General features: G+C 43.5%; 1 protein-coding gene and 1 non-coding gene across 2 annotated transcripts; one reads left to right on the top strand and one right to left on the bottom strand.

Annotated features, from left to right (window-relative positions):
- Positions 1-4,899: 4,899 nt before the first annotated feature.
- Positions 4,900-4,971, bottom strand: TRNAR-ACG (transfer RNA arginine (anticodon ACG)). The gene has a single exon. It is a non-coding gene; the product is annotated as a tRNA-Arg (tRNA).
- A 23,136-nt stretch (positions 4,972-28,107) lies between these two features.
- On the top strand, positions 28,108-60,423 carry LOC132342747 (craniofacial development protein 2-like). The gene is given in 5 exon segments (XM_059877312.1): positions 28,108-30,244; positions 55,278-55,409; positions 56,518-56,655; positions 58,177-58,240; positions 60,408-60,423. Coding segments are annotated over 5 exon segments (1,605 nt in total). The 5' UTR covers positions 28,108-28,989.
- Positions 60,424-72,089: the final 11,666 nt, after the last annotated feature.

Below are 72,089 nucleotides of genomic sequence, written 5' to 3'. Positions count from 1 at the left end.
CCATCACCACCAGGGCCCATGTGGCTTGAAGGGAGAGGGGATTTGTGCAAGTGAGGCTGAGAACCCCACCCCCCATTTACAGTTTGGGAGAAGAACCTGATGCCCTGCCCATCTCCTCCTCACCCCACCTACAGGGTTAGCTTTAGGAACTTCAGTTTGGGTATAAAAGAGAGGAGCTATGGCCAAGACAGGTGGCAAGCTCTTGGCCCCCGAAGGTATAGCCAAGAAAGGACCACTCATATTAAGGGGCCCAGAAATCAGCTTTACCTCTGGAGGAAACAGTGACTAGGCGGTGGAGGGCCTGAGGCGTGAGTGCAACCTAGCCTGGTACAATGGTCATTCCCCGAGCATGCATCATGGCAGGAGGCGGGGCTGGCTGGGACCGGCATGGAAATGGAGGGCCATTCACTCTCAAGGTCGTTTCATCAAACCCTTCCCTGGCTGGAGAGAGAGCCACTATCCAAAAGAGCCTCCAGTCACAGCCCAAATGGCCCTGGTTTTCCTGAGACCAGTAGGGGAGATCTGAAGTTGGGTTCCCAGTGCAATGTAGTTGGGCACTCGTTCTCCTACCATTGATGTTAATAGAGAAAGTGAGAGCAGGAAGGAAGGGTCATCCAAGTCAGGTCTTTAAATGATTCCAGGGAGGCGGAGGGATGGTGCCAAGTGAGGGAGGTTTTAATCACAGGTGTGTAGGTGACCCCGACCTCACCCCGCCCAAGCCCAGGCTTGTTGCAGCCTTACTGTATATCTTCGAGCCATCACATTTACGCAGTATCTTAAAATAACATTTGTGATAAATGTGCAATTTAACTAATTTATGGTGCTATGATGTGCTCAGGGCTACATGCAAGATGAAAATCTTAAATGGAGCTTGAACAGCTCACTTCACAACAAGAAATCAATATGCCACATCTTAGCTATTCGCTGCCGTCAACATTTAGCAAAAAATATCAGTGATGTATCTTTAAGTTTAAGGCAGCAAGAATTCTATAATTAACCAAAATCTTACATAGTTAAAGAGGGTGGGTTATGATGAAGACCCAGATCTCCCTGGCATCTTCGTTCTATTTTCATTCTGCAAAAAAGAAAAAAAAAAATATTGATAACCACCAAAGAGGCGTTTCTTTGCCTGGTGCTAAGGAGAGCTTAGGTGGAGGTGGTTAGCCTGGGAGGGTTCCCCAGCAGAGCTCAGGGCTGTGGTCTGCAAATCTAGAATTCATTCTAAACAATCAGACCACGCCAACTAGGTGGACTTCATTGCCCTCAATCCTTGACCTACCTATTGTTTCACAGACCTGGTGACTGAATACTTGACAAAAGGCCATAGTAACTGTCAAGCTCTGGGGAGAGTCAAGCTCCATCTTGAGAACAGAACCCTGAAGAGAGGAGTCTGAGAGTGGTCAAAAGACAGGAGGTGATGGGAAGAAACAAGGCTGCAGTGAACAAATCCGGTACTGAAACTATTGTCTCCCGAGATTTCTAAGTCATCCAACAGAAAAAAAAAAATCAAATGATTTTATTTTTTCAGATTCATCTGTGCAGCTCTTTTGAAATTGGAAAATTGCAATCACATTTTATTCTGTTGACTATTTAGCACAAAAATAATCCACTTGGTATTAAAGGAAGCAATCATAAGAATGAAAACACACAAATCCCAACACCACTCTTCAATAATAAATACTTTAACTTTAAAATAATAGCTATTATCCTTTTAGCTAATGGCGAAATTACCATTTTTACTCTGCCAGATAGTTATTCTTTTGGTAATAGAAACACTAACCTTTTTTCTCCCTAGGGATTTATTAGTAAGCACGTGTAATCTTTGGCAAAAGGGAACCTGAAAATGCATTTCCCTGGGGACCTGGCGCCAGTCGATGCCTTTCAGCCTGCGGCTGACCTTGGAGACGCAGAAAAGGTACTTGTGCTTCTGCTCCCACGCGATTCCAGGGTGCGTTGGCCTTTGCAAAATATGCTATAGTTAGCTTCAAAAACCATCTCACTCCTTTGGGGGAAGGCCTCAGCTCTGTCTTACAGCAGAAAGCTTCTGGGAGGGGAATTTTCTCCTGACAAACCCCACCTCCCTGTGTGTGCGATATGGCAGACTCTGCCGAGGCCTGGACTCCCGGGATCAGTGCAGAGCAGGGAGCACACAGGATTTTGTTTCTAGAGAGATGCTCGCTCTCCACACAGGCATCAGGTTTCCCCAAGCCAGAGGCGGATGCACCATTTTCAGTCTCCAAAGATCTGACAGGAGGCCACCCCTAGGAGGATTGTAACGGCGAACATTTGGGTGGGCTTTGATGGTTCCCAAGGCATCGCAAATCACCCTTGATTTGGGACCATGTTTCCCGCTCAACCAAAACGTGGATTTGCCACATTGTTGGTCAGTGACCTGACAGTCCCGCACAGCCTGATGGTGACTCAATCAGCCCATGGCTGTGGACATCAAGAGTGACTTAAATCAAAGTTAGCAGCTTCTTGAGGCTCGGCATTCAGGGGTCAGTGCCCTTCCCTACGTCCAAAGAGCCAGGTGTTTTCAAAATTAAATTCTAATGATAAAAGATCAGAAGAACTGCTTTTCCACCACCTTTGTGTAATGTCATGTACTAATATATTCTTAATAAATCATCCCTGATGATAATGATGATAAGCAAGGTGACCTCTTCCCAGAGATTAACATCCACAATTAGCTACTCAGGAATTAGGATACACTATTATTTACTGTCTAACCTGAGCAGTCCAACATAGTGGCCATCAGCCACACGTGGTCATTCAAATTTAAATGAAATAGAGTAAAACATTTCATTCCTCAGTCTTACCCCACTTTTCAAGCGCCCAGTAGCCACATATGGCTAGTGTCCACTCTTTTGGACAGCACAGATACGGAACATTATTATCATCACAGGACGTTCGCTTGGACAGTGCTGTCTATACCAGTATTTAAAAGCTTCTTCCTAATTAAGAGCTCAGACCTTAATGATGAAAGTGTGTTTGCAGTCCATGGGTATTTCTAAGAATCTTTATTTTCCCAGTATGGGTGCAGGCAACATTATCACATGCTAATATCTCTGATCAAAGCCAAGGACATACGTAATTAACCTTGAGCATAAAATTATAAACAGAAGTGCAGGCATCAGTGTATAAAGTTGTGGATGGTTCCCCATGCTGTGGGTATTGTCTGGGCTGCAAACTCCAAAGCCCAGAGAGCTGATGGATGTGGCCATGACCTTGCTTTGCCCTTAGCTGGCGATGAATCAGGCAGTCCCTTGCTGCTCTCTTTGCCCAAGTGGACTTGAATCCTTTCCTGGGACTTGGAGACGCAAGACATGACTCTGAGACTGGCATGGCTCTTAGTCCTGACACGTGAGGCCTGAGGGTTCCATGCCCACCCGTGCCTGCAGACCCCACCAAGCCTCTATCTCCTCTGCTGTAGCCCCAGGCAGCAGCAGGGGGTGGGGGTGGGGCCCCATCCTGCTCTCTCTTTAAAAATTAAAATATATAAATAGGACTTGGGAAACGACTTTTTAAATTTGGAGGGTTAGGTTTGAAAAATTATTGCGTTTCAACATTTCACTTCCATTATTTTTTTTTTCCCACAGCAGGATTCCAGGACACATTTACGACCGTCATAATTGTGAGTTAGAGATCTCCCAGGCCAAGTGAAATGAAATTACGAGAAACTGAAATCTGTTTTAATTGGAGCATTTATGGAAAAAAGAAGTCAGGGTGGCTGCTTTTTTCCTTTATGTGACTCCAGTTCATAGCCGTACCTGTGTGTCCAGGGCTGGGGAAACTCGGGCCAAGACAGTGGGGAGGAAAGGAGAGAGAATGAGGTAGGTGTGTCAGGAAGGAGTCATTTTCTTAGCTGAAAAAAAATGGAGGTACAGTCGCCGGAGTTCCGCCTCAGTGACCATGAAACCGAGTCGGCAAAAGCTGAAGGACCCAGCTCCTGAAAGCCTCATCAGGGCTTGTCATCGCTCTAATGAATATCATTTAAATTGCTTTGTATATTGGTGGAGTTTGGATGTCGATTTAATTTGTGCATGTGTTTGAGTTCTTCTGCTTGGCTAGGCTAACAGAGAAGCAGCCGCTTAATGAAAACTGAGTTGGTGACAGTGTGATGCGCTCCAACCCAGTCAAATGGGTTTGAAGGGCTGCAGTGACAGGCCTCAGACAGAAGCCTCTCTGGCTGAGGGACAAGAAAGGAGGCTTTCCTGCAGCACAGGGACCTGCTGGGCGGCGTAGCCGACTCGCGTGGTTCTGCTAAACTCACTCACGCAGTCTTTGTGTGGCTTGACCCATGCTCGGTCCCGTGGACTCCCGCTCCAGGCAAAAGGGACCATGCCAGTGAAATCGGACCCTTCGGAGTCTCCCCTCCCTGTGGTTAAATGGCGCCTTGATGGGATTGCTGGGATTGGCAGTGGTAAGGGGAGACTCGGAGCCCACTTCTCAAGTAAGGGATGTGTCCTGAGGCCCCCAGCTGAGATGGCAAGAGAGCATCCTCATGGGCTTCTACCCCCAAAAGCAAAGGTCTCCTCGCACCCCGAGGTGTCACCCTACCCAGATGTGGAAAAGCTCAGCTCTCTCAAGATGGTCACATGCCATTTTCTTCTTGCTTCTTCACAGCCATCCCGGGAGGGAGGCCGGCTGGAATGCCTGCAGGGCCCATCTGTAGATGAGACCCAGAACGGGCACTGTGTCCTGCTCTGGCCCGCAGTTGCTATCAGGAAGGTCAGCCAGTCTTCTGTTTGCAGAAGTTCTAGGAACACAAGAAAGTGAAGTCGTCAGTCATGTCTGACTCTTTGTGACCCCATAGACTGTAGCCTAGCACGCTCCTCTGTCCATGGGATTTTCCAGGCAAGAGTACTGGAGTCTTGTCATTTCCTTCTCCAGAGGATCTTCCCAGCCCAGGGATTGAACCCGGGTCTCCCGCATCGTAGGCAGACGCTTTAACCTCTGAGCCACCAGGGAGGTTAGGAACGCAGGCTGAGCGCAAACCCATTCATCTGCTGACCCCACGCTCAATCCTCTACTCCAAAAGAGCCGTGGTTCTGGGAAGAGTTTGACATTCGGCCCTAGCGTTTCACTCAGAGACTGAGTCTTGGCTCCAGCTTCATTGTGGGCTCCCCAACAGCCCAGATTACCCTGGAGGTACTGATCCAGTGGATGGGCCCCAGCCTTAGGGTTGGGACAGGGTGGGGGCAAGAGACCATATAAAAAGAGACCCCTTTCTTGCCTTCTCTATACTCTCTAACCATTGAACTTCACACTGTTTTCCCCAATTCTCATTATTTCCTTTTTAAATATTGTCAATATTTGCATTATCAACAAAGTAGCATAGTACCTGGGGCGGGGGGAAATCACTAAGGAAAGTGTGCTTGGTCTCTGAGGTACTTCCTCTGCTCCCTAGATCCCCTCCACCCCCATCCCTGCAGGACTCTGTTTCAGGGTAGAGGGTAGAGGGGAAGACAACCTCTCAAGTTTGGAAAAGAGATGAGCTCATTCTGCATGGGACTGAAAGCCGGAGAGGTGACGTGTCCACGGGAAAGTCAGCCTCGCTCTTCCTGTTGTCAAGAACCAAGGAGATGAGAGGGTTGGGGGAGAAAGTGCTGGTAAGAAAGCTCCATGCTGGTGCCTTGGGCATGGGCCTGCTGAAGATCAGGGGAGCAGACACAAGGTGGGTGCCAGACACCCAGAGAATCATAACTGCAGGGGCCTTTGGTATACAGCCCATTTGGGAGTGGGGCTGGCTTTCTTGAAAATGGGGACCCACACTTTTGTCTTGAGAGAAGCTTCTGTGAGTCCAAGACATGGGGTGGGGCACTGGTGAGGTTTCCTTGGATCCTGGTTAAGTCCTATCTCAGGGAGCTGGACCATGAGACCAGAGCAAAGTCACCCCTACCCTGTGCCCGGCACCCAGAAGAAAGAAAGAGTGCCTGGGACCCATCCTGAGCTGCCCGGGCCTCTAATGAGTTTGGAGTCAAGCTGGAGAAAGGAGACAGAACAATAGTGACAAGTAAATGACAGTGTCCAGTTATGAATGAGATTGGACAGAAAACAAAGAGAAAGATCACAAGGCTCTGTCTCCAGATTTCCAAGTGCCCTGGCTGCGAGCCGATCGTTAGACTAGACAGGCCTGATTGGGCCTTGAGGGATGGGTGAGATACGAACCTACAGGAGGGGCAGGGGGTGGCCCCTCTTGTAAGAAGCCACAGGAAGGCTGGCTGCTCAGCTGCCTTCTGGCTTTGCCTTGAGATGGCAGGACTGATGGGAGAGCCTCTCGCATCCTAAGAAGCACCTCTGAATCCTCTGAAACAAAATATTGCTGCAACAATTGCAGTAGTAGATGTTCTTTTAAGTCCTGTTCCACCTGGAGGCCTTTCTAGGATTTTCTACTGTAGCTTCTTGACCATTTAGAGCTTCTGGCCCCTTTCTCAAAAGTTTGTACACCTGCTTAATCCCAAGGGCTGTGGGCTCTCTGAGATCTACTCACAGGCCTTGGGAGGCAGTCCCAGTTGGCGTAAGTCGCCTTCTAGAACTTGTAATTGATGTGGTACCCATTCTTTTCCAGGCTTGGGGGTTCAGGGGTGCTTGTCAAGATGCTGTCAGCAGGGATTTCCTCCAGATCTTAAGCAAAGAAAGCAAATTTGTCTCACAAGACCCTGATGCTGGGGTAAGACTGAGGATAGGAGGAAAAGGGGATGGCTGGATGGCATCACTCGAGGGGATAGTGAAGGGCAGGGAAGCCTGGCATGCTGCAGTCCATGGGGTTGCAAAGAGTTGGACATGACTTAGCAACTAAACAGCAACAAACTGAAATTCAGGCATACCAGCTTTAGCAATCTTGTGAGGAAACACTTTCCATCACAAGAGGGGGAGCCCAGGACCAGGGCCTTCCTCGACCTACAGCTGTTATTCTGATGGGCAGGAGGGCAGAGTCTCACATCAACCTGCTTTCACCCCAGAGCAGCAGGACACTCTCTGCCCCAATGTCAGGTTCAACCTATACACTTAGGGTTCAAGTTTGGGCTGCAGATGGCCCCGTTTACCAGTTGACTGTGTTCCTCTGTGCATCTTGAGTAATATCAGCTTTGCTAACGGGGTGGTGAACCCCAGTGAACCTCTTAGAACCTTAGAGTGGCTCCCCTGAACAAAGGATCTCAATTTTCCAAAAGCCTAATGAGAAACCAGGCTGTAGGGTTCCCATGGGACCCTAGGAGCAGGCTCTCCTGATGGAGGTGTCTTCTCTTCCTGGGGCCAGAGGTGTACCAGGGTAGATGCCACTGACCTCAGGAACCTCCTGGCCACTGTCTCCTGAGAGGCCATCTGGAGGCCCAGCACCCACCAAAGGCCACCTGTCCTTTTGGTTGTCACTTCTAGACCATGAGATGGCTGCAGACCAGAATGTACTAGAAAGAGGAGCCTTCATATATTGGCCTCTCTGGCACGTGAACTAACAGGGAATGATTACCTGGCACAGGTAATCATTTACCTTTAGTTTAATTTACCTTTAGTCAAAGGTGGTCCTTGGATTGAATACCACCAACAGACTGTTTGGTTTGGGCCATACATAAAAACAAACAAAAACAACCCCCAAACCATAACTTTAATTCATCGCCATATTTTGAAAATTGGAAGATTTCATAGAGATTTCTGACATCTCTAGATGCTACATCCCTAGATGACAGCAGGTGGCTTCCCATCTTAGGTGGGGCCTGGGCTCCCAGATTGGCCCTGAAGCCTACTGCTCCCTATCTTCTGTCGGGGCGAGGCTCCTGCAGAAGTAGAAGCTGAAAGCAGTGATTTGGTGTTGATCTTCCCTTTGACAGATGACCCAGAAAAGTTCAGATAGAACCAGGGGAGAGGGGAGACAGAAAGGGAAAGGAAGCCAACTCCAGAAGCATTAAGGAGCAGGTTGCCACTGCGGCAACAGGGAACTCTCCCCCATCCCTGGCTGAGCACTGCTCCCTGTGCATACAAGAAGATGATCCTGGGGCCTTAGCAACCCAGGTACTTGCAGTAGGGAGCCTTTGGCAGGTTCAGTGACGGTGAAGTTGCAGGGACACAGAGGGCATGTCAGTACCTGCCATCCGGCTGCACTAAGCCACATAAGGTCACATCTCATCTCTGTAACTCTGTAGGCGTTTATTCAGGCTGGGCTCTTTGGTCCACTGAGACAGTTCTCAGCAGTGGGGAGTGACTTGGCCAAGATAGCACCCCACGTCAGCCTGCAGAGCTGAAACTAGCACTCAGGTCTCCCCCTTCTCCTCTGTGTTTTTACCACCCTGTGCATCTTATCCTGGAGAGACTAGAGCCCTGGATGCCTCACTCATCCATTTTATTTTATATCCTTATTTATTTATTTATGTGTTAATTACCCATCTAGTTCCAGAGGTAACGTAGGGCTTCTATCTAGCTCATTAACTGCCTTATTGCTAGCTAGAAACAGTGAGACTGGATCAGAAGGGTGGGAAGTACAACCAGTGGGGGGGCAACAGGAACTGTGAGGCACAGGGACTTGGCATTTGGCTGCAGACCCCCCACTTTCATCCCTCTTCTGGCCCCACACAAAAGGATAGCATGCAGGAAATGGTTCTACTCAAGAAGTCCCTCCCACAGGAAGTCCCGCCCTTGGCACAGGGCACATCTTGCCCTGCCCTCCAGGGTGGAGCCCCCACTACCCCAGCCAGGGAGGGAGGGCTCAGACAGAGCAACTGACCTTCATGCCTTGCTTGGCTCCTCACACTTGCTGTCAGGGATGGTGGTGGGCAAGGGGTGGTGAGGTTATGAATGCCCGAGGCAGGGGGAGGGCTTCTGTCTCAGCTCCACGCAACTTTGCTCAGCTTCAGACAGTTCTCATCCTGGCCCCCACCCCCACCACACCCCTGTCATTTCTCTGTGGGGGTACAGATGTGTCTTGCTCTGTTGGAAATGCCCTGTCATCAAGTTAGCATCAGAACACACACAGATTACCATAGAATCAAGGTGGATACAACTGCCATGAGAATTTGGAGGTGAGTTTCCAGCCCCTGTGCTCTCAGAGCTGATGGGGGGGGTGTGGCATTGAACCATGCCTGGGGTGCTGGGGCTAAGATCCTGAGTCTCAGAACCTGGCAGGAATTGCCTCATGTCACCCTCCTCAGTGCCATCCATCCTGCCATTTCTGCTCTCCCAAAACATCCATGCCAATGCTGCAATCAATTAGTCCAGAGGAATGGACAAAGGGGGTTACAGGAAATTAATTTCATTTGGGTTTCCTCTCCTGAGGCCCTGCTGGCAGCCAGCTCTCCCAACACCCACTTGTCCGCAGCCCGAATGCTCCGTCCATCAGCTCTTGTCCAAGTTAACTATTCATTTTATGTATTTTAATTTGGGCAGAACATTTATTTGGCTTAAATTTCCTTTTCAGGGGTTGGAATGTGCCTTCCACACACAGGCAGAGATGATCTGCTCGAATTTCGTCAGAAGGAGTTTAGTTTACAAAGATAGTAACTGAGCTATTAAAACCAACAACCCCTTTTAAAGCAAACAGACCATTAAAATATAGGAACAGTTTATGGCATAAATAAAATGGAGGATATAGATTATTTAAAGATAAGATTTTCAAGAAACAGGGAGAAAAAAATTTAAATAATTTCTCCATGATATTTTTTTTTTACAAAGTGAACTTCAAAATGCAAATGCAAATTAAAAAAAAAAGCACAGAAAAACATTAAAAATCCATCTTACTAGTAAAGACATAGGGAAAAGCTTGATTTTCCCTTCTAGATCTGTATATGATTTCTAAGGGGCAGGGTGGGGGGAACTACTTGAATTCATAAATGACAGAATTTACCCAGCTTATGAAGCCATACTGTGGAAAAAGAAGCGACATTTGCTTCTAGATCATTCTCTGGAGCCGACTGACAGATACAATAATTTCGTCCATTAGTCCGATCCATTGTCTTCCTTCGGCACAGAAGTACTGTACCGCGGAGGTAGATTTCCACTGCTATGCATATTTTAAGGGTTATTTGGCAACACGAGTAAAGCTAAAAGTAGCCTCTTAATCTAATTAATTGACATTTCTGAATCTTGCTTTCACAACAACACATGGTTTCATGTTCTGGGTTTTAGCACTTGTCAAGCTTTTTTGGAGAATGTTTTGGTCAGAATGACAAGATAATTTGTGACTGAGGCTCCAAGCTAGAGAAGTGTTTAAGGCTATAATGATTTATTATCATCACAGAATAACAAAATTTACAAAGTGTTTCATCAGAATTTTTGAAATAAGTTTGCCACCATAGGAGAAGCATCGGGGTGGGGGTGGGCTGGCTTGGGAGACAGGGAGGGCTCCGACTGCATATACAAACTCAGCCATGACTGATTCGCTAAAATTTCTCTATTAAATTTATCTCTGCACGTTCCTTGAGAGAGAAACCCCAGAGCACTTTAGGAGGACAAGAGGTGATAGAGCAGAGAAAAAATCAGCTTCTTCCCCTTTTTGTAAGCAGGAAACCCAAGTCCCCAACTCCACGCCTAACATATATGTGGCTCCAGTCAACGATGAATTTCTACATTTTGGCAACGGTCAGAGTGAAAGTAGTCACACTATCTATAGAAACTTTGAGATGGAGAACACTTGGAGTATGCTACTGAAAATGCAAGAAACACATTTTTGAAAGGATGAAATAATATCACTGAGTGACAGTAAATTAACATGCTGACATTTGCAGACTTTCAGAGCATTGCCATAAAAAGAAGTAATACAACATGACTAATTTGGACTTCTTCTTTCTTCCTTCCTAGGGAGAGACAGCCCTGCCCCTCCAAGGCCACCCTGCAGGCTTTGTCTACCAGGCACTTCCTCCTCTCTCCCAGGAAGCACGTGTGACTCTAACACTCCCTTGCGCTCCCACGTTGCCTCTTGGAGATTCTGGGGGAGAAGGCGGTTTTGACTTCTGTGATTCGAAGATGCTCTCCCAAACAGCAGAAGGATGTTGCTTGGCTGGCAGTGGGCACACATGCTGGCCACTGCCCAGATCCCCTGGCTGTAGGGTGCCAGGGCTGGGAGAGTCCTCCCACACCCCTGAGCACCACGGCATTCATGGGGAGACTGAGGCACAGACAGGCTGTGCATTCCCAGCTTGCTCTGCTTGCTCCTGGACCAAGTATCCAACCTGGAAAGTCCTCCCAGTGGAAATAGGCATTCTCTCAGCCTCCCAGCGCAGGGAGAAATAGGAAAGGGCCCTTCTTAGAGGCAGCACAGTGCTTGGCACATGGAAAGCACCTGGTTAACTTTGCTAAAGAAAAATGATTCTCCAAAGCCCCTTAGCGAGGGCCCTCCCACTCAACCTCTCCTTTCCTCAGAAGCCTGGCCTCCACTAGAGGCCATTCTCTCTGGAGCAGGATGCTGCTTTGTCCTCAGAGCTGTGCTTCCCAGGTGAGTACCACTCCCCTCCACTGGATACAGACAAAGAGTCTGCATCCTCACAGCCTAGCATGGTGCCTGGCCCCGTCGGACTCCCAACAAAACATGTGTTCCCTCCCTTCCAGTGGGAAAGAGCCTCTTTTTCCTTCTGGAAGCAGACTACCTGGAAATGAATTTAAGTTTTTGAAAACTGCTCACGGCCAGCGTCAAGCTTGGGGCCAGTGTCATAGCCAGAGCCCCTCAACAAAGGCTAGGAACATGCACACAGAGGTAAATGGTGCTGAGTGGGGCGGACGTCTGGGCTCTGAACAGTTACCCCGGGAAATTAGCACAGAAAAGAGGATGTGCTGGGCTTCCCCTGTGGCTCAGCAGTAAAGAATCCGCCTGCAGTGCAGGAGCTGCAGGTTCAATCCCTGGGTTGGGAAGATCCCCTGGAGGATGGCATGGCAACCCACTCCAGTATTCTTGCCTGGAGAATTCCATGGACAGAGGAGCCTGGTGGGCTGTAGTCCATAGGGTCACAAAGAATCGGACATGACTGAAGTGACTTAGGATGTGCTAAACATTCATACCTTTGATGCTGTTGTAATTATAAAAATCAAACCAGAGGAGTCCCCTTCCTCCCTGCAACCGGGCCCCTGTCAGATCGGGGATATTTCAGCTGCACGGAAGACTCTGTGGGCTTCCTTCCTTCTTCCCTCCGGAGCCTGAGACAGAATTCTAGCACAGCCCCGGCTATCTGATGATTTGAGGGGTCTGGCAAGTTTGCGGGGTGGGGGTAGGGGGGCGGTGCAGCACGCATGAAGTCTCACAAAGGAGCCACTGTTCCCTTGCTCTGCCTAAATTCCCAGCTTCCTGAGCAAACGCTGCCTGGTCCTGTCCTCAGCCAGCATTCCAAGTAGAGAGGCTGAGGGTTTCCGGAGAACCAGGGCTCCTTCTGAGCAAAAGATGGAGTGGGTTCAGAAGCCCAGGACAGGTGCTCTCTCAGTCCAGGGGACCCCACCCTCCAGACTAGGGGACCACACGTATCCCGCAGAGAGTGGCCATTTCTGGGCACGTGCTGTGCTCTCACCAGACCCGCCTGGCTGGTCCCAGGATTTGCGAGCCTCGGGCCACGTTGTGGGCAGAGACTGTTACGAGGTAACATAAGTTGAGAGTAACCTTTCAGCAGAACAGTTTGAGTTAAAATAAAGGGATTGAAAAAGAGTACAATGACCAAAAAAATCTATAAAAATGCAATTGCGCTAATATAATTTTATCACTTATTTAAAAATTTAGTCGACCCAAAAGACTACCAAGTGTGAAATTAAGGAACAGCTCCTCTACTTTTATGGAAATCACTCTTCCTCACTTGTCTAATAGCCTGATTTTGTCAGATCATTTATTTCCATGGTTTTAAAATGAGCTTGACAGACAGAATTTTATAACACCACTTTACTGCAAATAAGAACATCATTTTCGCTTATTAAAACTGAAGCTTAGAGAAAGCATTAAAATTAACAGTTCACTCTGCTTTAACCTTTTGAATACTGCCGTGACTTTACACTGAAGACTATGTGTAAAGGCAGGCCTTGGGGTGGGGGGGTTAGATGGAGGAGGTGGGACAGGGCATGGACCCCAGGTCTGCAGGGACTCAGAGGGGATGCCCACCCAACTGGAAATGGCTGTGATAATGCCCAAAGGAATTCCCTGCCTGGGGTAAGCACCAGCAGGGGAAGACCCAGCCCAAGGCCCTGGGGAAAGCCAGAGGAGGCAAGGGGTCTGCTTTCCTCCTGGGAGACTAAATGTTGAGGGCGTGACTCACAGACTCCTCTCCCTTTATTCAACAAGCAACTCTGGATCTTTCCTGGGCAGGCACTGTTCTAGGCACTTGAATAACACCTGACTTAGACCAACTCCTTGACCTTGGGGAGCTTAGCTTATCACTGGAGGAGACAGCCCACAATCCAACAATAAATATATAGTCTCAGGCTTGGCAGGGCTATGCAGGAAACCAAAGAAGGGTCAGGGACATTTAGTAAGTGTTTGCTGGCCTGAAGTGATCTTCCTCTGGCTCAGGACCTTGGGTTGGAAGGTCCAAGGTGGCTGTCCTAGCCGTGATGAGAGTTTGCCATCCACTTCTGATATAATGAGGGTAGGGTCTGGGGCACATGTGCCTGAAAGCTTGTCCAAAACCTCAGAGTTCGGACAAACTCTGCCCTCGTGGCTGGCCCAAGTCCTTGGGAATTACCACCCCTGGGAGCAGCAACCAGCCAATGATTGATGGGAGTGGGTGTGTGGATGTCCCAACTCTTCATCCCTTGATGGATAAAGATGTGTGTCTTCACAAGGGATTAAGCTCCTTGGCCCATTTTTTTGGCTCCCTTCTTAATATCTCCATGACAACATGCATTCACTCCCCCAACCCCTGACCTGTCTTCCCTGCACTTCCCGAGTCAGGCATTTGTCCTGAATTCTTGGCCCAGAGTCTGGGAAATCGAAGGATCTTCCGAACCCAGGGAAGGCTGGGAAATCTAGTCCAGGCAAAGATTCATGTCGGACAGCTGGACTGATTGCTCTTGCTTTTCCCCAAACCCCCAGTAGTACCTCCTTGTGTGCACTACTTAGAACTCTCCACCCCACACCCACTCCACCCCTCCTGTAAGCACCAACTGGGTCCAACCAGGATTAACCCAGGCAGTCTTGAACTACTGCGAATTAGCAGTTCATGGGGCCACACCAACCAATGTTGGGAGTGAGATCAGGTGGGGAAGTCATCCTTTCCCAGGGTGGGTGGTTCTGAGACACACGTCATGGGGTCCGCCAGTGGTCCCATGGATGAGTCTGCCTTCACGCATAGCATGGCCAATTTGCTTATGCATCCTTTAATTGCCTCTGCCTCTTCTGCACCCTCATCCTTTACTAACGTTCCCCAATAAACTACTCACAAGTCTCAGCTCTGCCTTCAGAGGAACCTAGGCTAAGGCACCACAGGAGGTAAGGGCTGCTCAATGCAGTCTGATTGGGTCTGCCAGCCCAGCTGTGTCTGGGCTCAGCTTTCTAGCATGTGCTTGCCCCTACCCCCCACCTAGAGCACCTTCCTCCTTTCCCCCACCACCCTGAACATGCTGAGCCTTTCAACACGGTGTTTCTTGCTCACAAAGTCCTTCCTGCCTAAGGGCAGGCCCCCTGTGTAGCTCTCCTAGATGACATCTCCTGAAGGTACTGACGACCCCCCTGCCAGCACTCTCCCCACAATGGGCTGTACTAGGTGCTATGAGGAGGGCAACAGTCTGGTGGGGGTATCCCTGGTTAACCCAGCGCCTCATACTGTTGTGATAGCAGATGGACAGGGTGGTGACCGTGGGTCGGAGAAGGCTCTGTCCATCAGGTAATGTCACTTGCTCTGGATAAAACGCTGTCTCTATATTAGAGAACTTCTCTGTGCCTGGCACATGAAAGATAATAGAGAAATATGATCAATGAGTGGCAAACGAAGGAATGTGTAGTCGAAACAAAACAACGAAATAAGAATTCTTGGTACCTCTTCTCTTGTCTGTTACAGCATCAGAGTGTCTCTGCCTCTTAAGCCCCCAGGGCGCCCCCTGGCTCAATCACTCACTCCTGAGGCCCCCTGGGCAAACATCTGTCATGACTTGTGTTGCAATCTGCTTACAGGTGAGTCTCTACCCGCGCCCGGGAGCAGCTGGGGGCTGCGCCTTTCTCTCTGGCACCTGGCACAGGGCCTGGCAGAGTAGGTGTGGCCAGGTGGGCGGCATGTGCGCGGAAGCCCTGTGTGGATACACCCAGCTGTAAAGGGAGGCTCCACCGTGCAGAGTTCTGGGTGAAGCCCTGTCCATTCATAGCTACATTCCATCCCACAGCCATCCAACGGGGTGGGAGCCCCTTTGTAAACTTATCCCACCCACAAAGGGGAAAGAAACAGCCTCGAGATGACTAACAGCAGTGCCAAGACCATGGTAGTTCTGGTGGAGAATGGCCTTGCTCTGAGGTCTGGGCACCCCCAAATCTGGAGCTGTTTCTGGCTCTCTTCTCAGAGCTCCTCTGCCCTGACTGGCCCATCACCCCTGCCCCAGGCAGTCCCCTCCCCCACGACGTGGGTCCAGTCTAGGCTTCTTCCTATGACCATGAAGAGAAGAGGGACAGCCTGACTCGTCTCCCAACAGCAGCCCCTGTGGATGCAGACACAGGGCTGGGCTCCGCGGCCCCTGGGTGCCTGGTTCTCTCAGGGAGACTGGGCCCAGGCATCTCCTTCAGATGCAGTGATATGCTCCAGGATTCCTAAGCAGGAGGAGTTTCCCATCCACGGCCGAGAAGGATAGAGAATTCGCCTGTGTACCCCTCTGCCGCCACCATCCCTGTTGATGGGCAGGATGCCATCCTGGACACCCAGGAGCTCTGTAGTGACCATGATGCCCAAACCACACACTTCCAGGAGGGGAGCAGCTGTGGTGACAGGTGGCGATGGATGGGGCTGGAGTAGGAGGTGCTGGCATCCACCCCGTGGCCCAGCTGAGCTGCGGAGAAAGGGCACAGCACCTCTGGGCCGTGGGGGAAGCTTGGTGACTCAGATAGAGGGCCAGGTGGGATTCCGAGGGAGACACAAGTCCCCCAGGCCATCGACAAGGTTGTTCTGGAGACAGCACATTTCTGCAACATGGCGAGTGACGAGAAGGGCTCAGAGTGTCTGGGGACTCAAGGCCACCCCCCTATAACAGCAGAAGTGTCAGTTCAGACAGAGTGAGCAGAGCAGCATGGTCCTCAGAGAGCAGAACATTAAGCCCCCTCCCAGCTCTAGGAGCAGCATTTTACTACAACTGGGGGGCCTCACCCCAGATGTGTGCTGTTTGGATTAACCACCACCTGCTCCTGGCCAATGAACCGTAACAAAACTATTTAACCCAACAGCATCCATACTTATAACAATAGCTTTTCCTATAAAACTAGGAATGAGGGTTGAGGGGAGCTCAGAAAGCTCTGGTACTTTCGGTTGATGTCCCCACTTACAGCAGACAGGAAATTTCATCCTTTGATTTCCCATCTTGCCGTCAGTGGAGTTGTTAGTAAAACAGGGAGCTCAAGAGCAGATTTTTGAAGGCCTTTCCCAAGGGCCCCAGGCCCTGACCTAAGAGGGAACCCAGACCTTCCCACCTTCCCGAGTTATGAGAAAGTGGGCTGACACCTGTTTCCTCCCCTTGATGATGACTTCTCACCCTCTCCTGCTGAGACATCTGTCTGGTCCCACATGATCCAGGTGTTGCCTGCTGACTTTCAGACTCCGTAGTCCTTCCTGGCAGGCCTGAATTTAGGTGGGTCCTGTCCCTGAAGTTCCCCTTTGGCTCCTGGAGAGCGTAGGGATTAGGGCAGTGAATGGAGTCACTGTGACCTTTGGAACACAGCCTCACTCCTGCTAGCCTGGGAGGTGAACCCACCACCTTTGACTGTAGTTGCCCAGAACAGGTCAGAGCCCAGGTGAGTCACACAGCAGCTGTAGGGCAAGAACAAGAACTTGAACTCCACGCATCCAAAATGTGGGGGAGCAGAGATCACTTGCCTTGTTGAACAGGATCCATTTACAAGGGCCAGAGTGCAGAAATGCGTCCATTGTGGAAACACAAAGCCACCGAAATATGAAAGCCAGCCCTCAGCCGCCTCTCAGAGGGAGCGAGCCCCAGCGTGTTTTGTTTCCACCCTGGGGATCTGGCCGGTGCACGGCCCTGCCAGGCTGGCAACCCAGCTGGGGCTCGGTTCCCAGCATCTCACAGTTTCACTGCACCTGTGCGGCATAGCTTTGTGGTGATTCATTCCCGCCTCCTCCTTGGCCTCGCTGTGCCCCGGACCCGAGAGGGAGCGGCCCAAGGCACCCGGTTCGCATTGGGCATCCCCGACCAGGCGTGTCCTAGAAGCCCTCCCTTTGTCCTCTTGCAAGTGGGGCTCTGGGGACAATGAAGCCAGGTGGAGCTTGCTGGTGGGTCTCGGGAACCCAGTGGTCAGCTGGGTCACCCTTTCTCCCAGTCGAAACCCATGAGATTCCCAGGACCAGGCTGACTGCGTCCCTAGATCCTTGCAGCAGAATTAGCGCAGGAGTCCCCTTGTTCTGCAGATGTGGGGCTGGGAGTGGTGCTCAGAGAAGGGCAGGAGCTCCCTCTGCTTCAGTCACAACACACTGGGCTCTCTCTGAACCTCCAGGTCCTGCAGCTGAACACAGATTTGTCTGCAAATCTGGGTAACAGAATGAACTTAATTTGGTGATTACACTGGTAGGCTCTGTTGCCATCCTCGCTGGGAAATGTCCACACATTTCAGAGATGGAAAGTTAGCCCCCTCTGCATGTCTAGCCCTTCCCACATGGTGTATTTTCAGGCCCTTTCCACTTGCACGTGGATGTAGAAGTTCACTATCACTGTGAGCTCATATGTGCACCAGGCGGCTATGTCCACACACGCATAGACACTGGGTTTTTTTTTTTTTTTCCCCACAAAATGTAGTCATCTTGCACATATTGTTGATGACGTGCCATTCTCACTGTGAGCCCTGTGGAGGAGCTGAGTTTGGGACCACTTACATTCCCAACTATTCCTCCATCAAGGGCATTACAGCAGCTTTCCTTTTTTGGTCCTTCTCTTCTTTCCTTGTCATCTTCTCTCTCTCTGCCTCCTTCTCTCTGTTTCTCTCTCTCTCCTTCGCCCTCCCCATGCAATTATAATCAGCACTGAGGGTATATCCTTGAATGTACATTGCTCTGCACACCTGCTCTGCAGTCCCCTAACAGGGCTGAGCTAGAACAAAGGGACAGTCATTTAACATTTGATGCCCTGTTTTGTCACCCTCCGACAAGTCCACGTGTGTTTTACAAACCTTAACTTTTGCATCCTAACAACTTACATCACCAGTGTGTTGGAGGCAACCCATAGGTGATAGCTAAAGGCCCTTGAATGGCCATGATTATCTCCATCCTAGGACCCGTAGGGAATACACCCTGGGTAAAGCTGTAACATCCTCGCACTGATACATGCGTAGTATTAGGGACTGTTTTTGTTAAACTGAATAAGAGAGCATTTAAACTGCTCTATGACTCTAAAAAGATCTGTATACTACACATCTCTATAAAAGTCTATGTTTTTATTTAAGAATTTGTATGTGTAGGGAAAAATAAAATAAATATGGTTAGTATTTTTAAATATTTACCTAACATACACTATCTTGTTGAAACCCCATCATGGTCTTTTGGGACTGATACAGTTATTACTCACTGTTTACAGATGAAGACATGGCAGTGTTCTGAATGAAGTGAAGTGAAAGTCACTCAGTCATTTCCGACTCTTGGTGACCCAAGAATTCTCCAGGCCAGAATACTGGAATGGGTAGCCTTTCCCTCCTCCAGGGGATTTTCCCAACCCAGGGATTGAACCCAGGTCTCCCGCATTGCAGGCAGATTCTTTACCAGCTGAGCCACCAGGGAAGCCCAAGAATACTGGAGTGGGTAGCCTATCCGTTCTCCAGGGGATCTTCCCAACCCAGGAGTCAAACTGGGGTCTCCTGCATTGTAGGCAGATTCTTTACCAACTGAGCTATGAGGGAAGCCCTGAATATTTGAGGTGGTCCCCAAAGATGACCGCAACCCAACCTGTAGAACCTGTAAATCTTAATTTTCTTAGGAAAAAAGGGTCTTTGCAGAGATAAGTTAAGGGCCTTGAGACGCAGGAATCATCCCAGGTTATCCAGTGTGCCCTAACTCCAGTGCCAAGTGTCCTGGGGAGATGACACAGAGAGAAGAAGGCCACGCAAAGGCAGAGGCAGAGAGTGGAGTGATGTGGCCACAAGCCCAGAAATGCCAGCAGTCACCAGAAACTGAAAGAGGCAAGAAACAGATGCTCCCCTAGAGAGCCCCTGCAGACGCCTTGCTTCCTGACTTCTAGTCTCTGGAATTGCGAGATAGTGTGTGTTTGTTGTTCTAAGGCACTGAGTTTGTACAAATTGATGATGGCAGCCCTAGGACACTAATGCAGACCCTGAGGCTTGGTGGGGTCAGTGGGCGAGGGCTCTGCCATGAGCTCAGCTGCCCGGGGTGTTCAGGTGGAAGGATAGGTGAGAGCCGCAAGGCCTGGAGAAGCTGGCTGTGCCCCAGGAGTCCTCTGGGGCCCACTGTGGGCTAGGGCTCTGAGTGGAATGCTGGTAAGAAGCCATGTGAGCAGAGATGGGCTGCAGGGTCAGCACTGCAGTGGGCAGGATGGTGCAGTGGGAAGACAGCTCCAGAAGGTTCTAGAGCCTGAGAAGCCTGTGTGCTGGGCCCTGCCTCTGTGGCCAGCCTCTTCCCACCTGCCAGCAGGAATGAGGGCAGGAAGGGCTCTTTCTCCATCCACATGGGGAGCTACAACTTCTGGTGGCTTTGGCTTGGGAACCCCAGATGAATTGGACTCATCAGCCAGGAGGTGCCCACTGTGGAGGGGGGATTTCAAAGGGCCACAGCCCCACATCACGGGTGGAGGGGGACAGGGCTTGAGGCTGAACGAGGAGCAGCTTTGGGATCAGAAAGACCACTTCTGCTGCTTCCCACGGAATTCTTTGACCTCCGAGTCTCAGCTTTTCTGTACAGTGGGCCTAACTGTAAGGGACCATCAGTGTAGTGGGGGCAGCACTGCGCATGTCAGCTGGCTGCTGCTTGCCTCCTCCTCTGTCCCACATGGCCCTGAGAGCCAGTGAACTTGCCTATTCCTGGTTCACAGGCGGAGGAGCTGTGACACAGAGATGTTAACTCTCTCACCATGGTCCAGAGCCAGGAAAAGGACCAAGCAGTACTTGGACTCAAGCCATAGCCCTGGAGTCCATGCTCTTACCTCATCCAAGGTCCTTGGTTAGGAGTAAATGAGAGAACATTCCAAAGTGTCTGGTGCACTGTCGGGCACAGAGCAGCTTCGCAGACTCTAAGGCCCTGTGCGTCGGCCACCTCGTGGACGGATCCTTACCTTCAGTTCAGGTTGGGCCTTCTTCACTGCCGGAGCAGGGTCTCCCCCTTGCCCACCCCGTGTGCTCGTGGGCTCTTCCAGTCAGCTTGTCCAAGTTGCATCCACTCCTTCCACTTCATCGAACTCCCATAGGCTCAGCACACACCAGTAGCATCACTTGTGGTCAGGAGGATGGGCCTGGGGGTGAGGACCACGTAAACCCTGGAAGTGGGCTTCGGCCAGTCCAGCAAGAAATCCAGGGTCTCCCAGTGCCAGGAGGCTGCTTCAAGATGGGGAATGCAGGCTCTGGACAGGCATGTGCCCTTGACTTCCTGATTCCTTGCCCTGTCATGAGGATCAGAGAAATATCCTCGAAAGCACGGGGCTCAGGGAAGGGGACCTAGCTGCCCAGGCACTATGCCTAGAGCCTCCATTTCTTCTGTGCTTCTGAAGGCAAGAGAGGTCTATGGGAACCACCCTGACTCCATTTCTTCTCAACCCTCCAGAACCTTTCACTACATTTAGGGGCAGAGCAGGTCCCATTGACAACTGCCTAGTTGGAGATAAGTGCCAGCCTCTCCCTGCGGTCAGACACTGCACCTGATGCAGCCCAGGGGGTGGGTGCTCAGCTGCTCCCCCCACAGGCCAGCCCACTCCTTTGAGAGCAGCAGCTGCTGCCCTTTCTTGAGCACCTACTATGTGCCAGCCTCAGTGCCAAGCTTTTACCTGCAATCCTGATGCTGAACAAAGGATATGATTTTTGTTCCCATTTCACAGATGAGATGACAGGGCCCTCTAGGTTCTGCAGATGAGCTCATGCCTGAGGTGTCTCTTCCGGAGACCGTGATTCAATAGCCTGTCTTCCTCCAAATGGCTTTATTATTTAAAAAATACTTAGTGTATTCCACTTAGAATAGTAGATATTTCATATCTTTTGCTTATTACAATGCACCTTGCTAAGCATCCATTATTTAACTGTGCAGTGGGTATAATCATTCTTCAGGTACTGGTGTGCCAGCAATAATTTACATCCTGTGTAAGGAGTCAGGATGTAGCCTCTACCTGCGCTGAGAGAGCTGATGGCAGGACAGAATATAATTGTTCCAAAAAAGCCACACTTGATAGCTAATGACTGAGCAGGTGAGGATTAGAGATGGAGCGATGCACTGGCATTTGTGAGAGGTAAACCAACAATTAGAAGAAGAATGTGTTCTGTTGGCTGTCAGGGAAGATTTTTGCAATGCAAAAGGGAAAAGATGATTTAGACTCAAGGGTAATATGATGTCTGCTGCAGATATGGAAGGAAATCCACACTTATATTTGTGCTTGAAGGTATATATTTAAGAAAACTTAGAATTTCCTCCAGCGCCTTTAAGATTTCAAAATGATTTGGGAATGCTTGTCCACACTTTCACTCAACACAGGAACTGTGAGCATGTGTTTGTGCTGGTGTGTGCAGCATGGGAGAACTTGGATCAGTAACAACGCAGACAAGAGCAGCTCCCGTCTTTTCTGAGACCAAGGGAACCAGGCTTCACGGAGGCTGCTTTCTGGGTGCCCTTCCCAGGGAAGCAAATGATGATGATAATTATGGTCATCACCACTGGTTATTGACCATGGAGCGATTATAGGATGCTGCATGTTACCGGCTACCTCCCTCATGACACAAGGAGATACACAGTACTATCCTCATACGAACCCAGGAGGATGTTGCGGCTCGGGAAATGGGAGAGGGGCAACAGGCGGCCTATCAAACCCGGCCTCTGGGCCCTCTTCTACTCTGACCTGAGGGAGCTAACTCTGCTGTTGGACAGTGGGGCTCAGAGGAGGCATTTTAGAGGTTTTGCAAAAATACTTGGCAGGAAGTGTTCCTGCCAAGTGAAAAAGAGAGTCAGGTTGCTTAAGGAATGTCAATCTACTTTGATTCCATATGTATGCCAGCTCAGTCGCTTCAGTCATGTCCAACTCTGTGCAACTCTATGGACAGTAACCCGCCAGTCTCCTCTGTCCATGGGATTCCCCAAGCAAGGATATTGGAATAGAGTACCATGCCCTCCTCCAGGGGATCGTCCTGACCCAGGGATCATACCCCAGTCTCCTTGGCTTCTGCATTGTAAGTGAATTCTGTACCATTGAGCCACCAAGGAAGCCCTTTGATTCTATGTATTTTATATATTTCTGTATATCAATGTTCCCTGTAAATTGTCTGTATATATAAAACACACATATATGCACACAAGTCCACACATACCTCCTGTGGTGTGAATATGTATATACATGGTGGTGAGCAGCGTGTACACATGTTTGAAGTCTCAAAGCCTCTGCCCTGAGGTCAGTGCTGAGTCCTCACTCAGCTGACCACGGTGGGCAAGAAGCCCAGTGGTCTGCCTTTCTAGTGCTAGTGGCTGAAGCAGCCTGGGATTGCTGGATTTCATGTCTCAACGTTTCCCAAGTTCACCCCAAAAGTCCTGGAGTTCCATGGAACCCAGACATTGGTGAGGACAGCCTGCCCTCTAATCAAGTGATGCTCAAGCTTTTCTACCTCCTCTGTGGGAGGCAGAGGAGTTTTCAAGTAACTGAAGCACTAGAGTGGTTTTAAAAATAACTTCATTCAAGAAAAAGCTCTCTCCAAGCAAATGGGGCACTGACTTGCTTCCTTAGGCAGATGCTACTGATGTCCATTGGGCTTTTTCTCAGGGAACCGGCACCACACCTCCCTGCCGTGTTTCAATGATGGGTTCAAGAGCAAGGACGAGTCATAGCCCACGTCTTTTGAATGTTTGGGGGGCCCTGGCGAGGTGCCAGCTGTTCTCTGTGGATCCTGTCACCCCATGGCCCTAATGCCCCTGTGATTCACGATGAAGAAGCCTATTTAGAAACTGAGGCTTTGAGAGGTCTGACCATCCATCACCTCTCCTTTGGCCAGATTCGGACCCAGATTCCTACACATTCTGTTTACACAGCCTCTCTGTAGGATTTGTCAAGCTTTTGACTTGGACTCTGAGTTGGAGACCTTGGTTATCTGCTCTAAGGTTTTTTTTGGTCTACTTCCTTTTTCCTTTAAATTTGTTGTTTCTTTTAAGCTGATAATTTCAAGCTTCCAGAAAAGTTGTGAGAATTTCCATGTTCCCTTCATCAGATTCCTCTAGTGTTAACATTTTTTTGCCAGTTTTTATCCTTGTCTCTTTTTCTGTCTCTCTTCCCCTCTCTTCCCATTCATTTGAAAATTGAATGCAGACACGATGCTCTCTTACCCCTACGTACTTCAATATGTACTCCCTAAAAATAAGGACCTTCACTTATGTAACCACAGAAATCAGAAAATAAACAAAAATCAAGAAATTGATAGCAATACAACACTATCATCTAATCCATAAATTTTTATCTGATTTGGCTAATTGTACTCGCAATGTCCTTTCCAGCAAAGATGATCTGTCGGATCACCTGTTGCCTTCAGTTCCCAGGTCTTTTTGTCTTCCTTAATTCAGAGCCCTTCTGCAAGCTTTCTTTGTGCTCCTGACATTGATGCGTTTGAGGACTGGAGACTCCTTATTTTGCAAAATGTCTGAGATTTGGGTTTGCCTGCTGTTAGGATTCAATTCAGTTCAGTTCAGTTCAGTTCAGTCACTCAGTCATGTCCGACTCTTTGCGACCCCATGAATCGCAGCACACCAGGCCTCCCTGTCCATCACCAACTCCCAGAGTTCACTCAGACCCACGTCCATTGAGTCAGTGATGCCATCCAGCCATCTCATCTTCTGTCGTCCCCTTCTCCTCTTGCCCCCAATCCCTCCCAGCATCAGAGTCTTTTCCAATGAGTCAACTCTTCGCATGAGGTGGCCAAAGCACTGGAGTTTCAGCTTTAGCATCATTCCTTCCAAAGAAATCCCAGGGCTGATCTCCTTCAGGTTGGATCTTCTTGCATCCAAGGGACTCTCAAGAGTCTTCTCCAACACCACACTTCAAAAGCATCAATTCTTCAGCGCTCAGCCTTCTTCACAGTCCAACTCTCACATCCATACATGACCACAGGAAAAACCATAGCCTTGACTAGATGAACCTTTGTTGGCAAAGTAACGTCTCTGCTTTTGAATATGCTATCTAGGTTGGTCATAACTTTCCTTCCAAGGAGTAAGCGTCTTTTAATTTCATGGCTGCAGTCACCATCTGTAGTGATTTTGGAGCCCAGAAAAATAAAGTCTGACACTGTTTCCACTGTTTCCCCATCTATTTCCCTATGAAGTGATGGGACCGGATGCCATGATCTTCGTTTTCTGAATGTTGAGCTTTAAGCCAACTTTTTCACTCTCCACTTTCACTTTCATCAAGAGGCTTTTGAGTTCCTCTTCACTTTCTGCCATAAGGGTGGTGTCATCTGCATATCTGAAGTTATTGATATTTCTCCTGGCAATCTTGATTCCAGCTTGTGTTTCTTCCAGTCCAGCGTTTCTCATGATGCACTCTGCATGTAAGTTAAATAAGCAGAGTGACAATATACAGCCTTGACGAACTCCTTTTCCTATTTGGAACCAGTCTGTTGTTCCATGTCCAGTTCTAACTGTTGCTTCCTGACCTGCATACAGATTTCTCAAGAGGCAGGTCAGGTGGTCTGCTATTCCCATCTCTTTCAGAATTTTCCACAGTTTATTGTTAGGATTAGACTCAAGTAATGTATTTTGGGCAGAAATACCACCAAAGTGATGTGGTATCTTGTCCTCTGTGTGTTCTTTCAGGAGGCACAGGAGGTGGGCTTGTCCTGAGTTGGCCATATTAACCTGGATCCCTTGGTTACCGTGGTGTTGCCAGCTTTCTCCATGCTTAGGAAACACTTATTCCTTTGTAATCAGTAAGTTTGTTATGGGGAGATATTTTGATATTCTGTAAATATCCACTTACTCCTCAAATGTTAACTCAATTGTTTTAGCATCCATTGATGATGCTTGGTTGATTTACTTATTATTATTCTTGCTGCTGCTGCTGCTGCTGCTGCTGCTGCTGCTAAGTCGCTTCAGTCGTGTCCGACTCTGTGCGACCCCATAGACAGCAGCCCACCAGACTCTGCCGTCCCTGGGATTCTCCAGGCAAGAACACTGGAGTGGGTTGCCATTTCCTTCTCCAATGCATGAAAGTGAAAAGTGAAAGTCAAGTCGCTCAGTCGTGTCCGACTCTTTGTAACCCCATGGACTGCAGCCTACCAGGCTCCTCCGCCCATGGGATTTTCCAGGCAAGAGTACTGGAGTGGGGTGCCATTGCCTTCTCCGTATTATTATTCTTAACTGTACCTGAAGGAATTTTTCTAATTTTATTATTTCTTCTACATTAACTAGTTATCTTTACTGTCAGAAATAGTTTTCCTTTCTTTTCCATTTACTCATTTATATTAAGGTAACTCATGAATTTTTATTTCATTCAATGCGTTATGATTCTTTTCTATCATTATTTTGATGCTAAAATATTTTTGGTCGCAGATTTGACTTTTCATACTGGATCCTTTGTCTTTTTGATGTGTCCCCAATCGTTCTGTAAAAACTTCCCTACTTTCTGGGACAAGAAGATGTTCCAGGCTCATCTGGTATTTACTTTGGTCCAGGCCTGGAATCAGCCCTGTCTCCAAGAGTCCTTCTTTTTTTTTTTTTTTGGTGGAAAATGACATACAGAAACCAAGATATGGAGGCTTGGCATGTTCATTGCTACTGAAGTGTCATTGCTTCTAAGCCTTTGTATATATACACATGGACAATCAATCTTTCTCTTTCTTCCCCCACCCCCACCCCATCTCTCGCTCCCTTCTTCTCTCTGTCCTTTTTTAAAACAGTAAGTTCATACTGATACTTTTAATTCCAATCCAACACTATAAGATTCTATTTCCACCACCATTTTCCAGTTTGCAACTCAGTTCTCCAACAGTGGAAACTGTGACTTCAGTTCTCCACAATATACTTGTTTGTTCAATTATCAACTATCCATTATAATTTTGCCAGATATTTTAATTTTCAAATTAATTTTAATTAGATAGGAAATACATGAACACATTATTTCTGGAAAAATTTAAATACAGATAAGTATATCTACATTTTCTTCTTCATACTTCTCTACCTTCAGATCTAACCATTAGTATGAATCTTACCTTTAGTATCAATTTTCTATGCCTTATACACTCACATAAATTAGAATTGTAAGGTTTTGAATTATAGCTATATAAATGGTTTCATGATCTACTCTGATCGGCAACTTGTTTATTTAAAAAAAAAAAAAACTCTTGGAGATTTTCCTTGTCAGTACACGTTGATTCACTTCATTGCAGCTCAATTTGAGAAGGTGATTTGTGAGAGCAGTGTCTGAATATTACTTTAGCAAGTCCAGGGTATGGAATACCACACAGTGCTTGAAGAGAATGCACAGCCATCTCCTGTACATCACCCTAGAGTTTTGCAATAAAGTAGGATGGTGGCACCTTAGGACATTTGCATCTTGAGTTAAAGGAATATTCCAAACTGGCTACACTGCTGTCACAGCACTCTAAATGATTACCGGTGTGTCCTGGTGTACCCGGGAAGGGGAGAGTGCTCCCTGCCCCTTGATCAAAGGCAGGCAGTGCACTCGGGAGGCTGCAGGCATCTAGAGGCATCAGAGACCCCACTTACCCTCTCTCTGAGCAGGTGGATGACTAGGGCGACAGATGTGTGTGTGTGTGTGTTGTGGGGTGAGGAGGGGGACACTCTTTTAGATCTGCTAGTAAAGGAAACGTTATCAACTTTAGTCTATGTCTTAATCACTCAGAGACATTTCTGTGACTAGGCAAGAAAATCTTCTACATGAACTTTAAAAAAAATTTTTTTTTAATCTCGTCTATTTTGAAGCTGGGTTGGAGAAAATAAGGACAACTTGAAATACTATCAGCACCAACATTTCTTCTAAGAGTAACTTTGCATTTCTTAGGCCAATTTGTAGGAGTAATGGCCCTTCTATCTCTTTGTCATTTTCTCCCACATGCACTTCCTGCTCATTATCCTATTTTAGCCCCTCATTCATCCAATAAGAAAGGTGAGGCAAGTTGTCCCCACTTGGCAGATTTTTCTTACTTTCATGCTGCCATTGTTGGAAGCTGGACTCGAATCCCGGCATCCTAATCCCAATTCAAGACTTTTTTAAGTAAGATATTTTTTTCTCATATATGAACTTGTAACAATTGGAAACATACTAGAATGTGAAGAAACAACTAAAGTCACCAAATCACCACCATAATCCAGAGATAACCACTGTGAATATATTCTTCCATATTTCATACACATATATCAAAATTATATAGAGTATTTAATCAAGTGCTTTATATTGTGAACATTTTCCAATGACATTAAATTTTCTTTGTAAGGTTTCAAATGATTGTATAAAATTCTATCATGTGGATAGATCATCATTTGGCCAATCCCTCACAGTTTGATTTAGGCTAATTTTATATTGTCATTATTATGAAGTTTCAAATAATATCCTTGAAAGCATTTACTTAACTATATCACTGAAAATGAAGTGAAAGCATGGGCCAAGAGTTATGCACATGTTTAGGGTCTTAACACCTAAGACACAATTCTTCTCTAAAAAGGCTACTGGACAACCATCAGCATGGTACAAGCGGTTTTCCCACCATTAAACATAAGAAGTCACAATTGGTTATAGATACATCAAGTTTCCAAATGCATATGTGGAAAACAGAGTCAGCGGGGTGAAAGAAGTTTCCTAGGGTCACATAGAGGGGATTCAGCTCCCATTCCCACTGCTTTCTGAACATGAGTCAGCTCTTCCCCCATATCACCTGTGCTTGCCTTACCTTGGCAAGGGAGGTTTGGAACTTCCAAGGTTGGTATCTTGTGTCACTGGACATGCTTCTGCCCCCACCACCTTTGCTTCTGCTATTTGAGATGACTCATCCCATATGCAGGCAGCTGGATGATCACCCCAGCGTTCACCTCCCTCTGACCTGGTGAAGTTCAGAGCTCTATATGATATAGGATATGATGCCTGATATGATGACTGGTTAGACAGAGTGGAGCCTGGTCTACACAGCCCAATGCAGGGGTGATGGATAGATGATACGTGGGACTAATGATAAATGCCACAAACTTGTTTTAAAGTGATGTTTATAAATGAGTAACAGCATAATCATGGGTTAAATTAACAGCATGGATTAAGAACATGCCAGGTACTAGGACTGGAATTGTGTTAAAATCAGACTAAGTAAATTAGGGTTGTGGTTCCTCTAAGTGGAGTGAAGAAAAACTGGTGACAAATTGGAAGTACTGCACTTCTCTGAGTTCATGTAAAGTAAATAGCCATATAGCTATATCTATAGCTAGATGAACATCCTTGTGTTTATTGAAAGTTTTAGAGAGGTTGCCTTTTCATACTGTTCATACTTTTCATACTGTTCATGGGGTTCTCAAGGCAAGAATACTGAAGTGGTTTGCCATTCCCTTCTCCAATGGACCACATTCTGTCAAATCTCTCTACCATGACCCACCTGTCTTGGGTTGCCCCACAGTCATGGCTTAGTTTCATTGAGTTAGACAAGGCTGTGGTCCTAGTGTGATTAGATTGACTAGTTTTCTGTGAGTATGGTTTCAGTGTATCTGCTCTCTGATGCCCTCTTGCAACACCTACTGTCTTACTTGGGTTTCTCTTACCTTGGGCGTGGGGTATCTCTTCACGGCTGCTCCAGCAAAGCGCAGCCATTGCTCCTTACCTTGGAGCAGTATGAAAAGGCAAAATGATAGGATACTGAAAGAGAAACTCCCCAGGTCAGTAGGTGCCCAATATGCTACTGGAGATCAATGGAGAAATAACTCCAGAAAGAATGAAGGGATGGAGCCAAAGCAAAAAGAATACCCAGCTGTGGATGTGACTGGTGATAGAAGCAAGGTCCAATGCTGTAAAGAGCAATATTGCATAGGAACCTGGAATGTCAGGTCCATGAATCAAGGCAAATTGGAAGTGGTCAAACGAGAGATGGCAAGAGTGAATGTCGACATTCTAGGAATCAGCGAACTGAAATGGACTGGAATGGGTGAATTTAACTCAGATGACCATTATATCTACTACTGCAGGCAGGAATCCCTCAGAAGAAATGGAGTGGCCATCATGGTCAACAAAAGAGTCTGAAATGCAGTACTTGGATGCAATCTCAAAAACAACAGAATGATCTCTGTTCGTTTCCAAGGTAAACCATTCAATATCACAGTAATCCAAGTCTATGCCCCAACCAGTAATGCTGAAGAAGCTGAAGTTGAACGGTTCTATGAAGATCTACAAGACCTTTTAGAACTAACACCCAAAAAAGATGTCCTTTTCATTATAGGAGACTGGAATGCAAAAGTAGGAAGTCAAGAAACACCTGGAGTAACAGGCAAATTTGGCCTTGGAATACGGAATGAAGCAGGGCAAAGACTAATAGAGTTTTGCCAAGAAAATGCACTGGTCGTAACAAACACCCTCTTCCAACAACACAAGAGAAGACTCTATACATGGACATCACCAGATGGTCAACACCGAAATCAGATTGATTATATTCTTTGCAGCCAAAGATGGAGAAGCTCTATACAGTCAGCAAAAACAAGACCAGGAGCTGACTGTGGCTCAGACCATGAACTCCTTATTGCCAAATTCAGACTTAAATTGAAGAAAGTAGGGAAAACCACTAGACCATTCAGGTATGACCTAAATCAAATCCCTTATGATTATACAGCGGAAGTGAGAAATAGATTTAAGGGCCTAGATCTGATAGATAGAGTGCCTGATGAACTATGGAATGAGGTTCGTGACATTGTACAGGAGACAGGGATCAAGACCATCCCCATGGAAAAGAAATGCAAAAAAGTAAAATGGCTGTCTGGGGAGGCCTTACAAATAGCTGTGAAAAGAAGAGAAGTGAAAAGCAAAGGAGAAAAGGAAAGATTTAAACATCTGAATGCAGAGTTCCAAAGAATAGCAAGAAGAGATAAGAAAGCCTTCTTCAGCGATCAATGCAAAGAAATAGAAGAAAACAGAAGAATGGGAAAGACTAGGGATCTCTTCAAGAAAATCAGAGATACCAAAGGAACATTTCATGCAAAGATGAGCTCAATACAGGACAGAAATGGTATGGACTTAACAGAAGCAGAAGATATTAAGAAGAGATGGCAAGAATACACAGAAGAACTGTACAAAAAAGATCTTCATGACCCAGATAATCACAATGGTGTGATCACTCATCTAGAGCCAGACATCCTGGAATGTGAAGTCAAGTGGGCCTTAGAAAGCATCACTACGAACAAAGCTAGTGGAGCTGATGAAATTCCAGTTGAGCTATTCCAAATCCTGAAAGATGATGCTGTGAAAGTGCTGCACTCAATATGCCAGCAAATTTGGAAAACTCAGCAGTGGCCACAGGACTGGAAAAGGTCAGTTTTCATTCCAATCCTAAAGAAAGGCAATGCCAAAGAATGCTCAAACTACTGCACAATTGCACTCATCTCACACGCTAGTAAAGTAATGCTCAAAATTCTCCAAGCCAGGCTTCAGCAATATGTGAACCGTGAACTTCCTGATGTTCAAGCTGGTTTTAGAAAAGGCAGAGGAACCAGAGATCAAATTGCCAACATCCGCTGGATCATGGAAAAAGCAAGAGAGTTCCAGAAAAACATCTATTTCTGCTTCACTGACTATGCCAAAACCTTTGACTGTGTGGATCACAATAAACTGTGGAAAATTCTTCAAGAGATGGGAATCCCAGACCACCTGACCTGCCTCTTGAGAAATCTGTATGCAGGTCAGGAAGCAACAGTTAGAACTGGACATGGAACAACAGACTGGTTCCAAATAGGAAAAGGAGTTCGTCAAGGCTGTATATTGTCACTCTGCTTATTTAACTTATATGCAGCGTACATCATGAGAAACGCTGGACTGGAAGAAACACAAGCTGGAATCAAGATTGCCGGGAGAAATATCAATAACCTCAGATATGCAGATGACACCACCCTTATGGCAGAAAGTGAAGAGGAACTCAAAAGCCTCTTGATGAAAGTGAAAGTGGAGAGTGAAAAAGTTGGCTTAAAGCTCAACATTCAGAAAACGAAGATCATGGCATCCGGTCCCACCGCTTCATGGGAAATAGATGAGGAAACAGTGGAAACAGTGTCAGACTTTATTTTTGGGGCCCCAAAATCACTGTAGATGGTGACTGCAACCATGAAATTAAAAGACGCTTACTCCTTGGAAGGAAAGTTATGACCAATCTAGATAGCATATTCAAAAGCAGAGACATTACTTTGCCAACAAAGGTTCGTCTAGTCAAGGCTATGGTTTTTCATGTGGTCATGTATGGATGTGAGAGTTGGACTGTGAAGAAGGCTGAGCGCCGAAGAATTGATGCTTTTGAAGTGTGGTGTTGGAGAAGACTCTTGAGAGTCCCTTGGACTGCAAGGAAGATCCAACCAGTCCATTCTGAAGGAGATCAGCCCTGGGATTTCTTTGGAAAGAATGATGCTAAAGCTGAAACTCCAGTACTTTGGCCACCTCATGCAAAGAGTTGACTCATTGGAAAAGACTCTGATGATGGGAGGGATTGGGGGCAGGAGGAGAAGGGGAAGACAGAGGATGAGATGGCTGAATGGCAGCACTGACTCGATGGACATGAGTCTCAGTGAACTCTGGGAGTTGGTGATGGACAGGGAAGCCTGGTGTGCTGCAATTCATGGGGTCTCAAAGAGTCGGACACAACTGAGCGACTGATCTGATCTTAGAGAGGTTGGTTTAGAGGGACTTTCTGGAAGAGGCATATTTTAAGCGAGGGTTTGAAAACCAGAGTTGTCATGTGTGAGAGGAAACCACTGGCTGCCCGAGTAGATAAGCAAGGCATTTAAAAAATGTGGCCTGAAAGTTCTTTGGGGAAATGAAATTATCCATGTAACTATCTATTGTGGGTTACATCCTTTGAATAATGGTAGTCTTGGAGTCTGTAGCAGGAGCAAGACACATGAGTCCCATGAACCTCAAATATTTATGGAATAGCTCAATATTCTCCAAACCTCCCTGATGGTAAGAATTACTATCTTAGTAATTCTGATTCTGATGCCAAAACTTTTGGCTGTATCTTTTTGAATGTTGATGACCATAAGATCACCTTCAGATCTTGCTAAATGGCAGATTCCAAATTTGTATATCTGGCTAGGACCTGAGAGTCTGCATTTTCTATAGGCTTCCAGGTGATGCTGATGCCTCTCTTCTGAAGACCACATTTTGAAAAGCAAGAGATGTATAGCAGGTGTCTCAAACAGAGGTCTCATAAGCTATATATGGTTTATAGATGAGTTTACATTTTTTTATTTGTTGCTAATATTAAAAAAAACTGGAAGACTTCCACTTCTAACCATGATGAAGTAACTGGGACCAGACTGATTCTTTTGCCATAAACAACTAGATACAATATATGACAATTATTTTCAGGCCATACAAGATAGATAATAAAAACTGGTGATTCCTGATAGAAGGGAAACTCAAGAGATAAGCTCTCTGGTCACTTAGCCCTCTGTCTGGGGGCAAGTTACAAACAGCACAGTTAAGTTGATGTCTGAGCAGAGCATAGTAGGTCAGCTGAGCTGGGGAGATAGAAATCAGAGTTTGGGTCACTTCAACTGCTTGGCATTTGCACAGTGGAGTTTCATAGAAAGGAAACTCTAGGTGTATGTGGCTGGGGGCAGAGAACAGGGCATGGCTGAAGGCCAGGCTGCATATGCATGGAGAAGATTACCCAATGCTTACCAAAAAGCATCAGCTAAGGCTGACTCATTGGAAAAGACTCTGATGCTGGGAGGGATTGGGGGCAGGAGGAAAAGGGGATGACAGAGGATGAGACGGCTGGATGGCATCACCGACTCGATGGACATGAGGTTGAGTGAACTCCGGGAGATGGTGATGGACAGGGAGGCCTGGCGTGCTACGATTCATGGGGTCTCAAAGAAACAGACATGACTGAGCTTCTGAACTGAACCGAACTGAAGGGGTTGATGGGCTTCCCACGTGGTGCAATGGTAAAGAATATGCCTGACAATGCAGGAGATGCTACAGTTGTGGTTTTGATCCCTGGGTCAGGAAGATCCCCTGGAAAAGGAAATGGCAACCCACTCCAGTATTCTTGCCTGGAAAAATTCCAAGGACATTGGAGCCTGGCAGGCTACAGTCCATGGGGTCACAGTCAGACATGACTGAGCACAGCATAGCACAGAGGCTGTAGAAAGGGTTGAAATGAAAACAGAGGGACCAGGGATTGAGCAGTGATGGAGCAAGAGCAGTCTTGTGGGGATTGGATGCTGGACTCATGACCCTGTCAGAGTGAAGAGATCTCTTTAACACCTTGTTAATAACACCCCAGGCTCTAAATAACACCCCAAGATGTTAGTAACATCCACTGAGTCACCAGGAAAGTTGTGTCTTAGATATAAGAACTCTAGATTTGCCCTAAGAAAATCTAAATTCAAACCCCTCAAAGATGTAGAGGGTTTAGAGATTGCATTTAAGTAAGAGGAGCTTAGAAACATCTTGCACTTTCTAAAGATCTGTATTAGCAAACATAAAACCAAGCCAACATAAGTTCTGGTGATCCACCAGCAATTAAATTGCCTAATAAAACAATACATATACTCCTAAAGGCAGCTAACAGGATCCACATTCTCTATATCATCTATAATATTTGGTACTCAATCAAACATGATTGAACATACAAAAAAAAAAAAAAAACCCAGAAAAATATGATCCAGAAATAAGGAAAAGGTACTCAATAGAAACTACATGTGAGATGGCCCAGATGCTGGAAATAGCAAGACTTTAAAGCAACTATTATAATTATGTTCAAGAATTAAAAGAAAATTTGGTCTTAATGAGTCAACAGAAAAGCAATTTGAGCAAAGAAAGGCAAACTCTAAAAAAGACCCAAATGAAAATTATAGATCTCAAAATTATAATAAATGAAAAATTTACACATTTGCTATACTTAACATAGGACTTTAAATGGACAGAGTGGCCTTATTTATAGATTAACAGACACTCTCCAACCAAAAGTTCAGAGGAAAAAAATAATTGGGAAAAAAGGAGTAGAGCCTCAGGAATCTGTGTGAAAATAATAAACTACATAATAGCAGTTCTCAAGAATTGAGAGTCGACAAGATCTTTCCAGAAATTTTGAAATATTAAAGCAATTTTCATGACAATACTAAGATGTTACTTGCTCTTCCCACTCCCATTCGTTCATGAGTGTACAGTGGTATTTCCCAGAGGCTACATGATGTGTTATGTCACAATAGATTAATACAGAATCAAATATAAGAATCTAGATATCTTTTATCTGTTAAGCCAGAATAACACTCTATAAAAATAATAAATGATGCTGTTCTAAGAATTACTTAAAACTTTAAAAACTTAAAAATGGATTAAAACATATTTTTAATCCATTTATATATGCTATTTATGTTAACATATAATAACTGTTTTTTCTTTTTATCCTCCTCCTCTTCATTAATAATAATTATTATTATCAATAACAATATTAATCATTAACAAATTATAATTATAAAGAATATATCAACTTTAATTTCTAATACAGTATCAATAGAGATACCCCAAATAAACACATGTTCTTTAGAGTTCTTACACTTTTAAATAATGTAAATAAATATCAAGACAAAAAATAAGTACTACTGGTCTTGCCAAAGAGAAATCGGAGTTCAAGATGAAGAAAACAGTGATCATGGGGCAGACAAAAATTTCAAGACATTAATGACTGAAAACATCAAACTCGGTGAAATAGAATGACTTAATTTAGAAAAATGCAGTCACCTCCAAGTAAGATGAATACAAAGTAAAATATCAGAGTCAAATTGCCCAAAATCAAAGCCAAGAAAACTTCAAAGGCAGCCAGATTAAAAATATGTGTGCAGGAAGAAAACAAGAAGAAGGCTGACTGCTGATTTCACATCTGAAACAACAGAGGCTAAGAGACAATTGAATTACCTTTTTAGAAGGTAAAAGAAAACATATTGTGCCAAATGAGGTTTCTATAGTTAGCAAAAAATATCTCCAAAAGTGAGGATAAAATAAAAATATTTTCTAACAAAAATTTGTAAAATTTTAGTTAGGATACCTACACTACAAAAAATTGCTAAGAAGTGTTATTCAGGATGAAAGAAATGATATAAAGTGGAAATTTAAATCTCCAAATGTTTTGAAATAAAATAACAGTTCCCTAAATAATTTATGAGTCAAAAATCACAAAATAATTTTGAAATATTTTGAAGCTAATGGAGATGAGAATAAAATATTTTTTTAAAATTGTGTGGTGCTGCCAGGGCAGTACTTTGAACAAAATTTATAGCTTTAAATGTCTATATTAGAAAATAAAAATGCATAACACTAATGATTTATTTCCATTGTATAGAGATAAAAAAAGGAAACTAGAATTTGCCCAAGGTAGTGGAAGGAAAGAATTAATAAATATCAGTTCACTTCAGTTCACTCGCTCAGTCGCGTCCAACTCTCTGCGACCCCATGGACTGCAGCACGCCAGGCCTCCCTGTCTATCACCAACTCCTGGAGCCTACTCAAACTCATGTCTATTGCGTTGGTGATGCCATTCAACCATCTCATCCTCTGGCATACCCTTCTCCTTCTGCCCTCAATCTTTCCCAGCATCAGGGTCTTTTCCAATGAGTCAGTTCTTCACATCAGGTGGCCAAAATGTTGGAGCTTCAGCATCAGTCCTTCCAATGAATATTCAGGACTGATTTCCTTTAGGATGGACTGGTTGGATCTCCTTGTAGTCCAAGGGACTTTCAAGAGTCTTCTCTAACACCACAGTTCAAAAGCATCAATTCTTCAGCACTCAGCTTTTCTTATAGTCCAACTCTCACATCCATACATGACTACTGGAAAAGCCATAGCTTTGACTAGATGGACCTTTGTTGGCAAAGTAACATCTCTGCTTTTTAATATGCTGTCTAGGTTGGTCATAACTTTTCTTCCAAGGAGTAAGCATCTTTTAATTTCATGGTTTCAGTCACCATCTGTGGTGATTTTGGAGCCCCCCCCCAAAATAAAGTCTGTCACTGTTTCCATTGCCTCCCCATCTATTTGTCATGAAGTGGTGGGACCACATGCCATGATATTAGTTTTCTGAATGTTGAGTTTTTAGCCAACTTTTTCATCTCCTCTTTCACTTTCATTAAGAGGCTGTTTAGTTCTTCATTTTCTGCCATAAGGGTGGTGTCATCTGCATATCTGAGGTTATTGATGTTTCTCCTGGCAATCTTGATTCCAGCTTGTGCTTCATCCAGTCCAGCATTTCTCGTGATGTACTCTGCATATAAGTTAAATAAGCAGAGTGACAATATACAGCCTTGATGTCATCCTTTCCCGATTTGGAGCCAGTCTGTTTTTCCTTGACCAGTTCTAACTGTTGCTTCCTGACCTGCATACAGATTTCTCAGGAGGAAGGTCAGGTGGTCTGGTACTCCCATCTCCTTCAGAATTTTCCACAGTTTATTGTGATCCACACAGTCAAAGACTTTGGCATTGTCAATAAAGCAGAAGTAGATTTTTTTCTGAAACTCTCTTGCTTTTTCAATAATTCAACAGATGTTGGAAATTTGATCTCTGGCTCCTCTGCCTTTTCTAAATCCAGCTTTAACATCTGGAAGTTCATGGTTTGATGAGTGCAATTGTGTGGTAGTTTGAGCATTCTTTGGCATTGTCTTTCTTTGGGATTGGAATGAAAACTGACCTTTTTCCAGTCCTGTGGCCACTGCTGAGTTTTCCAAATTTGAGGGCATATTGAGTGCAGCACCTTAATAGCATCATCTTTGAATATTTGAAATAGCTCAACTGGAATTCTATCACCTCCACTAGCTTTGTTCGTAGTGATGCTTCCTAAGGCCTACTTGACTTCGCATTTCAGATGTCTGGCTCTAGGTGAGTGATCACACCATCGTGACTGTCTGGGTCATGAAGATCTTTTCTGTACAGTTCTTCTGTATATTCTTGCCACCTCTTTTTAATATCTTCTGCTTCTGTTAGGTCCATACCATTTCTGTCCTTTATTGTGTCCATCTTTGCATGATATGTTCCCTTGGTATCTCTAATAAATATAAGAGCAGACATTAATGAACAGGAAACATGAATGTAAAGGAAATTAACCATGCCAAAATTTGGTTCTTTGAAAAGATTAATAAAGGTAACAAAACTCTAGCAAGACTAATTAATGAACAAAGAACAAAGACAAGTTACTAATCTTAGAAATACAAATAGGAATATTAATATGTATTCTATAGACTATCAATACACATCCACAATATAACAAATGCATATCCTAAAGAATAATAGAAAATAATAATAATAAATATAAAAAGTTATTATGAACAACTTTATGCCAATACATTTAACAACTTAGATGAAATGGGCAAGTGCTTTAAAAAACACAATCTTCTAAAACTTGATCAACAGGAAATATTTGAATAATCCTATAAAATTAAGTAACTTACTTTATTATCAAATATCTTCCCACAAGGGAAGTTCTGTGTTGTGACAAATTCACTATTGGATACCATCAAATTCTTACAAAAGCAATAACAGTAATACACAAACATTTCAAAAAATATAAGAGGAGATACTGCTTCCCAACATGCTTTTTAAGACCAGCATTACCCTGATAGCAAGCTGACAATGTTATTAGAAGGAAAGAAAATTATTGGCCAAAACTTCTCATGAACATACAAGCCAAAATCCTCAATAAAATATTAGCTAACTTAATGCAGCACTCTCTAACAGGTATATCCGAGAGTTGCAAAGATATTTCAATATTTAAAAATTAATTAACGTAAATTAGCACATTACAGAATTAATGAAAATAAAATCACATGGTCATCTCAATAGACACAGAAAAAGAATTTGATGAAATCAACAACTCACCCATGATTTAAAAAAAAAAAAAATCAGCAAATCACTGATAAAAGGAAAGTTTCTCAACCTGATGATGGAAATTTATGAAAATCATATAGCAACCATCATTCATAATGGTTAAATACTGAATGTTTTCTCCTAAGACTGTGAAAAAGGCAAAGAGGTTCAGTCTCATATCCTTTCTTCAATATAGTACTAAATGTCCTAGCCAGTGTGATAAGTTAAGAAAATAAAATTTAAAAAATAAATATTAAAAAAAAGGAAATAAAACTTTCTCTCTTAATACATAATATGATTGTCTGCTTAGAAAATCCTAAGGAATCTATGAAAACCTACCAGATCTAAAAATAAATTTAGTTAGGTCACATAATGCAAGATGAACATACAAAATTAATTGTATTAACATATGAACCAGACATATTTAGAAAGTAAAACTTTAAAATATTTAGAAGTAACTTTAATGAAAGCTATGCAGGGTTTATACACATAAAACTGTGAAATGTTATTGAAAGAAATTAAAAAAGATTTCAGTAAGTTAAACGGTACATCCTGCTAAGGAATTGGAAGATTAGATAGAGTTAAGATGTCCATTGTCCCTAAGTTGATCTATAGAGTCAATAAAGTGCCAATCAAGACCTCAGCAGACTTTTTCTTTTGTATAAGGTAACAAAACGATGCTAAAATTTTATCTGAAAAAGCAAAGGATCTATGATAGCAAAATCAATTCTTAAAAAAAAAAAAAAAAAAAACAACAGTATGGGAGAACTCACACTACCTGATTTCTATAATGTTACAAGAACTAGTATCTGTATGGAACAAAAATGAACAAAGCCTTTACTTTACTTCATTTTCAAGAATTAATTGGAAATGGTTCATAGATTTGAGCATAAAACTTAAAACTTTTAGAAGACAACATAGGATATGAATTGTGCAACTTAGGGGTAGAAATGGCAACCCACTCTAGTGTTCTTGCCTGGAGAATCCCAGGGATGGAGGAGCCTGGTGGGCTACCGTCTATGGGGTTGCACAGAGTCAGACACGACAGAAGTGATTTAGCAGCAGCAACAGGGGTAGAAAAATATTTTTAAGGATACAAAAAGCATTGACAAAAGAAGAAAACTGACAAATTGTGCTTCATTAATATTAAAATTGTTTGCCTTTCAAAAGACGTTGAAGGAAAGGAAATATCAAGCCACAGACTGGGAGATATTATTTGCATCACATACATCTGACAAAGGCTTGCATCCAGATGATATAAAGCTCTCTCACAACTCAGTAATAGGAAGGCAAACAACTAATAAAAGATCTGAACAGACAGTTCACAAAAGAAGATATACAGATGGCCAATGAACACATGAAATGATGCTCGACACCATTAGTTATTAGGAAAATGCAAATTAAATGAGATACCACTTCATAGCTAAATGACTAAAATTATGACTAAAATGACTAAATGACTTAAATTAAAAAGACTGATAATTGCAAGCACTGGGAAAGATGTTGAACAACTGGAACTCATACATTATTGGGTGGGTAGGGGAGTGGGGGCTGTAAAATGGTACAATCACTTTTGAAACTGTTTGGCAGCTTTTATACATGATAAGCGTACTTTTACCAGATGATTCAGCAGTTCCATCCCTAGATTTTTTTTCCCCTAAAGAGACGCAAAAACTATGTCCATAAAAAGACGTGTCCAGAAATGGTCATAGCAGCTTTATTGATAATAGTTTAAATCTAGAAAGAACCCTAATGAAAATGAAAGAACAATTATGATACAGTGGACTAGTACTCAGCCATAAAAAGGAGCAGCCTGTTAATACACAAAACACCATGGACAGATCTCAAGATATCACACCGAGTGGAAGAAAGTGGGCAGAAGAAAAAGATTCTGTATGAGTCCATTTATGTTAAATTCTAAAACCGTCAAACTATATCTATAGGGATAAACATCAGACCAGCAGTGTACTGGAACAGTGGGTGGGAGGGAGAAGACTGACTTCACATGTAGGAGGACTCTTTCTGGGGCAATAAAAATGTTCTATAACTTGATTGGGCCAGTGGTTGTATAGATGTACTATGTGCTGTGTGAAGTTGCTTCAGTCATATCTTACTCTTTGCAGCGCTATGGATTGTAACCTGCCAGGCTCCTCTGTCCATGGGGATTCTCCAAGCAAGAATACTGGAGTGGGTTGCCATGTCCTCCTCCAGGGGATCTTTCTGACCCAGCGATCTCTTATGTCTCCTGCATTGGCAGACTGGTTCTTTACCACTAGCACCGCATGAGAAGCCCTGTATAGGTATATACATTTGTCAAATATCACTGACTTGTGCACTCAAAATGTGCTAATTTTACTATTATAAGTCAGCCATGAATAAAATTAGTTTTTTAAACTGGTGCATTTAACATAAAAATCCGGGCTTTTAGAATTCTTCTAAGAAGCCAGATCTCGAAATACTAGGCAAGCAATCCCACATAGCAACAACCAGGCTGCCCCATTCTGATGGGACAAGCATCTTTCTAAAGTTCCCCACAGGTCCCTTCCCTCCCCAGTCACTTGCTACCTGTTGAATGACTTTTGGCCTTTGTTCTTAAACAATAAACAAGTAAGTTTGTTCATGTGCTGATTGATTTATTCAGCTATCAATCTTTTGTCCAATATGTACTCAATTCCTTGGACTGGCCATTTTTTTCTCTCTGAGATCAATCCCTCTTCATCTGAGGAGCAGGGACCGAGTGAAGGTACAATAATACCATCCAGGGAATGCTATCATTATGGACCCGGCCCAAGCTTAGCTACTTTTGGCTCAGGGTGAGGTCGAATGTTTTAGCTCCTTTGGAATCAGGGAAAGAGGGAAAGAGGAAGGAAGTCAGGGTCACTTTGTTCTGACCATACATAACTCCTGGATCTTTCCCTCAAGATCAGTTCTGAGGTGGAGGAGCATGTGACTAAGGTCGCATTACAAAAAACTCAATTAGGGCATATAAATCAGGATGTGGAGTTAAAAGAAAAGTGCGGTTTTATAAAATGGATCATTATTATATGGCTTTGGCTCTGTAAATCAGTCAGGTGTAGCTAAAGTGTGGAGTGAATGCCCTTAAATCAGAACATTTTCTTTAGGAATTCCTAGGCACGACTTGTAAAGCTGGTGTAGGATCTGTAAGCTTCGATTGGAGTTATGTAAATCCATTGCCTCCCCTATAAAGCAGTTGAATGTTTTAACTAAATCTAATTCTTAAAATAATGATTTCTGAATCAAAACTTTGCTGGGAAGATTTACAGGCAAGTTTTATAAATCAGCAGCAAGATATATAACTCAGATAGTGAGAAGTGCAGATTTATAAATCCAACTTGTAAATCAGGAGAAAAAACATCATGTTTTACACTAAATAATATTTTTACAAATGGCACCTCATACATCATGCAATTGCCACAAATCTTTCACACCGGAGTCAGGCTACATAATACAGGGCTGAATCACAAAGGAAATTGAGGCCTGGGTGGTGATGTCGGCAGGAAGACTCGTGGGCTTGAAAAAATGCTGCTCCGTCTCCCTCATCAATGGAGATGGGTGAGGGTCTCTGGGATCAGAGTCTCTCGGGTTTTTAATTCCACCTGGCAGCCTGAGAGCCCATGACTGTGGGAGAATTTCATCACCATCCAAGTCTCAGTTTCCACATCTACAAAGTGCAGACAATAATCCCTTTGCCAAAAGATTATTGAGAGGATTAAATGAGATGATATCAGTAAAGCAATGAGCTCAGTGTCTGGAAAATACTTAGTGCTTAATAAATGTTCATTGTTACCTGTTGTTATCAAATTCATTGCTATTGTTGTTGATATTAATATTTTCAGCTTACATCAGTTTCCCTTTCCATGATGCATTAGAAAAAGCAGTTGTGGGAAGCAGGGGCAGTGATGTGCGGCTGTTGATTGGCGACCAGTGGAGCCTGGAAGCTGGTTCATGTCTTCCCGCTCCAGCTGTGTTTGACTGGACCATCTTCCCTGGTATTCCTCAATTTCTGGCTGCAAGAATTTCCCCCAAAAGGTTTTTTGAAGGCCAGTTTTTGAGACCCAACTTGCAACACAGAATTTAAATAAAAGCTAATGTTTTTAAGAAGCTTGTTACAAAAGTAATACATTTTTATTGCAGAATATTTGGAAAATAATGAAAATCACCAATACTCTTGCTACCCAGAGATAATCACTGATAACTGTCTGGTTATCCTCTTAAGGTCTTTTTCTATGCATATATTTACATACATACATATTTAAAAAACCAAAAATGAGACCACATTGTGCAGGTTGTTTGACAAATTTTTTTCCGTTTAACTATATATTGTGAACCTTTTCCAAAGTCACTAAGTAGTTCTTGGTAAATTTTTTGTGTGTGTGTGTGATCATGGATTATACTGCACCATAATTTATTTAACCGGTTCCATATTGTCAGACATTTATTTTGTTTTTAATTTTTTGCTATTATAAACAACCTTCCAGGGAACATCTTTTAAATAAATTTCTGCAGTTATTTATGATTATTTCCTGAGGATAAATTCCTAGAAGAGGAATTGCTGTGTAAATGGGCTGTGCACGTTTTTAAGAATTTTGCCAAGTTACCCACTGGAAAGCTTGTTTCACTTGAAGCCCTTGCCAGCAATCTATGGGTGCCCATTTCCTCAAGCTCCAGACAATCTTTTTTCTTTTTTTAAACTGTCAGTGTAATAGCTGAAAAATTGTGTTTCACTATTGTTTCAGTTTGCACATCTTTGACAGCTTGTAAAGTTAAACATTTTTCATATTTTTGCCGTTAGTACTTCTTTTGTGGATTTCCTAATCATGTCTTTTGTCCACAATGACATTTCAGAGCATTAGAAATATTAACCCTTTCTTACTTGTATTGTAAACGCTTGTTTTCTCAGTTTGTCGCTTTCCCTTAAATTATGCTTATGGCAGATTTCAATTTATATGTGGTTAATTCTATCAGTATTTACTTTATGATAAGACACTCTTTAAAAGGCTTTCCCAGCACAAGATCAGACAAACATGCACCTATATTTACTTCAAGCTGCTTTGTATATGTGCTTTAAACCTTTCTCCAACTGAAATTTATTTTAGGAGGTGATGTGAAGCGGTGATGAATCAATTTAGTCTTAGGTTTTCATAATTATCCCTTTATCACTTCATCTGGAGATTCAAACTATATGTTCTTTCTACCGGCTTCTCCCCTAGTTCAATCTATTTTAATTATGGTAGTCTCAGAAACTATTTTTATATCTGTTTGTGCAAATATCTCTAATATTTCCGTTCATCAAATCTACTTAATTATTTTGTTCATTGATTCTTCCAGACATTTAGAATTATCTTGTCAAGTGTCAAAGAAAAAAGGTATTAAAACGTGGATTGGAATTACAACAGACGTCTATCAATTAGAGTGCCACGCTTACAATTGTTAGCCTTCTCTTACAAAGAAGAAGACACATGGTATACATGGCCTCTTATTTTAGCCTCCATGCTAAATGTTTTCTTTCCATTCCTTTCCAAAACTGTTGGGTCAGGATAGCTTCCTAATCTGGTGGGACTGATTTTATTTGGCCTTGTTTCAATAGAATTTAAAATCTAAAGTCCTCTAAGAGAAGGGAGGGGATGGAGAGCAGTTCACTGAAGGTTAGAGTGACAAGGACGTTTGTGCCTCTCCTCTGAAGCACTTGCTTCCAGGGAGGTGCTGTAGAAAACTTCAAACACCAACATCTACAAATGCCCTACAGTCACCAACCCATGTGAAATACTTCTGCGCAGGCGCACTTTGTCTCTTGGCTGGCAAGCTTCCATGTTCAAATATCTCACCACAAGGAAAAATATTTGACCTTAAGCTACTGATTGAAACACAATAAAACAAATAATAATGAAAAAAATGAAACACCTGTCCTGGGAAATTGTACTGGGAAAGGTACTCGACACTGTCTCAAATATCATTGGGGAATTCAGGAATTATGAGAGCTCAACTGTGCTTGCTTGTTTTCTGAGTGTTATTGGGCTCCTTCTATTCTTCTTCCAAGTGTTCAATAAAGTATGGCCTTGGGCACGATGAACAGATTGGGAGTTTAAGACGATTCCAGCTGTTTCATGGAGAATGTGGGGGAGGGAGAACACTAATGGTCTCAGGAAGACATTTGGGAGACAGTTCCATTGTCCAGATGGGACAGAGTGATATCATGCACGTATTGAGGGCAGTGCTGGTGGAGGGAAGGTGTCAGAGTCTAGACATATTTTGGTGATGGAATCAACTGGACTTGATGATGAGATCAGAGAAAGGGGGATGTCAAGGATGATTCCCAGATTTCTGGCAAAAGAGACTGGATTATTGCTGAGATTTCTTGACTGAAATAGAAGAAGATCTGGGGGCATCAGGAGTAGAACTGGCCAGATTTGAATTTTGGATATGCTTGGATAGATCCAGACTCTATTGGCATTAAGTGATAGAAATCTACCTCCAATTCTCCCAAATGAAAAAGTGTCTTGACTTGTGTAAGAGAATGGCTAGGGGTGGGACTGCTGTCCGGATCCAGGTGCCCCGTGTTGCTGTCAGCCCTCCCTCTCTTCTCTCCCCTCTCAACACTGGAATCCAACCCGCTCCCCCAATGTGCTTCCTCTGTGTCACTTTTATCCTCAAGGCAATTTCTCCCCACATCCATCTAAGACTTATATTCTACTAGTTTAGCATTCCCAGTAGAAAAGTAAGATTTTTTCCCCCCAAATAGCACTAATACAATTATTGGGAATAAATGTTCTTGACCCATTTTCGACCATACACCTCTGTTTATACAAATCTGATGCTGGTATGGAACAACAGACTGGTTCCAAATAGGAAAAGGAGTATGTCAAGGCTGTATATTGTCACCCTGTTTATTTAACTTATATGCAGAGTACATCATGAGAAACGCTGGACTGGAAGAAACACAAGCTGGAATCAAGATTGCCGGGAGAAATATCAATAACCTCAGATATGCAGATGACACCACCCTTATGGCAGAAAGTGAAGAGGAACTCAAAAGCCTCTTGATGAAAGTGAGAGTGGAGAGTAAAAAAGTTGGTTTAAAGCTCAACATTCAGAAAACGAAGATCATGGCACCCGGTCCCATCACTTCATGGGAAATAGATGAGGAAACAGTGGAAACAGTGTCAGACTTTATTTTGGGGGGCTCCAAAATCACTACAGATGGTGACTGCAGCCATGAAACTAAAAGACACTTACTCCTTGGAAGGAAAGTTATGACCAACCTAGATAGCATATTCAAAAGCAGAGACATTACTTTGCCAACAAAGGTCCGTCTAGTCAAGGCTATGGTTTGTCCTGTGGTCATGTATGAATGTGAGAGTTGGACTGTGAAGAAGGCTGAGCGCCGAAGAATTGATGCTTTTGAAGTGTGGTGTTGGAGAAGACTCTTGAGAGTCCCTTGGACTGCAAGGAGATCCAACCAGTCCATTCTGAAGATTAGCCCTGGGATTTCTTTGGAAGGAATGATGCTAAAGCTGAAACTCCAGTACTTTGGCCACCTCATGCGAAGAGTTGACTCATTGGAAAAGACTCTGATGCTGGGAGGGATTGGGGGAAAGAGGAGAAGGGGACGACAGAGGATGAAATGGCTGGATGACATCACTGACTCGATGGACGTGAGTCTGAGTGAACTCCAGGAGTTGGTGATGGACAGGAAGGCCTGGCGTGCTGTGATTCATGGGGTCGCAAAGAGTCGGACACGACTGAGTGACTGATCTGATCTGATCTGATGCTGGTATACTAGTTATAGGACTAAACAGCCTGGAGAATATAACTCCAAAGGATTGTTCTCCAAAGCTAAACTGGGCACTGTTACCAATGCAAGAAACAGGACAGACAAATCACAGATGCCTACTGCTTGCCAACAGATAGGTGACCTTATAATTGACTGTCCAAAACACATTTGAACATGAAAGGGGTGATAGGAATAATGATGCCAGGGAAACAGAGATTATCCTGACCACCTAGAGATGTATTGTCACCTTATCCATAAGATATCCAAGTAGAGATGTTGACTAGTTGTTAGTGTTCAGCTAAGAGGTCTGGAATGGGACAGAGGAATTGGAGCAGGTGACAGGAACAGTCTTGATGGAATGACAAGAAAAGAAGCCAGTTTGGAATGGGTTGAAGACTGAAAGGAGGGGAGGAACTGGAACAGCATGTGGGCACAACTCTCCTCCGCTGGACTGGGAAGGACAATAAGAAGAAAAAGCAAGAGCAGGAATAAAGTATGTAGGAGCAGGGGAGATGCATTTGAAGGAGAGGAGACAAGTGGACATTTTTGAAAAAAGAATATTGACTGCAGAAGGAAGCTCTGAGAAGGCAGGAGGAGAAGGGGTCCTTAGGAGGGAGGGGGGCCAGCTTCACCTTTATCACAGGAGGGACGCAGGGAGGAGGGGCAGGTGCAGGTGGGCGACAAAGTCAGTGTTGGGTGGATGAGAGGCTGTATGTAACGGCTTCTCAGTGCCCCCACGAAATACATCATAAAGCTGTTTGCCAAGAGTGGACTTTGAGGACAGAGAGGAGTTGAGACAGTCACCATCCTAAGAAGGCTGGTGAGAGGAACGCGCCAACATTTCTGGGCAACATGGTGGCCCAGACTCTGCTGGCCCTGGAATGAGAGCAGTCTTTGGAATTCTTCTCTGATGAAGACATCTAAGGAAATAGCAGTGCCCCTGGCAAGGCTGGGAAACATCTTCAGTTTATCCCCACTGGGCTGGTTGCAGATCACCTCCCTTCATTCTCTAGGACTCCAAAGAGGTTGACACATTTCCTGTCCCCACAATCTTAAACAGACTCTGGACAGTCTGTGTTTGATATGCACAGAGTATCATGCTTTAGAGACCCCAGAAGTAAGGTGGCCTCGCTCCTATGAATGGCAGCATTTGTGTGAAGGAGAATCATGTTTTAAAGTTTTCTTTTCAGTTTTGGGAGGTTGCTGAAGTTGGGACAAGACGGCATTTGCTATAAAGCACCTGTCTGACCTCAAGTCCTCCAGAGATCTCTAGCCAGGCATTTTGGTTGCCAGTAGCTACTCTAGAAACTTCATGAGGACAGGGGTACTGGGAAGGAGTCACCACGTGCCTCTGGACACAGGCACTCTGCTTAGCACATAGAAGATGCCTCACATCTGTTGAGTGAGCAGGAGCTTGTTCTGCACTGATGGATGGGTTAAGCCCTCCAGGTTCCCTGAGCTTTTAGCCTGAACTTGGAAGCTGGCACCTTTCTGTTTTCATCCTCGCTAGTCTTTTGCCATTTAAGAAATTCATGTTGAGGTTTATCACCTCCAACCTTTGAGCACAGTGTCTTATATTGATTGACATTTGATAAATTAAGTACAAAATGCTAATGAAAATGTTACAAAAGGAAATCATGGTAGATTCACCTTATTTTCATTTTTTGGCATTGAAATAAAAGGAACTCTCTTCTGTACACCAGATACTTGCTGAAGCTGCTAAATAACAAGGATTTGATTTAGTATCTGGTTATATGGGAGCTTGATGGCTAGAGAATGAGAATGAGAGGTAGTACTGACCCACCACACCTGGCTGCTAGCAGATCCTGTCTGGTCCACAAGGACCTGCTTGACCAAAGCACAAAGGATCAGAGCCTGAAAGATGGGGATGGAGACACCCTCGGGGGTTTGTCTCTACAACAAACGTCACTTGAAACTTCCCTTTCCCCCCTTCAGAATGCCAACGTGATTATGCATCGAGCTGTTGCTATTTACAGAGCTCTTAGCACAGAGAGCATTACACAGCCAGTGACACAGAATTACAACCATCTAGACATATGGTTTGGATAAACAAAGCACAAAGCGCAAATTAACCATGGTTGACTATAACTCCCGCTTTCTGCTCCCCAGGGAGGGACTTTAGTGAAACTCCCAGTCGGAGAAAGCAATACATATCAGAAAGTATAGTACATCCAGCGTGGTTTAGACAAATGCTAAGCCTTATTTAATGCTTTTCATGGTGCCAGAACACAATGGCACCAACCTGTCTAGGAAAAGTTATAACTCTGTGCCAGTTTCCTGTAAATAGTAACTGTACGCCTACCGGATTCCATGCCTATGTGCTCCAAGGCCAAAGAATGCCTTTCATTTGTCATCACCTTGCTTCCACTTCCCGTGTCCCCAAAGGCGGGTTGCCTCATGCATCTGGATGTCAGAGCTGCATGGAGTTGGACATAAGTAGCCTCTTTTGAGTAAATACCCTTCAACTTCCTCTGTGGTCCTTCCCCTTCACTGAGTCTTCCCCCTCTATGCTCGTCTGCAGAGAAAGACCCCCCTCCCACGCTTGGACAGTCAAGGTCTGAGCTCATCCAGTCCCCAGGGTGCCATTAGGAGTGGGCTGATTCTCTTTTCTGGCAGTAAGGGGTCTCCTTACTTCCCATATTTTATATTTCATGAGAAATTCTTCCAGGACAGGAAACTTTCTGTGTGAGGTCTTTGGCCTCATCATTGACACATGAACCTTATAAACTTTGTTTGACAATAAAGAGTATATTTGCTTTTCATAATACATGTGCATCGCTTTCCAAAGGAGAGAGCAAAATAAATAAATAACCAGAGTAAGAGGCTTCTACTTGGCTTGCATGCTTGTACTGGAGTTTTTCAAAAGGGAAAAGAAATCCACAAAACACTTGGCTAAATATATACCTACTTTTCCCCCCTTGTATTTAGTGGCTTTTAAGATGTACATTATATATTTAATTCACTCTCTCTCTCTCTCTCTCTCATGCACACACACACTTGCACTTTATACAAATTAAAATTAGAGCCCATCATCTAGGGACTTAAGAAGGTGTGCACACATGGCCCCAGAAATACTAAGGGCTCTTTAGTACCAGATAAACCTTAAAGACTTAAACCTTACTTGTTGATAAAACTTCAAGACTCATTATCTTATTAGCTGACACTAATATTTTAAGTAAATATCAAGAACAAATTCTGCTCCATGAGACAAGCAGTTTTCAGGCTCAGAAGTTCAAAGAGAATCTGAAGGGCATGAAATCTAACATCTTTCCGACGGAAATCCCAGATGTCAACTTCCAGAGTGGTATGGTCATCTTGAACTGGGTGATTTCTGTGAGATCCATTCAAGTGGCCTTGACATTCTCTCCTTGTGAAGACTGAGATGGCAGCAGGACTCTCCTGCCCTGGCTCTGAATGGGTATTTATTGACATGTCTACTTGCTGTCATTTTCACGTCTCATTTTCAACTCTCTGAAGTGAATAAGGAAGACTGCTGAATCACTCTCTGTCATGTTAGTTTGGCCAAATAGAAATGGGGTGGGACAGGAGCCGAGATTTCCAGGGCAAAGCTAATGGATTTACCAAAGCCACTTACCTAGATTCAATAATTCAAATCAACTCCCTTCAGTTCTACAAATATTTCCTAACATCCCCTATGAAAAAAGTCCTAGTGCTGAGACTTGTAGGAAATGATCAGTTTTTCCGTCTTGAAGTTTCAGTTTAGAGGGAAGATATTTAGGGATAAAATAATCCTACGGCAGGAAGGCAGCAATGAGAGAGGCAGGAGGACGGGAAGGAGGGAGGAATCAACTGATTAGCGTTGAGAAGCAGAAAGGTGGGGACCTGGATATTCCTCCCCATCCTTTAAAAGTTTCTCCAAATCCAGAAAGCTCATGGAGCGTGTACCAAGTTCCAGTCCTCCTGGTGTCTTTCCATAACAAGAATCAAATGAGGGACTTCCTTGGTGGTCCAGTGGCAGGCTTTGTGCTCCCAGTACAGGTGGCCGAGGTTCAATCTCTAGTCAGGGAACTATTCTAGATCCTGCACACCCCCACTCAGACCTGGCACAGCTTCAATAAATATATGAAAAAAAGAGTCAAATGAGAATATCTCCAAGCACGTTGAAAATAACAGCTGGTCACAAGCCCACTCCCATCGTCGACTCAATGTACATTGGATGTGTTTCATTTTGCTTCTATGTGAAACAGATTATATTAGTCCATAAAGAGAGATTTTACATTTAGTCTTCTGTGACATTCATTGATATGTCCCCATATGCACTTACAGATGTCCATTCAGGAAATTTCTGGGAAATTGCTTGGGGGCCTAAATAACTGATGGGAAGGGTGAAGACTCAGACTCAAAGAAACTGGGATCAAGGTATACCGAGGGTTCAGGCCAACTCAGCCTTAAGCAGTGGCAGGGAATGTTCTCTGCTTTGGAGGGTTGAGCCCCAAACCCTTCCCTGACCTCATGCCACTCTTCTACATATTCAAAGTCATGTGGGAGATTTTGGCTGATTGCCCTGGCTAGATAGAGTCCAGGGCCCACTACTTGACACCATGATTTACATTCTTAACATGATCAACATAAAGGGAGAGGTACTCCCTGCCCCAGGAAGAAATCAGGTCTCTGTATTGGTAGTAAGGTGAAATGTCTGAGGGGCCACGACACAAAGAAGACCACCACAGTCAATGAAGCAAAGACTTTGTCTTGCCAATATAATTAAGACATGGGCAGTGGACAAAGGGATGCACAGTCTAGTGTTGGAGGGTAAATAACTCACCAAGGAAGAAAGGAAAGTGCTCCAGGAAAGGGGAGATGAAGGAGCAGTTCCAGGGGAAATCAGAAAAGGGACTCTTGCTTCTGCTTCATGTGTTCAAGGAAGCTCTGGATGAAATCATGGTGATGCCATAGAGGAAATGGGAAATGTATCCTAGGAGCTTATACACCTGGCTGAGCCCATGAGGAGATTCAGGTCAGCAAACAATTTGACATAAGGAGAATTTCACATGCTTATTGGAGTCATGGGCTTCCCCGATAGCTCAGTGGTAAAGAATCTACCTGCAGTGCAGGTGACACAGGAGAGGCAAGTTCAATGCCCGAGTTGAAGATCCCCTGGAGAAGGAAATGGTAAACCACTTCAGTAGTCTTGCCTGGGAAATCCCATGGAGAAAGGAGCCTGGAGGGCCACAGTTCATGGGGTTGCAGAGTTGAACACAACTGAGTGACTGAATGCACACATACAAATTGGAGTTATGATATCTGTCCTTTATTGATTTTGGTTTGAGGACACTTCACCACCCACTCCTTGACAGTTGTATGTCTAAAAAATTTCTATCTTGGGTGTGTGTGTAACTGCACACACATACACACTTTTGTTGGAAACCCTTTCCTAAAACTGTCCTCTATCTACCCACAGAAAATTCAGTGTCCATAGCCTGAGTTTTCACTGCAATTTATCCTTACATCTGAGGCTACACTTGCCACATTAAATTCAAATCCTCTGTGGTGGATGGTGTCTTGCCCATCGTTGCATCCTCTGTGCTGGGCATAGTACTTGACACCATTAGGCATGGGATAAATGCTGAGTGAATAGACATAGTTGAGCTTCATGTGTGCTCCTGTGCTCAGTTGCTCAGTCGTGTCTGACTCTTTGGACCCCGTGGACTGTAGCCCGCCAGGCTCCTCTGTCCATGCGGTCTTTCAGGTAAGAATACTGGATCAGGTAGCCATTTCTTACTCAAGGGATCTTCCTGCCCCAGGGTCTGAACCCTCATCTCCTGCGTCTCCTGCATTGCAAATGGATTTACCACTGAGCCATCGGGGATGCTCCATGTAGATATTCCTTAAGTCTTAATCTTTTTACTGCTGGGCATCATAAATGTTTGCAAGTTGGTGTTCTAACTACTTTAGCCTTTATGCTGTTTTCATGCAACTTCTTTCTCTGGTTTCCCTATTGTTTTCTGTAGTTGCCTCAATGGGAAGAGGTGCTCATTTTGGCACCTATTGAACCTTCATTCCCAGAGTCATAAACATGGGACTCTCCAAAACCTACTCCCTCATCTTCCTGAGCATACAGCTAAACTACATTTCCCAGCCTCCTTTGCAATTAAGTGTGGCCACATGACTCAGTTTTAGCCAATGGAAAGAGGGAGTGAATTGCAAACTTCTAGGACCACCAGTTAAAACCTCCCCAAATACCATACTTTCCTTTTTTTCTCTTTTGCTAGATGAATGGAGAGGATGCTAAGGTTCTAAACCCTAATAGCCATTAATCACATGTGGCTATTTACATTTAAATTAATTAAAATTAAATAAAAATAAGGGACAAAGGAATATTGTGATTCCATGGACTCCTGACTCCTTCCCTCCTCCAAACCCAATGAAATAAAAATAAAATATGAAATTAAACTAGAGAATCCCCTAGTTCTGCCTTGTGTGTGGAACATGGATGGGACCCCAAAATAGAGAGGAAAAGAGACAGTGAGAGAGCTCAGCTTCCCGACTGATTTAGGACTCAGCATTCTTCTCATCACCTCCCCACCACTGTTCCTGCACTAAGGCTTTTCACCATAGAGAGGCAACTTTAAGACTATAGATAGCCAGTTTGAATCCTATCTTTAGCATTTCTTTGTTGTATGATCATAGTCTTTCTATTTAATGTTTCTGGACCTCAATCCCCAACCCCCTTTTAAAGCTACAACTGATGCTTTTAACTTCAGTCATCAGTTTGATGGAAATAACACATCTACATGGCAGCCGCTGTTTCTCTTAGATCTATTTCTCTATTTTTATTTCATACAGATATCCAGTTGTTCCAGCACCGTGTTGAAAAGACGATCTTTTCCAGAATTGATTTAACTTGGCATTGGCACCTTTTTCAAAGATTAATTGACTATATATATGGTGGGTCTGTTTCTGAACTCGCTCCTGTTCCATTGATCTATTAGGCTATTCATATGTTAATAGCACTGTCTTGACTTCTGTAGCTATATTTAAATGCTATAAAATATTCTTGAAACTAGGTAACAAAGGTCCTTCAATGTTTTTCTTTAAAAAAAAAATTAACTATAATTGAAAATTCAGTTACAGTCTCACTAACTACAGTTAAAATGCCCATAGCCGCATGTCCTTAGTGTCTACCACATTGGACAGACAGTATAACAGTTCCGTCACCACAGAAAGTTCTCCTGGCTAGCACTCTTCTAGATGAGGTTAAAATCACAAAAGGGACAGAGGCTGGGTCCCTAAATGATGGCTGAAGCAGTCACGCCGTCACTACCACTCATTCAGTTCAGTTCAGTCCAGTTCAGTCGCTCAGTCGAGTCCGACTCTTTGCGACCCCATGAATCGCAGCACGCCAGGCCTGTCCATCACCAACTCCCGGAGTTCACTCAGACTCACGTCCATCGAGTCAGTGATGCCATCCAGCCATCTCATCCTCTGTCGTCCCCTTCTCCTCTTGCCCCCAATCCCTCCCAGCATCAGAGTCTTTTCCAATGAGTCAACTCTTCGCATGAGGTGGCCAAAGTACTGGAGTTTCAGCTTCAGCATCATTCCCTCCAAAAAAATCCCAGGGATGATCTCCTTCAGAATGGACTTGTTGGATCTCCTTGCAGTCCAAGGGACTCTCAAGAGTCTTCTCCAACACTGATTAAATAAGTAGATAAGCTTCTGTTGTGTTGAACACTTTAAACATGGAGGTTTATCATTCACAGTAGGTAGTAACCTCTTATTTGACACAAGGGCCTTGAGTTAAGATACTGAAGCGTTGAGTTCACTTCTCTCTCAGTAGATGGTGGAGAACAAGTCCCACTTGGAGAACCATCTTGTCTGAGAGCAGAAAATCAATGAATTCCTGGGATTTGGTCCATAAAGATTAGTTCCGTAAGTATGGAGACAAGTACCAAGGCCTTCCTATGCGCTTTGAAGAACATTCCTTTAAGACTTTAGAGCCTGAAGATTTGTACGCCTTGCTCTTTGACGCAGCCTTCCTGACGCTGTGGTATCAGCATGTTTCTGCATATTCTTTATCTACATGGCGGGAACACCTGACTTGTGCAGCTCACAGGTACTTTAACTAAGTTAGCCGTCCTGGCAGATCACAATCCCCCTTATCTCAGACAGTGGAAACTGAGGTTCCCAAGGGGCCATGCACTGTTACAAAATAATATTGCAACAATTTTATAGGTGTGTTAGAACGTGATCTGGGCCTGTCGTGAATATTTTGCCTACACAGGGTTGCTTTATACAAAACAGTGGCATATTTTAGTTTAGAATATGTGGAAAGAAAAGAAAAATATTAGAGCCCTTTTTCATAAAGACTTTCACTCACATCTGTAAAAAGCAACCTTCAGAGTTTTAGTTTTTAAAATTTGCAACTTTTCTTGTTTCTGATATTTCTTGTATACACTTATACCATTGATGTGGTATGAGGTTATTTTAGGGGTACAGGGAGAGACTCTTCTAATTTAGTAGCTATGTTTTCCTTGCATTCTTATTATAGTCATAATATGTGGCAGATGATTCTGACTTCCCACTTAGTGATAGAAAATTTCCTTTTAAAATAAATTTGCTTAAGTTTAAATACAACTCATATCAAAGGAAAAAAAGATATGAGTAAATAGCAGTACTAACACAACATGGATTCAACAAAAATCCTGAATGTATGTTTGCACATCTGGGGGCTGTAAATGCCTGGTCAATGGATAGGATCTCTTTCTTTGTTAAAATGAATAAATGAGTTTTTATTTATTTAGTTGACATAACACTGATTTATAAGATTGCCTAAGTTGTGTCAGTACTTGGTGTTTGCTAATCGGCTTTTTGTCTTTTTTGGAATTTGAATTGCCTTACACTTTGTTCAGTTCCTGGCAAAGAGGGAATGGTGCATGGATGATCGTGTAATGCCTGAGCCTTGAGTACAAAATAAAGACTGGTCTTCAGGGCACCCATGCCTATCCCTAGGATGTTAGAGTAAATTTGATCAGTCTACTCAGGTAAGACAGCTTATCCAGGTGTGAGTAAACACCGCTTTCCTTTCCCTGAGCTGGAATCAAGAGCAAGAATCATGCAGGATTGTTGCATCAGATGCTGTGTTCCTGCTCTAGGGATGAGCTCTGTCCCTCCCCCTCAGCTTGCTTCCTGAGAGGACCCAGTGGAGCAGAAGCACTTTCTGGGCCACAGCTCCCCCAGAGCTGGGTCCTGTTGGCTGGTGTCAGTGTTGCTGTTCAGACCCCATGGCCTCCCAACTTTGAAATCCCATCAGGTAAGTATCCAATGATCTGTCTTAACCACAGTGACTCACTGAGTCTTTAGATACCCAGTGGCTGGTACCTGTTTCCCTCACAGGAAGACATATTTTAAATAGCGTGAATGATAGAGAGCTCTCTCTAAAAGATTTAGAACAAACAACCAGAAGTTCCAGAACATACCCTGGTTTGTCCAATCAGTCTGACAATTAAGACTGTCCTCTGACCATTGCCAAGGGTTCCTCATTCAGGGCTCTGTAGTGATGATCAAACAGAGAGGCTCAGCGCATATTAACGGTTCCAGGAAATAAAAGGGAAATCAAGTTGTGAAAAATAAAATAAAATCCTTCAACAATCGTCTGTGATTTATGGAATTTTCTCAAACCCTCAAGGGAAGATCATTTAGTAAACTCCAGGGACGGTGGGGCCTTGGAAGAGAGAAAACCAGAGTGAGGACTGCACCCACCATGGCCCTCAGATCCATTCTTATAATGTAGTTTGCGTTTCTCCTAGAATACTTTTAAAAACTATCACACTAATTCAATATGTGTGGTGAGGAACTGCCCTCACATTTCACAGTTTCACCTAAAAATTGTCCTACTCTGTCTGTTGTTGGTCTCCTCTCCCGCCACAAAAAAAAAAAAAAAAAAAGATTAGAGTTTGAGCACTTGCTCAAGATTAAAATTGGGGTGGGGGGGGAGTTTTAAAGGGATTGATCTGCTGAGAAAACTTGCATCCCTCACCTAGCATGAATGTTCTTCTATAAACTCACACCTCTTCTGTCTAGAATTGAATTCATTGTTTTTCGTGGAAACCATCTCTCCCTGATTCTTCCATTTCCATCACTGACGGTTTTGTCCCCCATGTGCTCAGAAGCTTGCAGTCTCTGCTCCCCCACCCCCAGCTCACGCTTAGCCCCAAGGGCTGAGTGAGGGCTCACTCTTCCTATCCTCACTGCTGGAAATGCCCCGCTGGTTCTGGCTCTGGTCCTGGTTGTGTGTTTTTTTTTTTTTTTTCTGGTTGTGCTTTGTGACAGAATCTCTCCCCTATCTCCCTGTGGCTGTCTGCCACCTCCACACTTGTCTACTCCCGGAAACTCATTCAACCTGCTTTTCCTTCCTCCAGATCCTTGCTCATGTTGGTTCCAGTGGGATCCTGGGATGCCCTTCCTCACCTCCCCACCTGCTACAACCTCGTCCTGTCCTGCCCGAACCTCCATCCCCGCCACCCACAGTTACCCATCTGCTGAGCTCCTGAGAGTCGGTGAGACCACTGACTGCTGGCCATTTTTTCAGTCTGCTTCAGATGCAGTAGATCTTACCTTGACTAGAGGTTGCCTGGAATACTACATGTCCTTCTGCATCCCTATATCCCTCTATCATACCCAACAGTTTTATATACATGATTATTGTTGAATAAATGATGAATGAATGCTTCTGAGATAGATTTTTTAAAGATGAGGAGGGGGGGAACCATGAGCAGGAGCTGTCTGAAGAATGAATCCTTATTTTAGATCCTACTGAGTGTTTCTGTCGACGACTCTTTGGACTATGAAAACAGGAACAATTATGGTGTAAATGGACTTTGAAAATAGCAATAATTAGGTAATTAAAAATGTACTTCGGTTTCATTATGGTGTCCATAAAATTCCACCATCGAAAAACAAACTATTTTAACATATTTTACTTAATATAATTCATGTAATTGTGATTTTTATGTTCCACCTAGTTATGCAATTAAGTAGTACATGGCTATTTCTTACAATTAAACATTGCGAAAATCTGCTGCCAGTTCGGAACACAGAGTATGATATATTTAACAACTTTTTATGCTAAACAGTAGACACAGTGAACATTATATTCATTTAATTCCATTTTAATTAGTTGAATAATATTTTAAGTGTGAATTTAGGCCTAACTAGAATGGCACATTACTTGAGGTTGTTTTCTTCCAAATTACATATCTGTAACTTGTTGATGTTTTTCACAAAAAGAAACGGTGGTATGTGTGGGCGCCTGAGTTGAGAATAAGGGCGCCTTCCCAGTTTTCTGTCAAAGCTTCTCAATCACTGGTTAAGACTATTCTAGTGGCGCATGGATTTCCACACGCACTCTTGAAGAGTTAACCCCCAGAAACTCAGAGAAGGTGTTCTAACTTTGGCTGAGGCCTGAGGCAGCAAGAAAAGGCAAGGGTCAGAGATTACAGCTCCTCTGGCTTCTCGTGGTCTGATGAAGAGGCAGCCTAAACTCCCCCACCAGTTGCCTCTGGCCCTGGGCCTTGGCCCCACTCACACCTCTGACTGCTCGGAGGAGGGCCTGTGCCAGCCCATGGTCAGCCACTCCCCCGAGGGCTTCTGGCCTCCCTTTGCCACACACTTCCTTCCCACCTAACTGGACTGCTGCTGAGTGAGCCTGGAGCCTGGGAGGGATTCCCGAGGCAGTGGAGCTGAGTTCCCAAGGAAGCACAGGGATTTATTAGGGAGAAAGGGGACCTTAGAGATGTCAGGCTCTGCCTTGGTTCCCTGACCTGCCCCGTGTCATTTCCTGGCACTTACTGCCCTGGCATAGAGGGTCCCCAGCAGTCTCCCACTCCCTGCCCCCCTAATCTCCTTTCCTTCATGTTCCCCATCTACCGAGTCTTGACTCTTGGATTTAAATGTCCTGAAGAAGATTTGTGGCTTTCGGTCTACTCCAAAATCATGTCCCACCTTCTCGGCTGACTGGGCAGACTATGCCTCCCCAGGGTCCAGACTAACAGCCTGACTTGTCCTCCTTCTGTTCCCAGATGAGAACGAGAACTCTCCAAGTCAGCCCCATGTGACACGTCTTGATGGGAGTCCTGCCACAAAGTGGGGTGGGGGGGGGACATCAGTTCTTGCACTTGAGGGACTCCTCCTCTCGGAGCTCGGGTAGTCCTGGCTATTTCCAAGTGAGCGTGTTGTTCCTTCCCTTTGCCTGACAGTCGCCATTCCCAGTCCTCTTGCCCTTGAACTCTCCAAGGCTCAGCTCCCATTCTGCCTTTCTCACTAGACCTCTTCCTAGTGTTGCCTCAGACCCTAAGGACTGAAGGAGATGAGGCATGGGAGGGCTTAACAACCAACACGACAATAACAACAGTAACTGATGCTAACTGAACACCTCCTCAGCCCTCAGTACGTTGCATTAACTATCTGATTTAGCTCTTCAACATACACAAAGCTAGCTACTCCTAGTAACTCTGCTTAGGACAGTTAATGAGGCGGGTTCAGAGACATACTGCCAAGGGAGAGAACCCGTCTCAGAACCAGATGATCTGACTTCGGGGTCTGCGTCTCTAATCACTACTCTCTCCTTCCTCCCCAGCAGTGTTCAGTCTCTCGTTTCTGACTCTAAGGCCCTATGGACTAGAGCCTACCAGGCTCCTCTATCTATGGGATTTTCCAGGCAAGAATACTGGAGCAGGTTGCCATTTCCTACTCCAAGGGATCTTCCTGACCCAGGGATTGAACCTGCATCTCTTACGTCTCCTGCATTGGCAGGTGGATTCTTTACCACTAGTGCCACCTGGGAAGCCTGCCTCCCCAGCAGGGGACCCAGCAAATAGTAAGCAATAGTTGTTATTTGCTGCATTGAATCCCAAGGAATAACCCTCTTTTTCTTTGCTCCTGTTAGTTTTGAGATCTGGGTCTCCTGACTCACTGTTCAGTTTAGAATCACAGTTAATTTCAGCACGTTTTTTTTTTTTTTTTTTTGTACCCAGACGGCTGAGTGACTTTGGTAGGCTCAGATCCTGGCTTTCCCCCTGGGCTCTCTCAGGTCTCTGTCTTTGGACTCTTAGGTCTATTTGAACTCTGCCAGAAAATCTGCCAGTGGCCTTGGACTTAGCATCTGGCAAGCTGGATACCAGACCACCTGACCTGCCTCTTGAGAAATCTGTATGCAGGTCAAGAAGCAACAGTTAGAACTGGACATGGAACAACAGACTGGTTCCAAATAGGGAAAGGAATACATCAAGGCTGTATATTGTCACCCTGTTTATTTAACTTCTATGCAGAGTACATTATGAGAAATATTGGACTGCATGAAGCACAAGCTGGAATCAAGATTGCTGGGAGAAATATCAATAACCTCAGATATGCAGATGACACCACCCTTATGACAGAAAATGAAGAACTAAACAGCCTCTTGATGAAAGTGAAAGAAGAGAGTGAAAAAGTTGGTTTAAAACTCAACATTCAGAAAACTAAGATCATGGCATCTGGTCCCATCACTTCATGGCAAATAGATGGAGAAACCGTGGAAACAGTGGCAGACTTTATTTTTGGGGTCTCCAGAATCACTGCAGATGGTAACTTCAGCCATGAAATTAAACGATGCCTGCTCCTTGGAAGAAAAGCTATGACCAACCTAGATAACATATTCAAAAGCAGAGACATTACTTTGCCAACAAAGGTCGGTCTAGTCAAAGCTATGCTTTTTCCAGTAGTCACGTATGGATGTGAGAGTTGGACTATAAAGAAAGCTGAGCGCCGAAGAATTGATGCTTTGGAATTGTGGTGTTGAGAAGATGCTTGAGAGTCCCTTGGACTGCAAAGAGATGTCTATCCTAAAGGAAATCAGTCCTGAATATTTATTGGAAAGACTGATGCTGAAGCTGAAACTCCAATACTTTGGCCACTTGATGTGAAGAACTGACTCATTGGAAAAGACCCTAATGCTGGGAAAGATTGAAGGCGGGAGGAGAAGGGCACCACAGAAGATGAGGTGGCTCGATGGCATCACCGACTCGTTGGACATGAGGTTGAGTAAACTCCAGGAGTTGGTGATGGATAGGGAGGCCTGATGTGCTGCAGTCAATGGAGTCACAAAGAGTCAGACATGACTGAGCGACCGAACTGAACTGAACTGAAGCTGGAAGTCTGCCTTGAGGTCCCCAATCACAGCATTGTATTTATGATGCTTAGGGGCATCAGAGTCCTGACCACTTTGCTATCTTCAGCTGCACTCACTCCTCTATTCCCCTCTTGGTTCCCCCAGCCTCAGCTACACCTGACTCTAACTACTATCCTCTTAACATCACAGCATGCTTTGGGCCTTAAACAACTCCACCTTGGCTAGTATTGAATAAATGGTTTGAGGAAGGTAGCAGCAGAGCATAGGGCTGCACACAAAGCTGTGTTGTCAGATGCCTGAGTTGTAAATCTGGAGAGCCATGTCTTGCTGCAGACTTTGCCCTCACTGTGTGCTGTGCTGTGCTCAGTCATGTTTGATTCTTTACAACTTCATGGACTGTAGCCCACCAGACTCCTCTTTCCTGGAATTCTCCAAGCAAGAATACTGGAGCGGGTTGCCATTTCCTACTCCAGAGGACCTTCCTGACCTAGGGATCGAACTTGCATCTACCATGTCTCCTGCATTTCAGGTGGATTCTTTACGCACTGAGCCACCGGGGAAGCCCTCACTGCTCCTACATAAAACCATCCATGACAGACCTCCTGTGAAGTGTGCTTCCCCTACGTCAGGCAGAATGTTACTGCTATTTCCAATTCCCAAACCAACTCTGAAAGTTCTGTATTTATTATTCTAACTCTATAGAAGAAAACTGCAGAGCATATAGAAGACAAATTTGTTTTTGTCTGCTCAGAACCCCCCTTTTTTTTTTCCTCTGGTAATAGTACCTTGACTTTCCTTAGGACACACCACTTTCTATCTATATGGACTTACGGGACTACATTTCAAGCCCTTCCTTGCCTAGAGATAGGCATGTGATACAGGCTAAGCTGACTGGATTCCTTTTTGCTTGCAAGTCTGAACGTCGAGAGAAGGGATGGAAGAGATGGAAAATGATTGGAGCCAGTTTATCTGGATAGCATTAGGTCCTGAAGTCTGGATCCTGGGACTGCTCAGACCTCATCCAAGATCCCTTTTGCAGCCCAGCTTTCACTTCCTACGTGACCCAGATCCTCCTCACATTAGCCAGAATTAATTTCTGTTGCTTGAAACCCTAGACCCCTACACGACAGAGGGCTGGCCATTCATTCATCCATGTAGTGGCAAGCTCCCGAGCATCCTCTCCATGCATGGTGCTGTGGGCATGATGGTGAGGAGGGCTGAGTTTCTGTAATCAGCAAGGGTAGTCACTCATTCCACTTTTGAGTATGTTTTCAAACCAAGGAACTTGTCCTGGGTCATGCACAGGACTATTCCATGGCTTGATGAGATTCAAGATAGGTTGTCACACATCTGTATCATTTTACAGATCTGTGTTGCCTTGTCCACACTTTGCTGGAGGATCAGTCAACTAATAGTTTCCTCCAACTTGGCACTAAACTGTTGCATGGATAAAAGTCAGGTATCTGGGACTATAAGAATAATTTCCTCAAAAATGCCTCTATCTAGTCGGCCATTTCATTTTTTCTTGGAGGTTTTGTGAAAGATGGTTTGCTAAGAGTCAAAAGAGACCCTAATAGCAGATCAGGAGATATGGCTTGATTTGCGGATTTATCACAAAATTCCCTTGTGTTAATGGGTAAGGTGGTGGCCTTCGGTGAGTCTCAGCTTCTCTTTAGGTAAATTGGGAAATTGTTCCAATGATCTCTAATGCCCATTCTGCTTTGGTAGCTTCTAAACATCTTCTGTCATAGGGAAGCTCTTGGATAAAGAGAGAAAAAAGTCTGTCTCTCCTTGTGATTTGAAGGTTCTGAATGGCACAAAAAGAGTTAAGCTTTGCAGCACTTTGCAACATTGATAAAAATGTGTGTACTTTAATTTCTAATAAAAAAATCAAGCAGGTATGAATAGCAATAAAATTGCTCAAAAATTGTTCAAATTGAAGGGAAACAATTGGAAATGGATTTGGAAATACAATGTTTAGCTAAGCAAGCTATAATGTTCTGTTATTTTAATCAGCATTGTAAAGTAATTTAAATAATGCAGGAAGAGACTTTTATACTTTAATATATAATCACTTTTTTTTCAATGCATTCATCAAAAGGCATTTCATGTTAATGATTCTATGGCTGACGACAGATACTGGCAATAATGGTCTCTCGTCTGCTCTCAGCTTATATTTGGAGCTTTTTAGATTTAACTTTTTTCCTGCTCTTCCCTACTACTCTTAAAGGAAAATTCCTGTAATTTGGGGGGAAAAAATGTTGTTCCTAAATGTTTCAAAGAGAAACATATTTTTAAAATGAAATCTAGAACGTTCCCCTGATATGATTTCTTCTGTAGCACCAGCAAATTGGAATGGAGCTCACGGGTCATCTCAACAACTCACTTGCCTCCAGGCCCTTGAAACTCAAAAAGCATGAATGTGTCTTTCCCTTTAAAAATCTTCTCCAAGGACAGGTGGGATTATCTCACTCCATAGCTATTTTGTCTGTAATTTTAATAAATAAATACTTATTGACAGTTGAAGATTTTGCATGAAGAAATGACAAAGAAAGTTTCCTTCTTATTATTGAATTTCTGTCAACTATTAATATTATCAAATGACTTTTTTTGGAAATCTATTTTTAAAGAGTCATTTGAATTATTCTTGCTGCATTCTACATGTATATCAAGTCCCCATCCTCTCCAGAGAGAAGGGTTCAATGCCAGCCCCCAAATGGTGAAAGTAGATCTCCAAAGATTATAACGTTTGGCCTTGCCTTTGCAAGAACCTTCTTTCCTCCCCAGATAAAGCACACTTTCAGTGTCACCTGTGTGGCTTTTGCCCATACTGTGAGGAAAACTCATCTATCCATCTATCCATCCATCTATCCATCCACCTATCTATCCCCACCTTCAGAGTTTCCCCAGGATAAGAATAAAACTTAGCCCTAGATGTGTTTTTACATCTGAACACTATTTCTGGACTGGAGAGCTCCTAGTTTGACTGTCCAGAAACATTTTCGGAAAGGCAGCCTAGTTTTCATCAGCTAAGCCTGAGACAGTAGAGTTGGATTCAAAGCACTAAGGAGCCAGGGGGAGTTGGCAGCCAGGTGGGAGGAGGGGCCCAGGCTGGGGGCCCAGGAGCCTCTGTTTGGGTTGAGTCTGCCCCAGATGGAGGGTCTGGCAGTCGTTCCTCTCTTTGGGCTGGTTAGCGATGGATTGGAAACACATGGCAGACTCCGGGTTGGCGCTCGTAGCCACATGCTGCTCGTTGAGGTGGCAGGCTCAGCTCGAGCTGCTCGGGGGCAGGAAGGAAAGAGAGCTACTGGGGTCCAAGCTCTGGTCAGAAGGGCTTCCTGAGTCCTCCCCACCTGAGTGCCAGGGGACTTCAATGGCCCTTCAGGAGAAGGGAGGTGAATCAAGGACTGGGGAAGCAGTGACTGCTTAGAGTGAAAGCAGAGACACAGTGAGCTGAGTCTAGAACAAAGACGAGAGGGACAGGAGAGGAAACTTCTATTCACTGGGGAGGAGTCCCTAAAACTCTCTGTGCCTCTGTTCTCACACCTGTAAGCGATAAGCCTTGTCAATTTCTGTATCACAGGCCGATTGAGAGAATTACATAAAGTAACAAGGATAAAGCACCTAACGCAAATCCTAGGGAATAGTGGCGTCTCTGTATTGGACTTCTCAGGAAATCCACAGGAAAGTGGGGAGGGGCAGAGAGTAAGTCATAGCTGTGAAAGGGCAGCTGTGTCCAGGGGCAACCCAACGAAGACACCAGAAAGCTCTCAGGGACCCTGCATCACTGGCCCACCTCCGAGGCCCCACAGGACACAACTGCAGAGCCCAGGAAGGACTGTAGTCCTCCTCAGAACTCAAGAGCATCCCAAATTCCATCTTCGATGCATCTTCACTGCCACATCATGACAAAATCCACGCCACTCAGGTCTTCAGAACTTGTTAACTCCTTTGTGTGCTAAGTGCTTACTGGGTCTCCATGGGGTTGCACTGGAATCCTGGTGTCCTGGGGAGGGAGGGGACATGTCTCATCCTGAGGATGTTGTGACCTATGGAGGAGAGGAGACACAAGGGCACCGTACGGCCCCCACAGGGCATGAGGCGAGGCCAGGGCATGCCTTCCAATCCTTCAAAGGGCAGGAAAGGTAAATCCAGACAGAGGCATGGACAGCCAGTCAGCTGGAAAAAGTGTTTCATTTTACTGTCAATCGAGTAAATGTGTGCTACAGCACCAATAAGACAACATTCTGCCTCAAACTTCCAAAGATTAAAACAAACAAACAAACAAAAAAAACACTCTACCCTTGGTTGGGGTAATTGTGAGAAAATGCTGATAGGGATGAAAGTTGCTAGTACTGAGGCCCATATATATATATGGCTGGTATATTTGATTTATGCAATTTTGTTATCATATGCATTGACTTTATAAATCTCCCTTCGATTTAAGATGATAGTACATCATAGAAGTTTTCTAAAGATAATTTAGCTAATATATTAAAGTCTTTAGAAATGAGTAATATTTGAGCCAGCTATTCCAAACCTGAGAATTTATCCTAAGAAAATTAACATACATGTTAACAAATGTTTAGCACAATAGGCACCTCAGTGTCATATCTAATTGGAAAAAATGGAATTTATCTAAAAGCCCAGTAATGATTGAGTCAATGAAAAATCATGGTATGAACAAATAAAGGAATCCTATTTGGCTAGTGAATGCAGAGGAGTTGGATTTTTTAATGGAAAAATGTTGAAAAAAGTCATGAACAGAAAATAGAGTAAAATTAAAGTGGAGGATGGTCACTGCAGATAGTGACTGCAGCCACGAAATTAAAAGACGCTTACTCCTTGGAAGGAAAGTTATGACCAACCTAGATAGCATATTCAAAAGCAGAGACATTACTTTGCCAACAAAGGTCCGCCTAGTTAAAGCTATGGTTTTTCGAGTGGCCATGTATGGATGTGAGAGTTGGACTGTGAAGAAAGCTGAGCACTGAAGAATTGATGCTTTTGAAGTGTGGTGTTGGAGAAGACTCTTGAGAGTCCCTTGGACTTCGAGGAGATCCAACCAGTCCATTCTGAAGGAGACCAGCCCTGGGATTTCTTTGGAAGGACTGATGCTAAAGCTGAAACTCCAGTACTTTGGCCACCTCATGTGAAGAGTTGACTCATTGGAAAAGACCCTGATGCTGGGAGGGATTGGGGGCAGGAGGAGAAGGGGACGACAGAGGATGAGATGGCTGGATGGCATCACTGACTCGATGGACGTGAGTTTGAGTGAACTCCGGGATTTGGTGATGGACAGGGAGGCCTGGCGTGCTGCGATTATGGGGTCACAAAGAGTCGGACACGACTGAGCGACTGAACTGAACTGAATGTTCCTTTCTACTACTACTTATCTATTAATTTTCTATCTACCCATCTTTCATCTATCTATTTACCTATATATTATGATATTGCCATTACTCATTTAAAAAATATTTTTTTGTAAATTTTGTTTGTAAAATTTCCTCAGTTCAGTTCAGTCACTCAGTTGTGTCCAACTCTTTGGGACCCCATGAATCACAGCACTCCAGGCCTCCCTGTTCATGACCATCTCCCAGAGTTCACTCAAACTCACGTCCATCGAGTCAGTGATGCCATCCAGCCATCTCATCCTCTGTCGTCCCCTTCTCCTCCTGCCCCCAGTCCCTCCCAGCATCAGAGTCTTTTCCAATGAGTCAACTCTTTGCATGAGGTGGCCAAAGTACTGGAGTTTCAGCTTTAGCATCATTCCTTCCAAAGAACACCCAGGGCTGATCTCCTTCAGAATGGACTGGTTGGATCTCCTTGCAGTCCAAGGGACTCTCAAAGAGTCTTCCAACACCACAGTTGAAAGCATCAATTCTTCAGTGCTCAGCTTTCTTCACAGTCCAACTCTCACATCCATACATGACCACAGGAAAAACCATAGCCTTGACTAGACGGAACTTTGTTGGCAAAGTAATGTCTCTGCTTTTGAATATGCTATCTAGGTTGGTCATAACTTTTCTTCCAAGGAGTAAGCGTCTTTTAATTTCATGGTTGCAATCACCATCTGCTGTGATTTTGGAGCCCAAAAAATTAAAGTCTGACACTGTTTCCACTGTTACCCCATCTATTTCCCATGAAGTGATGGGACCAGATTTTTCCTTTTTTTTTCCTTTTTTTTGGTCACAGACCATTTTGGTTTTTATACATAGAAAAAGTAGCATTAGATTTTCTTCCATTAAAAATGGATCTTGGTGCTTTGTAAAATTTAATATTATAATTTGGTTTAAGAGAAGTAATTTCCAACTTAAAAACAAAAACAAGACAAAACAAAAACTTTGACCATGGCCATCCTGAGAAGGAAGAAGATCCATGAGAGGGAGAGGCTGGCCAGGCTGGGCTAGGGTAAGAGAGGGCCAGGCCCTGTACTTGGTTCTCCTGCCAAAATCTAACGGGTAGAAGATAGCAGTGAACTCAGGCTGTGGCTCATGTTACCTCCTGCCCAATTTATCCACAGATGTTAAGCTCTCATTACAGAAAATTAGACTTAAGATGTTCTAGCCATGTAGTCGATTTCTTTGGGTTATAGCTTTAGCTTATCTATTACTTATAAAAATGTTTTTCTATTAAAGTGTAGATTTTCAAAATCCAATTGCCAACTTATCTTGCTGACTTTGCTTTCTCTACTTTATTTTCATCAAATGCCTAAGGACGATTATGTCAACCTTTAACACAACTGAGGACAGTGTAGCAAACTCTTATGTCTCTGATTTTCACGGCAGTGTTATTTATGTCAGTGAAGAGTTGGCTTGGTCTCTGTTGACAGAAAAATGGATAAATGGAATGTTGCACATATGGATGGTGGAATACTAGGCAGTAATGAAAATGAATTAAGTTGGTGCCAAAACCAATGTTGGATGATAAGAATAAATAGATTATATTTCCATAGCATATTATCTATGTTTATGTTTATATCTGCTTATATACAATATATGGAGTAGGGCATGGCAACCCACTCCAGCCTGGTGAGCTACTTACTGTCCATGGGGTGGCAAAGAGTCAGACTCAACTGAGCAGCTACGAAAGACACAGCACATATACAATCTATTTATATTAAATATTTATAATAATGCATATTGGGTTGGCCAATAAGTTTGTTCATGTTTCTCCATAAGATGTAACAGAAAAATCCAAATGAATGTTTTGCCCAACCCACTATCTTTAGAAATACACTTTATTTCTGAAATATAGGACACTACTACATAACTTTAATACAAAAATGCTATATTTTTTCATGAATAAAATATTTATTAACAAAGTGAGGAAGAATTAGGAAGAACTGTAATAACTATGAGACCACATGGATTAGCATTCAGACCTGACCATGATGGAATCAAATGCAGGGGACTTAGCTTTCCCACCAGAAATAACTGTAAAACTGAAGGAAATGTATGAAGCATCTGTTTTCACACACTGGCGGTGAGCACCACGTTTAACCATTTTCTGTAGGGGGAAGTACTTATACTTTGTAAACATCACAGGGATGTAGCTGAGATCTACAGTCAGGCCACACTTTGGGAGTATTAATCATTTTTCTTTTTCTATATGTGCCATTTGCTGTTTGTCCATTTTCTCTCTTGGTTTGAGTATATGGTATTTATCTCCTCTATTGGCTTTTAAGCTATACTTCTCCAGTTTATTATTTTAGAGATTAGTCAAGGGATATTATGCATTCTTAGCTTATCACATTCTTCCTTGAATTAATATTAGTTTGCTTTACATATAATGAAGAACTTTCCAGTAATACACTTCTATTCACCTCTCTTTTTGTGTGTGAGGGTTATCATATGTTTCACTTTTGTATGTTATGAACCCAAAACAGTTCATTTTAAAAAATAGTTGATTTATAATGTTGTGTTAGTTTCTGGTATACAGCAAAGTGATTCAGTAATATATGTATATATATATAAATATTTTTTCATATTCTTTCATTTTTTTTCCATTATGGTTTCTTTTCTTTCCTTTTCCATTATGGTTTATTATAGAATATTGAATAGAGTTTCCTGTTCTATATTGCAAGACCTTGCTGTTTATCTACTATATATATAGTAGCTTATATCTGCTAATCCCAAACCCCTAATTTATTCCTCTCCTCACTTTCCCTTTGGTAACTATATTTGTTTCTATGTCTATGAGTTTGTTTTGTAAATAAGTTAATTTGTATCATATTTTAAATCCCACATACAAATGATATATATTTGTCTTTCTCTTTTTGACTTATTTCACTTAGTATAATAATGTCTAGGTCCATTCACATGATTAGAAATGGCATTATTTGATTCTTTTTTATGGCTGAGTAGTATTTCATTGTATATGTATACCACATCTTCTTTATCCATTCATCTGTTTACAAACATTTAGGTTGCTTCCATGTTTGACTACGGTAAACAGTGCTGCTATAAACATTGGTATCCATGCATCTTTATGAATTAGACTTTTCTCCAGATATATGCTCATGAGTAGAATTGCTGGAACAGATGGTAACTCTATTTTCAGTTTTCTAAGGAACCTCCATAATGTTTTCCATAGTGGCTGTACCAACTTACATTCCCACTGTCAGTGTAGGAGGGTTCTCTTTCCTCCACATCCTCTCCAGCATTTATTATTTGCAGACTTTTAAATAGCAGCCATTCTGACAGGTGTGAGGTGATACCTTTTGTTGTTTTGGTTTGCATTTCTCTACTAATTAGCAAAGTTGAGCATCTTTTCATATGCTTATTGTCCATCTGTATGTCTTCTTTGGAGAAATCAATTTAGGTTTTCTGCCCATTTTTTGACTGGGCTCTTTGTTGCTTTTTGTTATTGAGTCTATGAGCTCCTTGTATGTTTTGAAAATGAATTCCTTTTTGGTTGTATCATTCGCAAATATTTTCCCCCAGTGTGTAGGCTGTCTTTTCATTTTGCCTATGGTTTCCTTTGCTGTGCAAAACTTCTAAGTTTGATTAGGTCTCATTTGTTTATTTTTGCTTTTATTTCTATTGCCTTGGAAGATTGATCCATGAAATGTTGCGATGATTTATGTTGGACATTGTTGTTTTTAACTTAAAGAGTCAAATGGCTTATATAGAAACTATGAAAGGAGAAAAATGTCTTTTAGATTTACATTTTTTCCCTCTCTCCTTCTTTTATGTGGACTAAGTTTCTATTTGTTACAATTTTCCTTCAGCCAATTTTTTGGGGTATAGTAAAATAGCTTATTGAAGTTGCCTTTACTTTGACCTCATTTTCCATGAATATTTTCACTGGATATAGGAGTCTAAGTTGGTTTACTTTTATTTCGACATTTAAAATATGTTATTTCATTGTTTCTGATGACAGATTAGCAATATTTATATCTTTGTTCTCTTGCATGTAAAAAGATCTTTCATCTTCAACTGCTTTTAAGAATTTTTAAAAATTTTTTATTTATTTTTTTTAAGAATTTTTTTAAAAATAAATATTCTCAGCAATTTGATTGTGATGTAACCAGGTGTAGTTTTCTCTGTGTTTACCCTGTTTGTGATTTGTTGTTTCTCTAATCTCTGGGTGAACACTGCTCATCAAATTTGGAAACCTTTTGTCATATTTTTCCCTGTTTCAGTCTTTGTCACCTTCTGATACCTCATCTACACATATATTCAACCACATAAGTAGATTACTTAGGTCTCTGAACCTCTATTCACTATTTTTTTCCTTCTTAGTGCCCCAGGTGGTATAGCTTCTCCTGACCTGTCTTCAAATTTACTGCATTTTCTTCTGATTGTTCAATACGCTGTTAATCCCACCCACTGAAATTTTCATTTCAAATATGTTTTTCTATTCTAAAATTTCTGTTTGATTCTTTTTCATAGTTTTCATTTCTCTGATGAGGTTTTCTATCCATTTACTCATTATATCTCCGGATTTCTTTAAGTCCTTAAACATATTTATAACATGTGCTTTAAAGTCTTTGTTTTCTAAATTCAATAACTGTGTTATCTTAGGGTCTATTTCTATAGAAAAAGCTTTATCTTTTCCTGGTTATAAGCCAAATTTTCCTTCTTTGCATATATAATTTTTTCCCTGTGTGCTATATATTATGAATGCTATATATGTGAGAATATATTGAGTCATCTTCCTCTAAAAAGTATTGAGATTTGTTGATAATTAATTTATTGGAATATCAATTTGATTATCTTATGAGTTGCTTTTAATCTTTGTTAGGATGAGAGTAGTGTAATCTTTATTCTGAAGTTCAAATATCTTACTTTAAAGATGTGAGCTTTATGGAATTTCAATTAAATATTCCTGGAATGTTTACAGATGTTTCTCCATCCTGACTGTCCAAAATTCCTGACTCCCAGTGCTGAATGTCATCTGAAATCTCCATCCAGTTCACATTCTCTTTTGTAGCTTTTTTGTTGGTTTGTTTTGAGGTGTTACAAAGTTGTACCATGTATGAGCACATCATTAATATCCATCCAAAAGCTCAAGGAGACTTCTATGCAAATTATTTGGACTCCTTCTCTGTGAAGTATTTTTCTTTGGTATCTATCGTGTCTTGTAAAGTGAAAGTGAAAGTGAAGGTGAAGTTGCTCAGTTGTGTCTGACTCTGAATGCTATGGACTATAGCCCTCCAGGCTCCTCCGTCTATTAGATTTTCCAGGCAAGAATACTGGACGATACCCCATCTCCAGGGGATCTTCCTGACCCAGGGATTGAACTCAGGTCTCCTGTATTGCAGGCAGACTCTTTACCCTCTGGAATTTATTTAGAGTATAGTTCTATCTTGTAAGTTCCAGCCATCTCGGCTGTTCCAAATTTTAATCAAATCAAAGGAAGATATTATCAAAATCGGGCTTCCCTGGTGGCTCAGTGGTAAAGAATCCTCCTGCCAATGTAGGAGACTCTGGTTTCATCTTTGAGGTCAGTAAGATCACCTGTGGAAGGCAATGGCAGTATTATTGCCTGGAAAATCTCATGGACAGAGGAGCCTGGTGGGCTACAGTCCATGGGATTGCAAAGAGTCAGACACAACTGAGCAACTAAACAACAAACAATTGTCAGACTCAGTAAATAAGCAAGATCTACATGCTATTATAAAAGAAACACTTGAAATGTAGAGAGACAGGTTAAAAGTAAAAGAATGGGGAAATATATACCATGCTGACAGTAAGCATAAGAAAGCTAGCATGGCTCTATCACTATCAGACACAGAGATTTTAAGAAAAGGAAATTATCAGAGTTAAAGAGACTACTCAATTAACATAAATGGGGCAATTCATAAAGAAAAAGAGCAGTATATATATAAAATATATGGCTGCTGCTGCCACTGCTAAGTCTCTTCAGTCGTGTCCGACTCTGTGCGACCCCATAGACGGCAGCCCACCAGGCTCCCCCGTCCCTGGGATTCTCCAGGCAAGAACACTGGAGTGGGTTGCCATTTCCTTCTCCAATGCATGAAAGTGAAAAGTGAAAGTGAAGTCGCTCAGTCGTGTCCCACTCTTAGCGACCCCCATGGATTGCAGCCTACCAGGCTCCTCCATCCATGGGATTTTCCAGACAAGAGTACTGGAGTGGGGTGCCATTGCCTTCTCCGAAAATATATATGGACCAGATATCAAAGTTTTCAAACACAAAGAAAAGCAAAACAAAGAGAAAAACAAAGATAAATCCACAATAATAGCTAAAGATTTTAACACTCTACTCTTAGTAACTGGTAAAGCAAGTTGATAACACCAGAATATTTGATGAACACTGTTTACCAATTTGACCTAGTTGACATCCAACCACTTCGTAATA

The sequence above is a fragment of the Bos taurus genome, chromosome 18 (assembly GCF_002263795.3).
Source record: "Bos taurus isolate L1 Dominette 01449 registration number 42190680 breed Hereford chromosome 18, ARS-UCD2.0, whole genome shotgun sequence".
NCBI classification, from domain to species: domain Eukaryota; kingdom Metazoa; phylum Chordata; class Mammalia; order Artiodactyla; family Bovidae; genus Bos; species Bos taurus.
This window is presented reverse-complemented; position numbering and strand designations above follow the sequence as displayed.